This window comes from Gopherus flavomarginatus, chromosome 4, assembly GCF_025201925.1.
Source record: "Gopherus flavomarginatus isolate rGopFla2 chromosome 4, rGopFla2.mat.asm, whole genome shotgun sequence".
Lineage (NCBI taxonomy): Eukaryota > Metazoa > Chordata > Testudines > Testudinidae > Gopherus > Gopherus flavomarginatus.
Genome location: NC_066620.1, coordinates 149,239,314 through 149,311,402, shown reverse-complemented (window position 1 = coordinate 149,311,402; position 72,089 = coordinate 149,239,314). Strand labels below are relative to the sequence as shown.

Sequence of the window (72,089 nt, the reverse complement as noted above, 5' to 3'; positions counted from 1 at the left end):
GCACTGTTTAATTTCTTCCTCCATCGCTTGATTCAGCAGCCAGAAAACTGACTGGATAATATTCCATTTGACATTAAGCCTCACATTTAGTTTGGGACAGAAACTATCTTTTTATTATATGTGTAGAGTGTCTAGCCTGATGGGTCCCTGATCCCTGGATGAGGCTTCTAGGCACTATCACTATACAAATAATAATAATGAGAAAGCAGCCCCCTGAGAAAGATCAAGTAACTTCTTTTTGAATGAGGAAGTGGAGTAATTCCACACACAGTGAAGAGGTGGAGCAGTGGGGCAGAGAGGTTGTACATGTGGAAAAAAGAATCACCTTTACTAAGCTGGATGAGAGACAAGGTCTACTGCTGATCCTGAAGAGCTGCCACAAAGAGAATTTGCCAAGTGTAACTAAGAGCAGTAGGCAGTAAGGGACAGGAGGCAAAGCAATTGGCCCCTCAGCTCTAGCAGCACTATGAAGTCAAGTTGACAGCCTCTACTGGGATCCCAGGGGCCAATCTCATGACCCAGCCATCCCTGAGATGACTATTGAGAGAGGTTGAAGTGACACAGGCTCAGATTTTTAAAGGTATTTAAGCATTGCACCCTTCAGTATTAAAGGCCAGCATTCAGAGGCAGCAAGTCTCAGAGCCCAGATCAGCTGACTTGGGCTTGTGCTCCAGGACTAAAAATAGCAGTGTAGACTTTCCTGCTTAGGTTTGAGGCCTGGCTCTGAAACCCTCCCTGGATTTCAGGGCCTAGGCCCCAGCCCGAGCAGGAACATCTATTTTTATCCCCATAGCAGAGCCCAAGTCAGTTGACCTGGGCGCTGAGATTTGCTGCCGCAGGGGGTTTTTTTTAGTTTGTTTTGGAGTTTTTTTGCCTTCTTTTGGTACATCCTTGCACTGTATTTTGAGTCCTGTCAGCAAAACCCCAAGTTTCTGCTGGTCAAGCTAAAGCACCGCTGAGCAGCATAAGTCCTGTACTGGTTCTCTTTCACCAGTACAATGCCTGTGTGGACACAGGCTAATACAAACAGTCCTCCAGCAACAATCCCATAGTTCCCCTTTCTTTGCAATTGTGACCACTCTGGTTGAATTTTTGAGCTATGCTACCAGGGGTCACAGTGACCAGAAGCCATACCCATAGGGAGGCATTTCCAAAACAAGTTGTGGATTTAAAGAGTGGCATGGGTGGCTTCTCGTCACTGTGACCCTGCTAGCCCACCTTTGTGAATACACCATTGCTGCTTTACACACAGGTGTGGCCCAGGTAAAAATAGCAGGTAAATCCTATGTTGATTCTTGGTCTCAGAAAGAAGCCCTGGATTTCCTTATCATGTGGAGGGAAGGGCAGTGCAAGCCCAGCTCTGAAACTGCTGCAGGAATAAATATGTTTATGTGGCCATTGGAAAGGACATTTAGAAGCCGGGGTACAATAGGGATGAGCAACAATGTTGGGCAAAGGGGAACGAACTGCATCAGTCCTACCAAAAGGCAAAGGAGGCAAACAAAACCTCTGGTGCTGTCCCCCAAGAGTTGTCACTACTATGTAGAGCTCGATGCAATACTGAGTGTGGACCCTACCAGTACCCCATGATTGACAATACAGGAAGGCACCCCAGAACTAAACAGTGACAAAGAACTCTTTGAGGACGGGATGTGGAGGATGCAGTTCCAGCAGATAGCCAGGAGCTCTTTGCAGCCTACCCAAATCTGACTCAGATGATCCTAGAGATAGAACCCATTGAGGAAGAGGAAGGAAGCTCGGGTAGGTGTATTAATACATGCATTTGTTTATTTTTATAACTTACTGCACAGCTCCGAAATCTTCGCCCTCACTCCACCACCATCTCAATATGGCAACCAACCACATGCAGGCAGGGAATCAAGTAATTGCCTTTTAATGTAGCTGGTTTATTTTAAGTGCATGTCTTGACTGTAATAGGTAGAAAACAACACATAGATACACTGAGCATTGAAAACATATTAGCAAATGCATATTTTTTGCCAGCAGATAAGATTTCTCATAACACAACAATGCAAATACAAATTGGTGCACTGCGAAGAGAAAAAGAAACTAATCACTGGAGCATTCAAATAAAATACTTTGAAAATACAAAAAAATCCATGGAAGCAATCTGGTAACTGGGCATTCAGAATACAGGATTTTATAGGAATAACATTGTAAACTAAACATGTAATATAAACATTAAAAACAGTATTTTGGTTTTCCAATCTGAAAGTCCAACACAGATTTCTTGCATGCTGTGCTTAGATTCACCATGTCATTGACAGCCACAGATTTCAACAGTTGCTGTGCATTCCTGTTCTTCTGCCTGATACCAAACTTCCCAAACATACTTGCCCACGGTGTCATTATCCTTTCCTACCTGCATAGTAAAGAAAAAATATGGGCCTGAACTGACCTGTCAGTGACCTTTTTAATAACAGTGATCAAAATAAACAGGCAAAGGACAATGCAAATACAAATGCAAATGATTTGATTTTCGTAAATAGGATCAAATAAAATAAATAATCTAATTAGCCAGGGATTAAATGAAATAGAAGTCACTATACTGAGGGATGGATTATTAACTAGAATTGTATTTACTTATTTTTCTTGTACTGAAGAAGAAGGCACATCTTTGGCTTTCTTTTCTTTCAGTGCAGCCTTTAACTAAACAAAATTATTCTTAATTTTTTACACTGGGTGGAGCATTATTTCAACAAGGTAAATTGGAGAGACAAAGACAACAAATATTGAGATTCAGTTTTAGACCTATATCATGCAGGTAAGAGCTTGCCAGAATGGGCAGAGATTGGACCTGATTTACAGAGGTGCTGAGTACTTGCTGCTCCAGCAGACTTCAATGGGAGTTGCAGATGCTCAGCCCTTCTGAAAATCATCCCCTTATGTTTCCAAGTTACACTTGGAAAAAACAAGCAAACAGTTTAAAGGCAACTCCTAATTTCTGCACCTCAGTTTATCAAGCTTCATGTTTATCAATCCAAATTCACAGTCAGGAACGGTGCAGAGCTGACTGGCATCTAAAGCAGAGATGCATCCTACACTTTTAAAATCTTATCAGAATGTGATATGGCAGTTCTTAAACCCAGGTCACACAAGGGGACATCCTGCTGATTTTAATCTTTTCCTTTAAGATTTTTGATTCTGGAAAATTGGGGAGTGTTTTAGCTTCATCATTATTATCTGGTAATTAAAAAATTATTGATTGCTTAAATAAATGTCAAGGTCCTCTAAAAATAGAGATTGTCAAATAGAAGTCATTTTTATTTTAAAAAGTTTTATAAATTACACAATATTTGCAAGGGCTTTGCAGTATCCTGCATTACTCTGGCCACGTCCACACTACAGAGTAAAATCGAAATTAATAAAATCGATTTTATAAAACAGATTTTATAAAATCGATTTTACGCGTCCACACTAGAGCACATTACTTCAGTGGTGTGCGTCCATGGTCCCAGGCTACCATCGGTTTCCGGAGCAGTGCACTCTAGGTAGCTCAGTAAAAGAATGGGACCAATAACTTCGATTTCCGTCCACACTAACCCTAAATCGATTTAGTAATATCGATTTTAGGGTTACTCCTTTCGTTTAGCTGGAGTACAGAAATCGATTTTAAGACCCCTTAAAATCGATTTTAAGTGCCTTGTAGTGTGGACGGGTACAACGTTAAATCGATTTAACGCTGTTTAAATCGATTTAACGCTGTAGTGTGGACCTGGCCTCTGTCACAGCAATCAGTATATTTGTTCAGCGTATGCGCAAAGTTGCCTTTTTATGTGTATGTTCCTCTGTTCAAAATATCTACTAGTTAACTTAGTGAAAGACCTGCTACCTCCATTTCTCCCACAGCTGTGGGACTACTACAGACAATCAATCTGTCTAGGGATTTATCCTGCACTCATTACCATGGTATCTTGGTGCCTCTACAGCAGTGGCTATCTGACCAGATATCCAAAGGAGAATTAATGAGCATTAACTCTTGTTAGGTCCCATGCTTTTCCCAACTGCAAGGTACAGCAGCCAACAACAGCATGTCTCTTAGCTGCAATGTGCTCCCTGAAAAAGGGAAGCTAGCAGGGCAGTGTGGAGGCTCTGGCATCAATGCCTTGCTGTGAATTTCTGACCAGGTGGCAGCATGCTGATATGATGACTTGTGGGCAGGCATTCTTCTCGCTGTACCAGAGAATGGAGACAAGCAAAGCTAGGGATATTTCAAGCAGTGTGGTAGCGAGGACGCCAATGAACACCATATGAAGTTGGGTGACTTTCAGTCAGGATATAGAGAACAGGGAGATGGAAAGAGAGGACCCAGGCTGAGGCTGGAGTGCTGTGGTGGGTTGTGGGCAGGGGCGGCTCCAGGCCTCAGCATGCCAAGCACGTGCTTGGGGCTGCATGCTGTAGGGGGCGCTCTGCCGGTTGCCGGGAGAGCAGCAGACAGGGCTCCAGTGGACCTCCTGCAGGAGTACCTGCGGAGGGTCCGCTGGTCCCGTGGTTTAGGTGCAGCCGCGGGATCAGCGGACCCTCCACAGGCATGCCTGTGGGAGGTCCACCGGAGCCGCGGGACCGGCGACTGGCACAGCGCCCCCCGCGGCATGCCGCCGTGCTTTGGGCGGCGAAATGTCTAGAGCTGCCCCTGGTTGTGGGAAAGGATTGGAGGGCAAATAACAATTGATTATTGGGTGGGAGCTTGACCAGCGTTCTCAGTTAGCAAACAGCAAGGCAACCTGTCTAGCAGTCTGTCCTAGACCTCGGAGTGAGATATCTGCCCAGTTATGTGCCATGACTAGAACACAACTAGTGGGGACTTAATGTGTGAACGGGAACAAGTTAACAGGAACATCTGAGAATAACAGTGATAAAAGAGAGTAACAGCAAGTTAATTCTCTAGTGAAGTCTGTGAGGCTGGAGGCAGAATTTCCTTGTGGATACTGAAGGCTCTGAGGTTTTGCAGGCACATGTTCTTTGCTTCCTCCAAGGATTTTTAAACCCCTCTACTCTGAGGGGAACATGTGGAGGAAAATCTGCAAGGTGATACAGAGTTTTCTGGGCTGTCTGTTCAATTGACAGCTTTTCCACAGGAGGGTACAAAATGGTTGACAGTTTGGCAGCTCAAGAGAAACAAAGACAAACAGTTTCAGCTACTTCCTCTGTGATGGTAATCAGAGAGATAAGAACTTTATAGAGATCATGAAAACACCCACAATTACATTAAAAAGACAGATATTTTAATAAGGGTTATAAATCCTATTTGGGGCAGAGACCATCTGTCATTATGTGTGTGCACAGTGCCTAGCACAAAGTGAACCTGCTCTTGATTTGGTCCTCCAGGCAACTACCGCAATGAAAATTAATAATAAAAAAAAAAAATATTAGCAAAGCACTAACTGACCGAGTTAGGAAAATATTTTCCCTATGTGTGGATTATTCCATACTTCTCCATTATGGGGATTCTAGCAGCTTTTTCCGAAATATGTTGTATTAGCCACTGTCAGACAGGACTGAGCTATATGGGTTACTCATCTGATCCACTTAGGCAATTTATAGATTCTTAAATCCACCTTCTTATTCTTTGTCTAAGTGGCTGGGCTTCAAACAGAGCGAAAGTACTTTATTCCACTTACACTCAATGGCCTAGTGTGTGAACTGTTCCTAGGATGTACATGAGCCTTCCGTGTAGCTTTGGGATGCAGGATCCTCTGGAATTAATTTCCTCACTGCCTTTTCACATTCTGAAGGCCTGCTGGTGTTCTGTGTAAATAGAGTCTCCGTACATGTTCAGTTTACCAGTATTGATGGTAACATTATCAGAGTCAAAAGGTCAGACTCTCTCGTATCCAAGGGGACACCCAACACATGCACATTTCTTGAACTGATTTGTTTTTCAAGATACTCCAGATGTTGTTCTGCCACAGGATTTCCCCTTTAACAGTATTTTAATTGGATGGGCCTGTTCTATTACGTATCCCTCAGCTGCTTAATAGATCTTTTTTAGAGATATGCAATCAATAGATTCTTGTTCTTGAAAATTTTTTTACAGGCAAAGCTTGCCAAAAGAGTCTTGAGAGCCCAGTTGTCGTGAACTGTTATTGTGATGGTGGCTCTAATATGACAAAACAACTAGAAAGCAAGAACGAGTCCAGGGATACACTTCTAGCACCGCTGCAAACACGATTTAAAGCTAGCAGACTAGGCATTGATACAGTCATTTTGAACAGCTAGTATGTGCATCTTATATGCAATCATACATGCCAGGAAAAAAATGTATTTTAAGGCCATAACAGTCATGAAATGATTGAAAATCGGTGTATTTCCCCTCACATCCTGCAAAACCTGGCATTTCCTTCATAGATGGGGCCTCGTTTTCATAGGTGGTGAGTACTGAGTACGCACAGTTCCAGCTGAAAACAGTGAAATCTGCAGCTGCTCAGCACCTTTGAAGGCCCATGAACCTTGCTCCCACCGAAGTTAGCAACATAACTCCCGTTGACTTTTAAGTGAGCAGGATTAGATTATGGGGACCAAATTCAGCCCTCACTTACACCCCTGCAACCCTGTTGAGGATAAAAAGGCTGCACAAGTGTGAGAGCAGAATTTGGCTCTGAGTTTATGAAGACTTGCAGGCAGTTTTAGTCATGAGTTCCCGCAGTTATAAATCTCTCATTCCTTATATGAAATAGTGATCACCTATTGCTAAACTCTCTTTCCAAAGCCTGTGTTCAATGTACTGATAAATTCAAAATATGAAAGTCAGTGGAATATATGAAAAAATCTGAAAGTATATATTGATAGGCTGATATTTTTGGCCTTTTTTTATTTAAACGATTGTTTTTGTTTTTAAAAGGATCATTTCAGGAAGATACAAGTAGCTAGTAAATAATGCAAACAGATGTAGATAATCAAATGGTTTATGTTTGATTTTGATAATGCATGACTTACTGAGTTAACTATACTTCCATCTATGGAAAAAAATCTCACTTGAAGTCCACTATCTTTCTATTCCAAAAGCCACCAAAGCTGGAAGTGACTTCTTTGCACCAGCAGTGAAGAAGGAGCTATGGAAGATCAAGGATAGCTACTCTAGTAAGTAAGGCCAGTTCCAGGGGCAGGCGAGCAGGGTGGTTATCCTGGGCTCCAACTTCTAGGAGGCACCATATTACTGTGGTGCTTGGCTCCCCCACCCCACTCCACTGATTGTCACGTTTTTTTTTGTTTATTTGTCTACTGGAAGTGGGCAGGGGCCACCGAAAACATATTCTTCCCTGGCCAGAAAAATGGCTGTGGCTGCTCCTGGTAATGATAGTTGAAAGCAGGGAGGGGAGAAAAGCAGCAGCTAAGAAAAACTGTATCCATCTGTGGAAGGTCAAGCAGGTAGCTGTCAGACTAGAGCAGGAGAGAAGACAGTACCTGACTTTTTCACATCTGATGAGGTGCTACATGTTGGTTTTAGTCACATGAATGGGGCTTTACTATTTGAAAAGTTTCCCTGAGTTTTGTCTACAGTGCTGATTATTGCTGTTCAGAAATAACAAATTTGTATTTTTGGTTTTGTGATGTCTTGGGCAGGCTATAATATTTTGGTCACCATTAAAAAATCATTGCTTACCAACAGTTACTATATGGTGGCAGGAAATACCATGTTTTCTTCCTGTTCTCACTACAGGGAAATAACTGTAGTATCTCATATACCACAGTGTACTGTCTTCTGATCTTTTTAAATGACAGCCACCATACATAAGACAAAAAAATGCACTGCAGGTCTGAGCATGTTAGGATTTGGATGTAAACTGCAGAAGGAACAGAACTGCTCTCCCATGAGAGGGAATCTGAGCAGAATCTCAGATTATTTTTACTGAAATGCTGCCAACAGTGTGTTCATTAACTACTTATGGTTCTGTAAAATAAGTAGAGCAATTTCCAGCAGAGAAAAGCTTAGCCCGTGTTTCTAGTGGCTTGGGGGAGATTTCCATTTAGCTCTCTTGCTAAAGCCTACTGACCTGTCTGAGTCTCAACTGCGGTAACATATGTAAAGAGAGGAAGTCCAATGAGCAGCGGCCAGTTCTTGCTCCCACTGAAGTCAACTGAAAAATTCCCATTGACTTGGGGATGGAACTAGGACTGTGTCCTGGGGTACTCTGTGGTCACTCAATGCTTACAGAGCGTGCAAGAGCTCTACTTTATTCAGTGTCCAGTTTCAGCTGGCTGTGCATAACAACAAGAGCTTCAGGCAGTGCCTTGCCCAGACTCTATGTCTGGGAAGCTCAGTCCTTAAAGTCACAGGCCGCGCCACCGCATCTTTCTTTCCTAACCAAAACTTATTAACAATAACTTAAAGAACCAACATTAATATAAGATGCATTTACAAATACTTATAATCTAATAACTAAACTTACTAATAGCATTCAGTTAGTCATTGGGGTGCCCTGTATGCTCATTTGGACCTGCAGTGCTCCCCTGGGACCTCAGAACTACTGCTGTCAGAAGGTGGCAAATCCACTTAAGAAGATAAGAATGGCCCTACTGGGTCAGACCAAAGGTCCATCTAGCCCAGTATCCTGTCTTCCGACAGTGGCCAATGCCAGGTGCCCCAGAGGGAATGAACAGAACAGGTAATCAAGTGATCCATCCCCTGTTGCTCATTCCCAGCTTCTGGCAAACAGAGGCTAGGGACACCATCCCTGCCCATCCTGACTGATAATCATTGATGGACCTATCCTTCATAAATTTATCTAGTTTTTTTTTAACCCTGTTATGGTCTTGACCTTCACAACATCGTCTGGCAAGGAGTTCCACAGGTTGACAGTGTGTTGTGTGAAGAAATACTTCCTTTTATTTGTTTTAAACCTGCTGCCTATTAATTTCATTTGGTGACCCCCTAGTCACCAAATGAAATTGTTTACTACTGACCCTAGTGTTATGAGCAGTAGTGAACAACACTTCTTTATCTACTTTCTCTACATCAGTCATGATTTTATAGACCTCAATTGTATCTCCCCTTAGTCATCTCTTTTCGAAGCTGAAAAATCCCAGTCTTATTAATCTCTCCTCATTCGGCTTGTTCCATACCCCTAATCATTTTTGTTGCCCTTTTGCCTCATTTATTCTGGTTGTTTTATGTCCTGGTGCTCTGTTGTCTCAATCTGCTGTAGTTGTTGCCTGTTTTGAGACTCTTTGGGCAAAAAGGCAGGTCCTGTGCCTGGTATCGTCCTCCTTTTTGGGATTTGGAGAAGGTGTCACCATAGTATGTCTCTACTCATATGACTGCAGGGCAACTTACCTTTTGTGACCCCACTGTTGATTGTGACCATTGTTTCCCAACATAGAGACACTCATCATCATTTTCATGAAGTGGTGGCAGCTGCCAGGATCTCAAATCATATTGATTTTTGTTTTGCCTTATCTGTCTCTATACAGCTGCAAGTCCCCAGAGACTGACATCAGTTTCTAATAGTGTAGATGTTCTTGTTTTTTGTTTTCTGTCCAACAAAATTTCAGCAGGTAGCAACCCCTGCTTCATTGATGTTATTTTGTAACTTAACTCTGCTAAATACAGATCAGTCTGACTCCACAGCTTTTTTCAGTAGGTGCTTTATTATTTTGATACTGTTTCCCACCAATTCATTGGATTGGGGATAATGGAGACTAGTGGTTACATGTCTAAACCTGTACTTCACTACAAAATGCTTAAACTCATGCCCACTAAACTGTGCCCCGTTGACTGATAATACTAAGTCAGGTATACCGTATACTAGCAAAAACAGATTTGATAGGCACAATCACCTATTTAGATGTAGTATCTTCTAGTAGGAGTATCTCAGGAAAGTGAGAATAATAGTTTAGGACAAATACATAGTTTTTTCTAGCCAACATAAACAAATCTATGCTTGCTTTGCTCCAGAGGGCCAATTTTTCCTGTGCCAACAGCGTGATCTCTTTCACTTTACAGGGCCTGTATTTTTAGCATATGTAACAAGCCTTAACAGTTTCCTCTATGTTGCTGTTCATTTGAGTCCAGTATAAAATGGTTCTGTCCAGTTTTAACTGGTTGTGTGTAACAACAAGAGTTTCACAGCATCCACCCACACTCTGGGAAGCTCAGTTTTAAAAGGCACAGTCGCCAATACCACAGGTCCTGCATGAGATATCCCACTAATTCTCTCAGTTTAAGTTTATTCTAGTGTTTGGTCCCCTGTTGATAGATACTGAGGACCAAACTCAGATGTTGGAGTAAGTAGATACAACTGCTCAGACTTCAGCAGAATTGCATATGCTTATCCCAGGTCTGATTATGATTTAATATCTTTGTATGTTACTTTTTTCACGTTACTGTAAAGTACAGAAATTTACTTGAAATAACTTATTTTACAGGAAAGAGTACAACTATGTTGAAGACATGATGGCAGATTTCCAAACAATAATATTAATAATAAAAAAAATCTGCTCTGCTATTGATCCAAATGAATGCTGAAAACATTACTATGGCAACAATTCTTACTTGCTAGAAGAAGCATGGCATTCTCTATGCATAAGGATTAAATAGGAAGAGGTGTTTTTCAATGTGTTTCCCCCTACCCACCCACTACAGATGTGCTGACCTTCTGACATCAGCTCCTGCTGCAGGAAGTTTCTATTAAATAAAACTTAGGGAATTATTCATTGGCTTATGCCCAGTGAATCAAGATATACTATTGACCTCAAGCACTCTGTCACAGAAGAAAACATGGCAGGAAATTCACATTATCTGAAAGAATCAAACATCTTTCTTGCATTTAAAGCCACTAAGTTTATCATTGTGAATAAAACAGACATGTTGACAAGTCCATTTTAGTGGTGTGTGTGTTTTGGCTATGTGCAGTTATAAAGCTATGAAAACACCAATTATTAGCTAAAGAAACTCTGTGAAACATCCATGTTTGTTGTACTCTTTATGTGAATGAGTGAGGATTTAGGGTAAAAATACAAATTGTTTTTGTTCCCTCCTCTAACAGTGGCAATAAGACTAATAAAATAAGCAAGAAACTATTTTGCATTGTGTGGCTAAATGCGTCTGTCAAATACAGCCTGAGTGCTAACCAAAAGCACTAAGGAAGATAGGGATATTTATAACACTTCACAAGCCTTGTACTTCCTGAAGGTGTCAACTTTACCTGGGGTATATCTCTCCCCCTCAAGACCCATGTGGGCACCTGTAAGGAAAATATAACTCTGACCACTTGTGTAACTGCTGCTTCTATGATCCTGGGGTGGTGGTGGCTGCTGTGGGCTCAGGAAGACTACTTTTCCCCTTCCTATAACTGGCTGGGGAGAGAGAAAGTATTAAGTGATGTATGGTGCCAGTGATAAGAGCAGAGCCTGGAAGAAAGCTTCCAAACACCATTCCACTGCAGAAATGCTTTTGTTACTGTCCTGGTGCTGTAGAGGTGAGGAAGCAGTTGCAATCTCTTTCAGAGATGTTCATTTGCCAGCCCCTTTCCTGTTGGAGTAGCCCAGGGTGCAACCAGCCATGAGAGCAGTACAGGTAGGTGTGGCAAACCCACTACTTGGCAATCCACTATGCTCCTCCATGGAGTCACCAGCAGAGTGAATATGGGGAGTGAGGAGAGCAAATTCTTGCACACTGATCTTACTTAGGGGGGACACCCTCTATTTTTGAGCAAAATATTTAGCTTTTTTCTTAGTCCCTTCAAAAAGCTTTCCTAGGTCTGTAATATTTCATTGCAATTATGTGGTCTTATTTTAATTCCATTATGTCCTCATTTATAACTTTCAAATGGTGTCCCATCTGAAAGAGATGAAAAATAAGGAGGATTAGGAAAAGTGAGAGACAGCATGGAGAATAGTTATACACAAGTTTATGGAGAGGATGGACACTCAATATTTGTAGGGGGTGCAGTGCAGAAATGGAATAGACTTCCATACTAAAGAATAATATTAGGTAATAACTGGAGATATACCAATCTCCTAGAACTGAAACGGACCTTGCAAGGTCATTGAGTCCAGCCCCCTGCCTTTACTAGCAGGACCAATTTTTGCCCCAGATCCCTACGTGGCCCCCTCAAGGATTGAACTCACAACCCTGGGTTTAGCAGCCCAGTGCTCAAACCACTGAGCTCTCCCTCCCCCCAAAAGTGGCATAAAGCATGCTAACTAGCCATCCACTAGTTCTCTGCAGTTTACTCTGTGTCCATTTAAAAAAAATCTAGTTTTTGGTAAGATCTTAAAAACTGAGCTCCTTATATGAAAGCAGTGGTTTTCTTTGCCACCATCCAAAACTGTCATTTGTTCTATGCACCAGTTGTTTTCTGCCCTCCACACCAGAGGTGCATTGCATTGGCACTATATTGTAAAGTGCTTTGAAAGGATGAAAGAATCAAAATGTAGAGTGGGAGAAGACCTATTAATTCATCTAATTTATCATTTCACTGTCTCAAGAGGATTATTCCTTCTTTCACATTTAGTTACGTTTTTCCAATCTAGTTTTAAAAGTTCCAGTGGGTGGGACTAGAAGCTATAGAATATATTCTTATCATTCTGACAATATAAACTTTGTTTGCAGAGTTGTTGTAGCCGTGTTGGTCCCAGTATATTAGAAAGACAAGGTGTATGAAGTAATATCTTTTATTGCGCCAACTTCTATAGGTGAGAGAGACCGCTTCTGAGCCACTCGGAGCTCTTCTTCAGGTCTGGGAAAAGTAGTCCAAGCGTCACAGCTAAATGTAAGGTGGAACAGATTGTTTAGCATAAATAGTTAGCGCATGTTCTAAGGGACCACTCTACTCTTTCCTAGACCTGAAAAAGAACTCTGTGTGGTTCGAAAGCTTGTCTCTCTTATCAACAGAAGTTGGTCCAATAAAATATGTTACCTACCCACTTTATCTCTCTGATACAAACTTTGAAAGTCTTATGCATTTGATGGAATAGGCAATGCCTCTCCACCCATCAGATCAAAATATTGCAGTGCTCTAAACTCCCCAGAGTGAAATTCCTGTCCCCATCACTATAGTAAATGAGAGTCTACCATGTATTTTGAAAAAGTAATAGCTCTCTTCCTGCCTTCCTTCCCAGCCCATAGGATAAATAGCTTAATCAGTTCACAGGAATTTTGTTTGTTTGCTTGTTTATGTTTGTGCATGTGAGTGACTGGGTGTTTTGTGTATCTATATGTATGGGAAGAAATTATTGGGGGAAAGCTAATTTGAAATAAGATTTGCATTTAATTCTGAAAAGGATGTGATCTCTGCTCATTCTTATCTCTTGCAAGAGTTAATACCATAGTCTTGGTCCAGCTTCTTTGAGAGTTCTATCTCCTGCCCTCACAAGCCTCCTATTCTTTGAGTTTCGTCATTTCAGCAGAACACACATGTCAATGGAGGTCCTGATTGTAGAGGGAGACACTCTTTTTTAAGTAGCTTGGGCCAATTCCAGACAAGGTTTTGAGCATCAGAAGAGAGACTTTGAGTGGACTCTATTCAGTGTAAAGACCAGAGCACTAGGGTACGTCTTCACTACCGGCCGTATCAGCGGATAGTAATCGATTTCTCGGGGATCGATATATTGCATCTCATCTAGACGTGATATATCGATCCCCGAATGAGCTCCTGTCGACTCCGGAACTCCACCAACGCAAACGGCGGTAGCGGAGTCGACAGGGGGAGCGTCGGACGTTGATCCCGCACCGTGAGGACGGTAGGTAACTCGATCTAAGATACTTCAACTTCAGCTACGCTATTCACGTAGCTGAAATTGCGTATCTTAGATCGATTTCCCCTCCTAGTGTAGACCAGCCCCCAGGGACACATGTTCATTGTGCCCTGTGATGTTAAGCTGCGTTGGGTAGTAGTTGGCCAAAATCCCCTTTCTTCTCCAGAACTATTGTTTTGCACACCTGCTATCTATATAGCTGTCATCTTTCTACTCCAGATGTGGCTGCATTTCAGCAGGGCTGCATGTATGTAGTTTGTAAAGAGCTTTGGGATACTTTGGGTTGACAGGTGCTATGGAAAGGTAAGATACTATTGTAAGTATTTCTGTTAGGAACAGGCCTGAAGCAGAACACTGAATCCAAACTCTCTTCCTTCTGAAGTTTGGGGAAGTGCTCTGTGGGTTCAATTCCATATACAGACTGTGTTACTAAGGCCTATCTGTAATAAGTGTCCTCAACATTCAGGCAGCACAAAGTTTGTGGTTCACATTTTCAGAAAGTAGGGCTTTGAGGTCCATGCACACAAATACCGGATTGATGCCGTAGATGTACATACAAGTTAGTATTTAGGCATCATGGTCCAGAGTCTGCTCTCATTTGGACTAATTTAAATCCTCAGTGACTTCAGAGAAAGTTAGTCTGAATTTGTAATTCTGAGTAGACCCTGCCCCTACATGTTAGGGTGGGACTGGGAAGGAGGGCTGCTCCGGGTGCTGTGACAGTTGGATGGCCGGCAGATCTGGGCAGCTGCCTGGGGAGAAGGGGTAGCAAAGGTAGCATTGCTTGGGTGCTGTGAGATGGAAAAGAGATGTCTGGGGTGAGGTGCAATGGAAAGGAGGCAGAGAAGGAGGTTCTGGTGGGGGGTGCCCAGCCAGGAAGGAAGGGCAGAGAAGGCTGGGGATGTTTTTGGGGTGCCAGGTAGAGAACAAGGGACAGGGAGGGGAGTCTGTGAGCGGGGTCCGGGGACTGAGGACATGGAGGATGGAAAGAGAGTCGGGGGAGGACCACACAGTGGGCGGGGGGGGGGGTCTCCTGGCACTATCATGCAGAGGCGGGAGCGCGGAGCCCGCCCCCCGCCTGGCTTGGCGGCAGCTCCGAACGCTGATCCGGCCCTTTGTGACGCCTCAGGCGTTGCCGGGCTGCGGCGGCGGGTTCCACCAGGGCGGCTCGGCTCTGGGCTCAGGACGCGGGGCCGCCACTCGGGGCGCGGCGGAGGATGGGGCTGCGGGCGGCCGGGGACGCGGGGCGCCTCGCCCTGCGCCTGGGGCTGCTCCTCAGCCTGCTGGCCCAGCAGCCCGTGAGCGCCAAGAATGACAGCGGCTCTGCCCTCGAGCAAGCCGTGGTGGAGCCGATAGTGCAGCTGTTAGAGCCGGGTGAGGGGAGGGGCCGGACCGACAGGTTCCTGCAGGGTGGGGTGGGCAGCAGCGGGGTGCCAGGCAGGGTGAGGGGGTGTCAGTGGGGTGCCAGGGTGGGTAAGAGAGTGTCTGGGGGGTGAGGCGGGTGCCAGGCAGGGTGAGGTGGGTGTCTGTGGGGAGCTAGACAGGGTGAGGTGGGTGCCAGGGTGGGTAAGGGAGTGTCTGGGGGGTGAGGTGGGTGTCAGTGGGGTGCCAGGGTGGGTAAGAGAGTGTCTGGGGGGTGAGGCGGGTGCCAGGCAGGGTGAGGTGGGTGTCTGTGAGGTGCTGGACAGGGTGAGGGGGTGTCAGTGGGGAGCTAGACAGGGTGAGGTGGGTGCCAGGGTGGGTAAGGGAGTGTCTGGGGGGTGAGGTGGGTGTCAGTGGGGTGCCAGGGTGGGTGAGGGGGTGTCTGGGGCACGCCAGGCAGGGTGATGGGATCTGTGGGGTGCCAGGGTGGGTGAGGGGCTGTCTGTGGGATGGCAGGCAGAGTGATGGGGTCACTAAGATGAGGGGGTGCCATGCAGCAGGGATGATTCCTGGGTGCTGAGGACAAGCAGGATTTCCCTGAACACGCTAGGAGTGGGGAAGTGCAGAAAAGTTCCCTGGCCCTGTGTACTTTCACCAGGAAGGAGCCTGGCTCCCATGGTGTGTGGAGAGTAGGTCATATCGTATGCCAACAGTGGGAAGATGTCCTTCTTCATTCATGATTTATCAAGTCACAGAGTTTCTAAGGGGCCCTCCTAAAGGGGGAGCAAGGGAAATCCTAGATTTACTTGTTATTATTGTAGCTGAACAGTGTGGGCTAAAGGAACTTGTTGGGTACATGTAAACTCCCTCACAGTCTGTTAAGTTCATTGAGTAATGAGACACCTAAGTTCACACCTAGTGTGTCATTAGGCACAAAGCCAGCTACTTAATGAATTGTATTCCTTCCTTCAGCCATCTGAAAATGGGCTTTTCCTTTTACAGAATTTCATCTGTCTCCTTGTCTTATTTTTTCCTACCACATCATTTTTCATACTGTGTTTATCCCATTTCCCTACTCAGATGTAATCACTCTCAGTGTCATACAGAAATTGCCTATCAGGGATCATGAGAGATCAATGTAGCCAGCTGCTTTGACTGCAAAACCTGAGTTCCAGCAGTCCTGGAACTAGGAAAGAGAGTGTTAAAGTTATCCCCTGGATGCTCAGGCCTCATGTATAGCGTAGTGGAAAATATTGCTAATAAGCCACAATAAGAGTAAAACATTTAAAACACGAATGAGTGACTTTCTCTATTAGTTCACTTCACAGGCATGACTTGGAACAACCTCTATTGACATTCTCAAATAGGATTTTTAAGTGTTTATCAAAATGTACTATGTGCATCCTGTGATGTGACCTGTAATGAAAAGAGAGAATAATGGAAACAGTTTCTGCTTTGCATGGTTTTTATCGGGATTCCAGATGTAGAAGAGAACCCGAGTTGTCTTTGCTTTGCTAGTATTAATTGCAGCCCTATGACTGGAATGTAAATGTATATTATTTTAGCATAGTCTCATCTCATTTTGTGTGAGATTTACATATATAGCTCCTATTAATGCTAGTGGAAGTTATATACATAAATCTCTGCATAGGGATGATGCTATATCTTCTTATCAGAGTCTGATGCAAAATGAAAAAGGCATATATAAATGTATGGATCAATAGGGGTTAGATTGGTTTAAAAAATCTAGGGAGGAAATACAAGAAAAAAAGAGGTGAGATTGCATCATAACAATAATATGTACAGTATTATATCATTACGTCTGCTTCTGTTCCCCTTAAAGATTTTGTTATTTGTTTTAGTTTTTCTTTGCTTTTTTATTTTTTTTCAAATTCACTGACAGCAGGATTGAGTCCATTGTCAATTATTTCTGATTGGCATGCTAATGTAGAGTCACATTTTCAGTGTCTAAATATGTTTAAAACTTTAGTTGAAATAGTATTTGAAAATAAAAAAAATCCTTTTTTTAATTTGGGGTTATTCATCTCTTATGAACAAATCACTATTGTAAGTTTAAAAACATAAGAATGACCATTTCAAGTCAAACCAAAGGTTCATCTAGCCCAGTATCCTGTCTTCAGATAGTGGCCAGTGCCAGATGCTTCAGAGGGAATGAACAGAACATGGCAATTTTGAGAGACCCATCCCCAGTTGTCCAGTCCAAGCTTCTGGCAATTGAAGGTTAGGGATGCCCAATGCATGGGATAGCATCTCTGACCATTTTGACTAATAGCTATTGATGAACCCATCTTCCATGAACTTATCTAGTTATTTTTTGAAAGTAGGTATACTTTTGGCCTTCACAACAGACAATGGCAACAAGTTCCACAGGTTGACTGTGTGTTGTGTGAAGATGTACTTCCTATTTTTGTTTTGAACCTTCTGCTTATTCATTTCATCGAATGACCCCCTAGTTCCTGTGTTATATGTTATGTGAAGGGGTAAATAACACTTCGCTATTCACTTTCTCCACACCATTCATGATTTTATAGACCTCTATTATACCCCCCTTAGCCATCTATTTTCTGAACCGAACAATCCCAGTTTTTTAAATTTCTCCTTGTATGGAAGCTGTTTCATCCCCCTAATACTTTTCATTGTCCTTTTGTGTATCTTTTCTGATTCTAATATATCTTTTTTGAGATGGGGTGACCAGAACTGCATTCAGTATTCAAGATGTGGGTGTATCATGGGTTTCTGTAGTGGCATTCTGATATTTTCTGTTGTATTATCTATCTCTTTCCTAATGGTTCCTAACATTCTGTTGGTTTTTTTGACTGCTGCTGCGCATTCAGCAGATGTTTTCAGAAAACCATCCACTATTACTCCAAGATCTTTCTTGAGTAGTAACAGCCAATTTAGACTCCATCATTTTGTATTTATAATTGGGATTGTTTTCCAATCTGAATTACTTTGCATTTATCCGCATTGAATTTTGTCTGCCATTTTCTTGCACGATCACCTGGTTTAGTGCGATCCCTTTGTAAATCTTCGCAGTCATCTTTGGACTTAACTGTCTTGAGTAATTTTGTATCCATTGCAAATTTTGCCACATTTCTGTTCATTGCCTTTTCCAGATAATTTATGAATATGTTGAATAGTACTGGTCCCAGGACAGATCCTTGGGGGACCCCACTGTTTACCTCTCTCCATTGTGAAAACTGACCATTTGTTTCTACCCTTTGTTTCCTATCTTTTAACCTGTTACTGATCCATGAGAGGAACCTTCCCTCTTATCCCATGACTGCTTAGCTTGCTTAAGTTTGTGACAAAAGAGTCATAATATGTTTTATAATGATGCTTCTGGATTGTGGGAAGCCTCCTGAGAGGATAGCATAGTTGATATCTGCCTCATAGTTAGAGGAAGTTTGCGTGCTTTGGGTAGTAAGGTTGCTCACCTTTTGTTAGTAATCTTTGAATCTGTTCGGTCCCTGGCTGCTCTTAAATCAAGTAGTAGCAGTGGCCAAAATCCATTTTTTCATTTGTATTTGGATGGGAAATTGCAACCTCTGCTTTCAGATGTGATCACACCTTGCCACAGTTGCCAGATCTGGTCATTTCTATATTGGATGACTGTAATACATAGACTCTGGGGTAGACACCTTGGGTAAAAAACCTGCAGCTGGCCCCAGTCAGCTGACTTTAGCTCACACTGTGGGTGAGGGTGGAGGGGCCCAGAGCTTGGGCTCCAGCCTGAGCTTGAACACCTATAGAGCATTTTTAGCCCCACAGACTGAGCCCTGCAAGCCTGAGTCAGCTGACCTGCCCAGTCGTGAGTATGCCATGAGGGTGCCATGAGTCTTTTACCCATTGTGGCAGTTCCTCAGCTAGTATAAATTGTCACGGTTCCGCTGAAATCAATAGAACTATGACAATGTACACCAGTGAAGGATCTGCCCTCCAGTTTTCCCAGTTCTCTAACATGTTTTATTTCTGTCCCTATGAATGAGAATAGACCATTTTATAATATGGGTTGATCACAGCCACATTTAAACATGTTTACATTTGTATTATAGATGGGATCTTGGAAATCTCCTCTCCCTTTCTATTATGCTGTGGTGGTTGAGATTAGCCAAAGCTCTTGAGCTAATATCCCACAGATTTAAATGAGGTGTTAGTGGGGAGGGAGGAGAGAGGGAGGGAAGGCACTGAAGGCATGGTGTGTTAAGTTATGGGCTGTTTCTCTGTTTTCACATGATTTTGCATGAGGTGGTACTGACAGAATCTATTTTTTTTTTAAATTCCTCCCTTTCTGGTTTGAGAGAGTTAATAATAATGAACTAAATTGTGAAATTATTCTTTAAATATTGTTGTATATGTACTAAAAGGGTGTTCTGATTAGCACAGCTTATATATATAGTGACAGGAATAGCACAACTGTAGAATTATGAAGTTTCATGAATAATGTTGGAAAAGAGGTTATAAGAGTTTGATAACAATTTAAGCCTACTACTACTGTAGTGTTAATCCCTTGCTGTAGAGTAAGGAAGGCTATTTTATATTTGTGTATCACTGACTGCTAGTGGAATGGACCCACTTATCTTTCAATCACAGAAATGTTATGTGAAGTTTTAACAGCTTAAAAGAAGAGAAATATAAACTTGCATTACTGAATTAACATAACATTTTGTGTAAGAGATTCCAAAACAAAAAAATGAGGAATAGAAAAAGTAAACTTTGCATTTATGGTATTTATTATCATAACACCATATTTGGAGTAGGATAGACTGGTTATGTAGACTTGTAAAAACAACCATAATAAATCGTCTTTGTCCCTTTGCATTTTAGAAGATTAAAAAGACTTATTGCTTGTTTAATGAATTGTTTTCAGAGACACTGCATAAAGTTGTTTAATTCCTCTATTGATCAGTTACTTTTTCTTAGCATCTTTATAAACATTCAGCTTGTATGCTAATATTAATAAATCCATATTTGAATTGCAGATGGAGATGTGAACCTTTTACTTCTGTATGATTTGCAAAACACATTTCCTAGCCTGAGAAGTACCAGAAAAATAGAAGAAGCCAAATCATAGTGGTTAAAACCACAATAGTTAATTAAAAGACTGTACCTGGTTGATTCATTGCTTGTGCTAGCTGTCTAAAGCTGACCTTAAAGTGTGATGGGGAAAAAATCATGTGAGAAGGCTTGCAGTAAACTAATTTAACATAAAAGGTTAACTTATAAGGAAAATGCATAATATTTGCTCAAAAATGAGATTAAGATTTAAATATTAGTTATTTGCACTTGGTTTTCTGAAAAAAGACTAGGGAAGACTTCAAGAAATGGATTTCCTGGTAAATGGTTATTCCTCCCCACTCCCCCACACACCCTCCAAGAAGGTGTCATATTAGAAATGTAACTTCAGACTTTGTGTTTAGGTTTGAATGCTACAGTATCCAAGGAAGTAGAATTTGGAACATGCACAGTGACGTGTGGTAAGTAGCAAAGCAGATGAATAAAGCATATTGTAATTTGTTTTTGGGAAAAAAGTGCTAACTGTAGCAATTTAGCAGGTGTAATTTGCTTGCTCTCCTTCACCTCTCATTGATTTCAATTTCCAATAACTATAATTAACAAAAACAATCAAGCTGATTGTCATTAGAAGTTTAGGTCAGATCTGTTGTTTTATTAATTTCACAGCCTGCAAGCTCCTATTTTAAACCAGTTCCCTACATTTATTGGCACATGAGCTGCCTTCACCAAAGTAACAATTTTCTCTATTTGTGAACATCTGTGAGATGTTCAGAAGATGAAAGATCTTCTGATGCATCTCACAGATGTCTTCCCACATACAGTATTGCCAATTCTATCAAAAAATTGCTCATCTGCAGTAGTCTATTTTATATACCACATTTGTATAATTTATAAACTGTGTCATGGAAAGAAGAGGTATCTTGGAGAAAGATAGGATGAAAATTCAGCACATAGAATCTCAGAATTTTTGCTTCAGCCATCTGGTGAAAACTGGACATATTGCAAAGAAGACATCTGTGGTATTAGGGTGGTAATAGGGGCCGGAATGGAGTGGTACTGCATTGCTTAGAAAACACCCATTTAGCAGAAGATTCAGAAATAGTATTGAATTTGTTTTGAACAGACTCTGTCTCTCATAGTATCATAGTACCTGGAAACAAGAAGGGAGGAGGGGAACCACCAACTTTCAAATCAATTAGTCTGTTCCTCAGGCAATATAATATTGTTTCATACATTACATTCTCCAGTATTTTTTTCCTGACTAGTTCTGAATGTCGCAAATGATGGGGCTTCCACTACTGCCCTTGGGAAACTATTCCACACGCTAATACATCTTGATCTCAAAGTCTTTTTTTCTGACATTCAGTTTATTTATTCCCTTTCTTAATTTTGTCATTTACTGCTGGTTATATACCTCACTTCCCCTCATTATGAGCTACCCTAAATAATCTCATTTTCTTTCATGCTTGCACCCTTAAGATATTTAGAGACTATTGTCATGGCCTACCTCTTCAATGGACCTCTCAGATGTCCTTCCATTTGAGGGACTTAACTCAGTTTAGTCCCAGAGTTACCTGTGTTCCCAACAAATGTGATGTCCCTTCACTTTTATTGATGTCAATTATTTAAATCTTAAATAATCATCAGAGGTTGGATGAAGGATTATTTACACTAAAGGCCATTCCCTATCATTTTGAATTTGGATATTATTTTGTGTCCCTCATTTTGGATCTCGGTCACTCATTAGATCCAATAGTTGGGTGTTGGCAGGTTGAAAGGTATTCCCTCCAGTCCATCCAGCCAAACTATACACATTAACTTTCTTAATCTTTGTTTATAAATCCATCCCTACATCCCTCAGTAATTTTGGTTGTTGTTTGAACTGCCTCCAGTTTCTCAATATCTTTCTGGTAATGTTGTGGCCAGAATTCAATATTCCTAACGTGGTTATACCACGGCTTATAGAGAGCTCATAAGGCCTTTTTCTTCATGATAATGATGCTCGTTAATATTTTGGTCAATTCTGCATTAGTCTTTTTTGCTGCCATGTCCCAATAAATTGATGTCTAATTTTTCTGTCTACTATTACCTCTAGGTCTCTTTCATCATTTGTATTTTTCTTCCCATTGATATTTACTTTTTGTGTTATTTTTCCCAGCTGTATTATTAACTTGCATTTTTTTCAAGTTCCATGTTTCTAATATTTCTAATTTAACATGACCATGCTTCCATCCGAGTTAATTTGAATAACTCTTTAAAATAAGACTTCATTTGACAGAGTATTGCAGTAGATTAACATCTGCAGAGTTGGCAGCTGTTAATAGGGAGGGGAAAAGAGAAACAAGTTTTCTGGGAGTAGAAGACAAAACTGGTCAAAATGGAGAGTCAGGGGAGTACTGGAATATCCTACAGGTCTCTGGATGGGGTTCCTTTAGTCAACTCTTTGACTTCGATAGGGTGCCACAGTTTTAATGTTCAGGTAGTTAAAACAGGCATGTTTTTTCCTACTAAACGTGACCACAGTTAGCTCAGCATCCGGATCTTTTCAGACCAATCATTTTGATGTTCATAGGTTTTCTGCTCACCCTTCTCTGTTTTCCCAGACAACCAGACAACAAAAAGACCTAGTTCTAAAGTAAGAGGAATGTCTTTAATAAAAGTGTCAGTTTGTTGTCATTTACACTCTGTCTCTGCATCCTTGAGATGAGACATTCTCAGCAATGGAGAATGATCCCGGTTTTGTGACAGCTTCAGTAAGTGTTGTCCTCTCCCTCTGTCACTTGAAGTATTGTTTCATGAGCTATATGTCATCTGTGAAATATTCTAATATCTATCAGTGTGTATCATACACATTTAAAAGAAGCAGATACATCATAACAAATTATTCTTCACATCAATGGGGTTAATTCAGCATTCCAATTAATTTCCCATTTATCATACTGCAGGAGGGTTTTAACTCCCCTTTTCCCATGCCCCTGCAGTTTAGTAAACAACATGCTGCTAGAATAATGGCAATTTCTTCAGTGTTTACTGGGCCTAAACATACTATTCCCTCCACCCCCACACCCTATGTCATTTCAGTGAACTGTGTACACATTGTTTGGCAAAAATAAATATAGCATTTGTTTTGAATTTGTAATGGTTAAAATGAGGCAGTGTTCCCATTGAAATACTGATGTGTGAGAGTAAATACATTTTATTTAATTGAATTTTATACAGACATTTCTCTTCACCGTCAATAGTTATGATTGCCTACTTCCCCTCCTTATCTTCAGTAGGACCCTCCATGTATTAGGTGGAGTTATGAGGGTCAAAATGAGGGGGTCTGAATGCAATCCACTTCAGAGCCTGTCAGTGTTGTTCCTTAGCCTTACAATACTGGTTACTGGTAAGTGATTGAAGGCTCTCCTTCTTCTAAGAGGATCCTATCCTATAAGGTGCTTAGCACACTCAATCCCTGTTGACATCAGTGGGAATTAAAGGTGCCCAGTACAGTGCAGGATCAGGGTCAGAGTGGGAAGGGTATCTCTACCATACTCCCAGCACCAGCTGACTTGGGCACTGAAAGACCATGTTCATGAATACTGCTAGTCAGCTTTGATGTTTGATTTGCTGTTTTGTTTTTTAGCAGTATACAGTATATTTCTGTTTATCCAAAAGCCTATTATCCAAACCTTTGCATTATTTGAATCCCTTCCTTGTCCCCCTGCATGAAACACAGGAAATGCATGCCCTCTGTAGCATGTATCTTATGCAAGGGACAAGAAAGAGATTCAGTAATGTGGAGGTTCATATAATGGAGTGGAGAGCCCAGCCAGGACTATTAGGAGGTGTAGTAGGACTAGCTCCTGTCTACAGAGGAGGCCACTCTGCTGGTGAATGGCTCCTATGGCAGCACAGGGAGTCCTCTGCAACCCCACTGTCATGAGAGTGAGTGAGTAGGGCTGTGACAGCAGTGCTGCAGGGAGAGGTCCCTTTGCTGCTGCAGACCCAGTGATACCCAATCCCTGCAGGCATGAGGTGTGAGATGGGTGGGTGGGGAACAGAGACCCCCAGCCAAGACTGCAAAGAGAAGAAGGAGGACGAGCCCTCATTCTCAGGGGAGGCCACCTCGCTACTGGTGCCTGAATAGCTCTCGATTATCCAAGTAAAATCCATGTCCCAAGTGCTGTTTGGATAATCTGGAGTATACTGTATAAAGTTTAATTGTATTTTGAATTCTTCTAAAAGGAGTATATTAAGAATGACTTTTTAGGAATGTGACATGGTGACTCTGAGGATCTGTGTGCTTTACAGGACCTTAGGTGAAGAAAGTGGGCAGAATTAAGTGTTGTCAGCTAAATATTAAGCACAAATATGGGATAGCCTTGGCAGAAGCTCTGAGAGGATCTGTTTCTCCGGATGTATGGTAGATAAATTAGTTTAGCATCCAATATAAAGAGGGAGAAGGCAAAAAATGTTGGAAGAAAAAGAAGAAATAGAAATTAAAACGTATTTTTAATTTTTTTTTGCAAAGGTATTGGCATTCGAGAAGTTATATTAATCAATGGGTGCCCTGGAAGCGAAACAAAATGTATTGTTCGTGTAGAGGAATGCAGAGGACCAGTAGATTGTGGATGTAAGTAGAATACTATGATACAGGAATTTAGAGTGAATATGTTTATTCAAGGGAAACATCTCTATTCTATCTGAGTGTGGTGGAAATGGAAGGAAATGATTGCATTCCGTTCTCCAATTACCCTATTAGGCAATCTAATAACATTTCTAAACTCATTTTTGTACTGATGTGTGTTTGATTTTAAGTCGCTGTAAAGTACATTTTTCTGCACTTATTTTCTATTTTGTAGATATGTATGTAGTTCTAAATATTAAGCCAAACTGCACATGTTTTAAATGGTTTTAATTGAAAGAACAATTTCAAAATAACATTCCTTGATTAGGTAAATTATGAAATATATAATACATACAGAGGTATTTTAGACAGATTTGATGTATCTATTAAAATTTTCTTCCACAGGGGGTAAACCAATTTCTGAAAGCCTTGCAACTGTGAAGATCCCATGTATTTTTATACCTCCAGAGAATCGATTTACATATCTTTGGAAATTGTTAATTCCAGACCAGGTGAGCAACTGAACTCCACCTGAGAATGATGTATTCAGTACTTTTACGAGCTGCTTCAACAGTCTCATACAAACTCCTGGTTTAATTTTTTTCTTTGCTATCATAATACAAATGAGACTTTTCAGTTTTTCTTTGACAGTCAGATGGCACAAGAGCTTGTGTGCCCCACTATTTTGTAGAGCTACAATTTTCCTTTATTTATTTAAAGTAAGCAATACATTCTGTAATGTATTTTAGAAGGTAACCTTCTTTGTTCTTACTTGAGTAAATAAATGCAAAGTAATGCACATTAGAAAATATAATCCCAACTATACATACAAATGATAGGGTCTAAATTAGCTGCGTCCACTCAACAAAGAGATCGTGGAGTCATTGTGGATAGTGCTCTGAAAACATCTGCTCAATGTGCAGCAGTAGTCAAAAAAGTGAACAGAATGTGTGGAACCATTAGGAAAAGGATAGATAATAAAACAGAAAATATCATAGTGCAAGTATAGAAATCCACGATTCGCCCACAGCTTGTATACTGCTTGCAGTTCTGGGATCCCCTCTAGAAAATATATATATTAGAATCAGAGAAGGTGCAGAGAAGGGCAACAGAAATTATTAAGGGTATGGAACCGCTTCCATTTGAGGAGAGATTAAAAAGACTGGGACTTCTCAGCTTGGAAAAGAAATGACTAAGAGGGGATATCATAGATGTCAATACAATCTCAACTGTTGTGGAGAAAGTGGATAAGGAAGTGTTATTTATTCCTTCATATAACATGAGAACCAGGAGTCACTCAATGAAATTAATAGGCAGTAGATTTAAAACAAACAAAAGGAAGTACCTCCTCACATAGTGCACAGTCAGCCTGTGGAACTCATTGCCAGGTGATATTGTAAAGATTAGAAATGTAAAGGGGGTCAAAAAAGAACTAGATAAATTCACGAAGGATAGATTCTTCAATAACTAATACCCATGATCATCAGGGATGCAACCCCATGTTCTGTGTCCCTAGCCTCTGATTGCCAGAATCTGGGAGAGGAGGACGAGATGGATCACTCGATAATTGTCCTGTTCTGATCATTGTCATTGGCCACTGTCAGAAGACAGGTTATTGGTCTAGATGGACTATTGGCCTGACCCAGTATGGCCATTCTTATGTTCTTAGAGCTTGGGTTGTCAACCTGGAGGATATGAACAAGTGTCAGTGGGATATAACCACACTGCCCTACTCCTTTGGTGAATAGGAGAGGTGTCCTGCCTAGATGTGATGGGGTTTTGGATAGTGAGGGAGGGACCCTTGTAAGGAACTGATTGAGAAGTGCTCGAGTAGAATAACCAGTTTTCTATGTGACTTTGATATAGAGCATTTCCCCCTTATAGAGCTATTTGAAAAAAATCCATTTTGTCTTTTTTTTTAATATGGATAGCAATCACTGATTCTTCCTAATGATTCGGCTATTCTGGAGGTACACAGGGATACCCATCCAGTAGCTTTCCAGTGTGACACAAAAGAAAATAATGAAATAGTTGCCTCTGTAAAATATACAGTATATACAACAGCTGGTAAGTCCATAGTCGCTTTTAAACCTTTTACAAGATATTGCTTGTGTTTAATGAGTAGCGATAAGCCTTCATGGTACTGTACCTCACCTTAGTATCAGAACAGGTGTTCACATACTATAATGAGTGCCATAGAAATGCTTATCAATAAAAGATGAATAGAAAAGAAAACACGGCTATGGAAACTATGAGGTTTTGATGGTAGCAATAGTAATTTCTTAAATTTATAGGCTAAAATAAATTATTTCTCTTTGTCCTGTTAATTTATTACTAGGGCTTGGTCAATCTGCACAGATCTCAGGTGTCTTCTCTCACTGCTAGCAAAAAAGCAGGAAAAGCAACCAGTTAAATGGAAGCAGCTCCACTCCAGTTAGTGGCACCTTGTTCTCTGTTTCTCAGCTCCCCTGTTAAATTCCCCAGTGCAGTGCAGAAGTAGGAAGGCAACCTTTTGAATTTTAACACATTTAACTGCCATCTTGAATTTTATCATGCATGCTGGATTTAGAAAAGCTGAAAATTAAAAAGAAGATTTCATAAAATGGTTCATCTGCAACAGTTTTCTTCCCTCTTCTGCTGCAGGTAATTTTTGCTTGTATTGTCAGGAGAGACAGCAGTGGTTCCATTTGCCTTTCAGATTCTGAGAGGCCTGCTGGAGACTCCAGCCTTCCCAATTAGTAGAAAAGAGAAGGAACCTTATGTGTACAGAGTCCCTGCCTGAAAAAGTATGGATTTAGATGGACGTAGAGCCATAGAGGACCATTTTATTGAGGAGAATGAAAAGAATCTGTTTTAAAAGTGTGCTGCCAGCAAGATTGAATTATCCAAATAAACACTGTAGTGGAGAGGGCATGGGACTGGAAACCTCTTGAAGTCCCTTATTTTTCTACTCCCCCATGGTTTCATGTCCATCTGAAGCGACATTTAATTCAGGAAAGAACTCTGCTCACATAGGTAAGGTCTCTTCTCTTTTCTTCTGCAGAGCGCCCAGGAATTTGTTTTTGCATTCTTAAATCCACCTGGCTCCTGCAAAACTTCCAGAGCTCTGGCTTTATCATGTTATATTCTATCTATCAGTATTCAAACTCTGAAATCTGTTTGTAGGAAGGAGTGGTTTCCTTTGACCCTGATCAACACAGCATTTAATCATGTGTTTAAGTTTAAGCACTCAAGTAGCCCCATTGAATTGGAGTCATGCTTGAACTTAAACATGATTAAGTTGTTTACTGAATGAGGCCTAGGCTGAGATCCATCCAGCAGAATGTCTCACAAGGATTACAAGAATCTATTCAGAAACTATTGGTTTGGCTATGCAATTATAAGAGTCTCAGCAAAGCTTGGCTCCAAGATCTACTACTTCTGTTCTTTGGAAAAAAAGAATCAAGTTCCACTCTTTGGAAGACAATGGAAAAAGCCTGTGTCATGCTCAGTGCCAAACTGGTTTCCTCTAGATCGATACAGACTGCCAGTGGATTTTCAAATGAGTGGCTTACTTCCCCTAACATGCATGCAGACACTGAAGGTGGAAGAGATCATCAGTAAAATAATTGATTGTGAGTTATACAGTTCTATGGAGACTTTTTTGTTGTGTGTCCAGATCTGCTGTCTGTTGGCTTTCTGAGATCCAGCAAGATCAGGATTTCTTCATGTACCTCTCTAGGGGGATCAGAACTTTTGAAAGGTCCCTTTTGCTATTAAAAGCTGTAGAGATATGCCACAGGATTCTGTTTTAAATGCAGACATTCTTAGCTCTTCTCTGATAGTTTACAGAGCTCTGGTGGCTCAGGCCTGGTCTACACTACGCGTTTAAACCAAATTTAGCAGCGTTAAACTGATTTAACCCTGCACCCATCCACACAACGAAGCCCTTTATAGCGATATAAAGGGCTCTTTAAACTGATTTCTGTACTTCTCCCCGACGAGGAGAGTAGCACTGAAATCGGGATTTCCATGTCGGATTAGGGTTAGTGTGGCTGCAAATTGACGGTATTGGCCTCCGGGCAGTATCCCACAGTGCACCATTGTGACCGCTCTGGAAAGCAATCTGAACTCGGATGTACTGGCCAGGTAGACAGGAAAAGCCCCGCGAACTTTTGAATTTCATTTACTGTTTGCCCAGCATGGAGCTCTGATCAGCATGGGTGGCGATGCAGTCCCAAATCCAAAAAGAGCTTCAGCATGGACCGTACGGGAGATACTGGATCTGATCGCTGTACGGGGAGACAAATTTGTTCTATCAGAGCTCCCTTACAGAAGATGAAATGACAAAGCATTTGAAAAAATCTCCAGGCTATGATACAGAGTCCACATCACAGTGCTGTGTGACAAGTGTAACGGAAAGCCAAAGAATCAAATGGACACTCATGGAGGGAGGGAGGGAGTACTGAGGACTCCAGCTATCCCACAGTCCCCACAGTCTCCAAAAAGCATTTGCATTCTTGGCTGAGCTCCCAATGCCTCAAGGGTCAAAAACATTTTCCTGGGTGTTGCAGGGTATATGTCATCAATTTACACTTTTCCCCCCACCCAAAAGAAAAGGGAAAAAATGTTTCTCCCTTTTTTTCAATGTCACCCTATGTCTACTGCATGCTGCTGGTAGACGGGGTGCTGCAGCGCTGAACACCAGCATCCCCTTCCCGGTGGCAGACAGTACAATATGACTGCTATCCATCATCATCATCATCAGCTCATGAGTGCTCCTGGCTGGCCTTGGTGAGGTCAGCTGGGGGCGCCTGGGTAAAAATGGGAATGACTCCCGGTCATTCCCGGCAGATGGTACAGAACGGCTGGTAACCGTCCTCATCATAGCAACTGGAGGCTGAGCTCTATCAGCGCCCCCTCCTTTCATGTCTAAAGAAAAGATTCTCTACTGCCTGGACTATCAAAGAAGTGGGAGGCTGCGCTTTTCTCCTCCCCCCCCCCCCGCTTTAATGTCCTGCCTAGACTATCATAGCAGCTGGAGGCTTCCTCCCCCTCATTTTATCTCACTAAAAAGTCAGTGTTTCTTATTCCTGCATTCTTTATTACTTCATCACACAAATGGAGAGACGCTGCCACGGTAGCCCAGGAGGGTTGGGGGAGGAGGGAAGCAACGGGTGGGGTTGTTGCAAGGGCACCCCCTAGAATGGCATGCAGCTCATCATTTCTGCGAGATCTCTGGGGCTCTGACACAGAGCGGCTGTGCTCTCTGGTTCTCTAGTAGGCTTGCCTCATATTCTAGGCAGGACTGACTCTATTTTTAGACAAAACATAAAGAAGGGAATGACCCAGGGAGTCATTCCTATTTTTGTCCATGAGCCCCCGGCTGACCTCAGCGAGGCCAGCCAGGAGCACCCATGACAGCAGCAGACGGTACAAAACAACTGATAAGCGTCATCTCATTGCAAATTTACAATGGCAGATGGTGCAATAGGGATGGTAACTGTCTCTGCTACCTTGCAAAGGCAAATGAATGCTGCTGTGTAGCACTGCAGTACCGCGTCTGTCAGCAGCATCCAGTACACATACGGTGACAGTGACAAGGCAAAACGGGCTCCATGGTTGCCATGCTATGGTATCTGCCAGGGCAATCCAGGGAAAAAGGGTGCAAAATGATTGTCTGCCGTTGCTTTCACGGAGGAAGGATTGAATGACGACATTTATCCAGAATCACCCGCGACACTGTTTTTGCATTGGGATCTCAACCCAGAATTCCAATGGGCGGGGGAGACTACAGGAACTATGGGATAGCTACGAGATAGCTACCCACAGTGCAACGCTCCGGAAATCGACACTAGCCTCGGTACATGGACACATACCGCTGAATTAATGTGCTTAGTGTGGCCGCGTGCACTCGACTTTATACAATCTGTTTTACAAAACCGGTTTATGTAAAATTGGAATAATCCCGTAGTGTAGACATACCCTAAGACTCTGGAGGGGGGGAATGTTACTTCACATCTTAGAATGCTAACCCTCCCACTTCAAAGTTGAAAACATATTTTGCAGAGAGTTTAGGCATTACTTTACCAGACCTCTTGAACAAGAAGGTATTTCTGCCTATTCCAGAAAATCTAAACCTTTCTCCTCAGAGTGGATTCTTTCCTGTGCCATCTGTTAAGCTCCAGTGAGGTAGAGCCTTAAAGGCAAATTTTTTGGAAGGGATGGGGAATGAGGAGGTACATGGGGCAGAATTGGTCATTTTTAAGGCCAATTACAAGGCCAAACCCTTCTTTTCAGCATCCATATTTAACTATAAGGGTTTCAGACCAGAATGGAATTGGCTCTAGGGGAAGGATCTCAGGCTGATTTTATCCCAGTGGATCAGTTTTACTAAGGATCACAGTGGGCCTTGTTCGGTATCTCATAGAGTTACTTTCTATGATTTCTCACTTTGCCTTCGAGGCATTTGAATCCATAGAATTGAAGTTTCTATGTAGTCTTCCTTGCTGTGATAATGGCCACCAGTAGGGTGATTTCAATACCTTCTAGATTGTTACTTTATATGCTGTTCCACAGATATAGGGTTCTTTGCACCTTCCCTAGTTTTCTTCCCACAATGCTTTTGCCTTTTCACATCATTCAAGATATTTTCTTGCCCAGTTTTTGTCAGCAATGTAGGACTAGGAAAGGGGACATTTGGCATACCCTGTGTCTATGGAGCACTCTTAAGGCTTGCGTTGAAAACAGAACCCTTTAGAAAGCTGACTTTCTTTGGGCCTGAGCCAATTCCCATTAAAATCAATCGGTGTCCTTGGTTCCCATAAACTTTAGAGGGCACTGGATTGGGCCCTTTGTTCTTTTCAAGGGCCCCAAGCAGGGACTGCCATTGCAAAGTAGATCAGGAATCATACAGAATACCAGAAGTGCCTTGTGTGCTAGGATCAGAGCAGATTCTACCCAAGTTGTTACCTTTTTTCAGGTAGAAGGAGGTGAAGCCTAAGTAGATGATCTATGTCATGTGGCTTTCTGGTGATCTTTTCACACTTTTCAGAAGCATTGCCAACTGAAGGGTCTGGTTTTGACCCGCACAACTTTGTTCAGAGGGTACTCAGAGTGACTTTTCCCTGAGAGGATCCAGATGTGTTCTTGGAGAGAAGTGAATAGGATCGTAATGGGTGTTTTCCAATTCCTTCCACTTCCTCTAGAGAAACGGAGAATGAGCTGCAAGGCTGGGGAAGGGGAGTGGAAATGCTTCAGCTTGGTTGGTTGGGTTTCCTGCTTGTTGCTGCCAGGGAAAGGAGAATCTTGTGTTGGTCAACAGTTATAAAAAAACAAAACGAACAGGTAAGAGGAAAACTTGTTTGTTCTGGCCTCACTCCCTCACTTCACTCTCTTTTCCTTCTTGTATGCTTGTGTAATTTGAACATTACAGCCAAATTCTCAGCTAGTGTATATAGGCATAGCTCTATTGGAAGAAACAGAACACTGATTTACACCAGCTGAGAATTTGGCCCCCTACAGGTATAGGAATTTTCTTGTTTAAAACATGCTGCATGATCTTTTCCACTTCAAATTTTAGGATATGTCTTAGGAAGGTGGAAGAAGTACTGTATACATTTTGCAAAAGTGCAGGAAGAGACCTGTAGGAGCCATTCACACACATATTCCAAGTGGCTATGTGGAAGAACCTGGTATAGTGTAAAGCTGCCTATAGAGAGCCTTCATTTGCACTTACTCAGTAGCTTTCCGTAGTTCTCACTGACCTTCTATTGAGCAATAATAATGCTTTTTCACAATGAGCTGTCATCACAAATGGGCTTTTCTCCTTTATTTTCAACACAGTTCCAGATGGATTGGTTCTATTCTTCTTTTGTAGCATCCTGGGGAAAGAAAACAATTATTTTTTTTCCTTCAGTAAACATTATTACGGCCATTGCAAGAAAAAACCCACCCATTAGTAGCTGAATTTTCCATATGTCCCTCTTACCATATCACTACCATGAGATACAGTAAAGCATTTTGTTCATACTCCTTCCTGTTATGTTGTTAAGTTGCTTTTGAAGACTCCAGTGCCATAAGGCAGTTTATTCATGTTTTCTAATTATAGTTCTGTAGGGAGGGAGGATTTTGCGGGGGAAGGAGTGAAGATAGAGAATGATTCTCCTCATGGTGCCATGTGAAGGGAGCCAGTCTGCCAAGATCCAGACTGTGCCCCTTGTTCCATCACCCTAGTGAGTGTGTTTATTGGCACCAGCAGTGGAGGAGGTGGAGGCAGCAGCTTGTCAGGCATCAGAAATGGCACATCACCCACGTGGACAGTAGGTTGTGCTGAGGCACTTCTGTAGACCATTTCTCATGAGTTCAGTTCACTTCCTATTCAAGCAGAGGCTACCTCTTTCTAACAGACTACTCTAAAAAGGACATATTACATACTATGATTATTTTTTTGCATTATATAGTAATGAAATAGGGAATCCCAGTGACCATATTTGGAATTCCTGGCCTTTGTGTGTAGAGAGAGAGAAAGAGAGTCTGTTCCCACATCTGGACATGCACATGCATTTTTAATATGTGAAGAGTCTTGCAGATGATCCACAAGGGGAACAAAGATACGTGCACCAGTAGTACATACGTACAAAGAAGTCTGACTAGGGTGTAAAAAGTGCATTCCTATCTAATGCAACTTTCTCAAAACAAACAATATATACTTAGAAAGCTGGGTCTGAAATTAAGTGAAAATAATGCATATATGCTGCTGAAGTGTGTGAGCAAATGGTAAAGCATTCTGTTTATAGAGAGAATACTCTTATCATCTTCAGCTACAACATCATCCTCTAGGAACAGCTCCAACTCAATGAAATAATTTTGGGGAAAAAAGGTGCAGTGGCAGTTCTTAGAATGATGTTCCTATGGGTGCTCCACTCGTAAGTGTGGCAGCCCCTCCTGCTCCTGGGATCAGAGATCTTCTTCAGCAGTGCCTGTTGGACTTCACATGCCCCTCCCACACTGTTAGTGGGACGTATATATAGTGCTATGCAGTCGAACCGCCCACAGTTTCATCTCTATCTCCCAGCCCAGCTCTAGCCATTTCGCTACCCCAAGCCCAGCAGCATGCCGCGGGGGGCGCTTTGCCGTTCGCCAGTCCCGCGGCTCTCGTGGACCTCCCACAGACGTGCCTGCGGAGGATCCGCTGGTCCCACGGCTCCGGTGGACCTCCCACAGGCATGCCTGCGGATGCTCCACTGGAGCTGCAGGATCAGCGGACCCTCTGCAGGCACGTCTGCGGGAGGTCCACCAGAGCCATGGGACCAGCGGACCCTCCGCAGGCACGCCTGCGGGAGGTCCACTGGAGCCCCCTGCCGCCCTCCTGGCGACTGGCAGAGTGCCCCCCACAGCATGCTGCCCCAAGCATGCGCTTGGCATGCTGGGGCCTGGAGCCGCCCCTGCTTATTGCCTTTTGTCTGGGATGGAATCTACAGCAGAGCCTGCTTCTCCTATTTCCTTCACTAGATAGTGCCACACCTGTTAGTGTACTGTAGTTAGTATTTTCTTCTTATCCTTTCTTTCTTGTATCTAAAAAAAATATTTTTTTGTTTCAAGTTTACCTTCACAGTTATTTCATAGTTTAGGTTTCCATTTCCTCACTTCCCGCCCTTTCCTACTGGGAAGCTTTTCCCCTTCACCTTTGTGCCCAAAACCCTTGGGTTTAAGAGGTGCTTTTCTTGTGAGGCCACCTGCTCAGTAATGGATGGACATCTGCAATACATTCGCTGTTTGGAAGAGGGACATGTCCCACAAAAGTGTTCCCACTGCCTTGGCCTGAAAGCCAGAGCCAGAAAGACCAGGACATTAGGTTAAAACTTCTACTCATGGAGAAATTGCTGCAACTGGCATCAGATTTGGGCCCAGACTTTTCCCCGGAGAGGCCCTCACTCTCTGCCAGGTTGTTTGCTGATACTCACTCCCATGTCCCTCGAAAAGGAAGTCTTTTGTTTTTCACTCAGATGAAAAGAAATGGGCTCCCTCCTCACACCTTGAGGCACATCCTCCCCAACAAGGTTTTTGCCTCAACATTGTTTGGCAGGGGACACAGTTCCAGGGCCCATCTGAGTACCTCTGGTACTGATGCAAAGAAATGGTCTAAAGACCCTAACTGAGCAGACCTACAGCCCTTGGCACTATTTCCCAGCACTGGGGAATGAGACAGGCCGACTTCAGGAGCTATAGCACCAACAAAAATGATGGCACTGGCATCCTTTCGGACACCAACAAGACAGTCAATACCGAGCATGCCCTTGGCACCATTGAAATCAACTGCACTGGTCAAGGCACCAGCCAAGTCACCAGCATCGGCCAAATCATTGGTGCCATCTATGGACACTTTAAGGGAATACTGTCTTTCTTCGGCCTTGAGTCACACCGGCACTAATGATGCTTTTTCCTCCTCCACAAGACTTTATATACCCTAAAGACCTGCTGATATCTGACACTCCTGAGTCTCCACTCCTTTGACCTCCTCCCACTTCTGCCTTCCTCTCTGGATTCACAACACTTCTACCTTTCTCTGCCAAGGATGGCACTTCCCTTCCGCCATGATGAGGAGGAGGAAGAGGAGGGCTCAATTGCTCCCTTTTTTACCAGGGAAATCACACCTGCTCATCCTCGTTATCCACAATTCACATCTAGTCCACAATCTTGGCATGGACCACTGTGGATGCAGCCACATGTTCCACTCCCTCCATACTGGCCATACTGGGATTTTTGGGCTGTGTGCAAGCCACAGTTTGGGAACCCTCCTAAAAAGCAAAGCCTGAGACCTACAGCTCTCCCTTCACCATCAGTCTCTTGCCCTCTGGAGGTTGAAACCATGCTGGTACCAACTGAAGCGGAAGAACAGGAGGAGGAGGAGGCCACGCCAACACTACATTTTTCCTTGTCCTCTCCTGACGAGGTTATTATGCCTCAACCTTCTACATCTGCCAACAACTTCAGAAATTTTTCAGGACTTATTCCACAGGATTGCAGACTCGCTGGAGATCCCTTTGGAGGAAGTCGAGGTTCAGCAGCATAAGCTGCTTGATATGTTTCACACATCCTCTTTCTCCAGGATCACACTACCGATCAATTAGGTTCTTCTTCACCCTGTGAAGATGCTCTAGCAGACCCTGGCATCCATTCCTCCGACCTGCAAACACACCAACAAAAAATATTATGTTCTGGTGAAGGATATGGAATTTCTATTCTCACACCCCACCCCAAATTCTTTGGTAGTCAGTGCTGTGCAAGAGAAAGGCCATCAATATCAATCCCATTCTAGTCATCCAGACAGGGATTGGAAACACCTAAACTTATTTGGACTCAAAGCATATTTGTCAACCATGCTCCAGTTTTGATTCTCTATCTATGAAGCTCTCATGGCTAAATACAATTACCTAAACTACGCTAAGGAAGAGCAATTCCAGTTCTTAATGTCGGAAGGACGCCTTCTAACCCGTACAACCCTACAAGCATTGTTAGACTCTGCAGACACTGCTGCCTAATCCATTGCGATTGCTGTGGTAATGAGGCATGCATCATGGCTTCACCTCTCAAGTTTTCCTAAGGAGGTACAAACCACAGTAGAGGACTTACCTTTTGAGGGCCAGAAACGATTCTCGGAATGCATGGAGGATTCTCTGCCCTCCCTTAAAGACTCCCGAGCTACACTCTGACCTCTCGGCATTTATACAACACCACCAAAGAGACACTCAGAGAAATATCATCTCTCCCCGGAATCCTGACCACGCAGTACACCCCTCAACAGCACTGTGACACCTAGCACAAAGACAAAGGCCTCCTACTAAACATAGACAGCCCACTCCTCAAGGGGCTACCTGTTACACACCTCCACTGAAGCAACAATTGTGAAGCTGTGGTCAAGTCCCTAAGAAGCCTGGCCCTCTTCTGGTCATTCCCACCATCTTCAATATTCCACCAGTTTGGTAATCAACTAACTCAGTTTTTCCCATCTTGGAAATTAATCACGTCGGACAAGTTGGTTCTAGAGGTAATCAGGGAAGGATACTCCATCCTTTTTCTATCCATCCTGCCCCGCCACCCCGTACGCTATCCCTCTTCAGGGACCCTCTCATGATTCCATTCTGTGGGGGGAAATAAATCATCTGCAACTGGGACCCATAGAACTGGTCCCTTCCCAGCACGTGGGACAGGGTTTCTACTCACACTATTTTCTGATCCAGAAGAAATCTGGCAGCTGGTGACCCATCCTAGATCTTCTCAATCTAAACAAGTTCATCAAACTGCAATGCTTCAAGATGGTTACCCTCTCCACTATTATCCTAGCACTGGAACAGAGGCACTAGTTCTTGGCCCTCAATCTCCAAGACGTATACTTTCATATTCATATTTCATATTCACAGCATCTTGGGTGTTCTCCAAGGTCCTTGCTACTTACTTAAGGAAACAAGGAAACATCTTTCCATACGTGGATGATTATCTCCTCAAGGCCTCATCCGAGACCGACATTCTCTGAGCTGTCCACGTAACAATTGGCCTGTTCATGAAGCTAGGCCTCCTTGTGAACTTAGAAGTCCACTTTAATGCTGGTGCAATAACTGGAATTCATCAGCTCACAGTTGGCGATGCCACACAAGCCAGAGCCTTCCTACCACCTCACAGTTTCTTGGCTACTGTAGATCTGGTATCCAATGGATGGGTCTGACCCCAGATCTCTGCCAGAACATGCCTGCAACTTCTAGGCTACATAGCAGTGGCAAATTTCAGGGTCAGGCACTCAAGACTCCATGTGTGATCTCTTCGGGCATGGCTCCATAGAGTATATCTCCCCCACAAACACAACCTCCAGAAGTTCTTATCATGCCAATGAGAGTCAAGGACTCACTACTTTGGTGGACACTGCCCAACAACATCTGTGTCAGAGTTTCTTTTCTCCAACCACCACCAACCATGATCCTAACAACTGATGCCTCCCTAACTGGTTGGGGAGCGCATCTCCACAATCACAGAGAGCAGGGCAGATGGTCATTAACCAATCTACCCTACACATCAATCTCCTAGAGTAGTCTGCCAGGCCTGATGATATTTCCTCCCTGTACTCAATCAGTGTACCATCAGAGTCATGACAGACAACCTCGCCTGCATGTATTACATCGACAGTCAAGGAAAAGCAAGGTCCCACTCTTTATGCTCAGATGCATTCAAATCATAGAATTGGTGTATTCAACACAATATCGCCATGTGAGCAGCGTACTTCCTTGGACACCAGAACACCACCACAGGTGCACTGAGCAGGAGATTCTCACACGATCATGAGTGGGAACGGGATATGTGAACACTTCAGCCCATCTTTAACTGATGGAGATATCCCACCATAGAGCTCTTTGCCATACAACACAACTCCCGCTGTCCTCAATTTTGTTCCAGAGTGGGACGGGGACATGGATTTCTAGGAGACACATTCCTCATAACATTGGATGCACATCTTCTTTATGCCTTCCTTCCCTTTCCCCTCTTATTCTGAGTACTTTGCAAGATATATAGGAGGACCAAGCTCATGTCATACTTACAGCTCCAACAGGGCCATGACAGGTCTGGATACTTACCTCCTCCACATGATGATATACCAATTGATCTCTCTCCATCCAACATGCCTGTCACAGGACACATCCTCCATCCCAATCCAAAGATATCCTATCTCAAAGCCTGGCTCCTCCATGGTTCCGGGATTTGGAAGTAACCTGTTCAGAGACAGTCAAACAAATGCTTTTAAATAGTAGGCAGGACACAACTAGTCACATATATGTTCACCAAAGGACTAGATTTTAATGCTGGTGAGCCTCCCACAAGTTGACACAGCACATGCTCTGTCATAAACAGATAGCTAAGGGTTAATGTCTCTTTCACCTGAAGCACCTGACCAGAGGACCAATCAGGAAACCGGATTTTTTCAACTCTGGGTGGAGGGAAGTTTGTGTCTGAGTCTTTGTCTGTCTGCCTGTTTTTCTCTGAGCTTTGGAGAAGTAGTTCTGCTTTCTAATCTTCCATTTCTAAGTGTAAGGACAAAGAGATCAGATAGTAAGTTATATGGTTTCTTTTCTTTGGTATTTGCATGAATATAAGTGCTGGAGTGCTTTGATTTGTATTCTTTTTGAATAAGGCTGTTTATTCAATATTCTTTTAAGCAATCGACCCTGTATTTTGTCACCTTAATACAGAGAGACCATTTGTATGTATTTTTTCTTTCTTTTTATATAAAACTTTCTTTTTAAGACCTGTTGGAGTTTTCTTTACTGGGAAATTTCAGGGAAATTGACTCTGTACTCACCAGGGAATTGGTGGGAGGAAGAAATCAAGGGGAGATCTGTGTGTGTTGGATTTGCTAGCCTGATCTTGCATTCCCTCTGGGTGAAGAGGAAAGTGCTTTTTGTTTCCAGGGCTGGGAACGGAGAGGGGGAGTCACTCTGTTTGGATTCACAGAGCTTGTGTCTGTGTATCTCTCCAGGAGCACCTGGAGGGGGGAAGGGAAAAAGGATTATTTCCCTTTGTTGTGAAACTCAAGGGATTTGGGTCTTGGGGGTCCCCAGGGAAGGTTTTTCAGGGGGACCAGAGTGCCCCAAAACACTCTAATTTTTTGGGTGGTGGCAGCAAGTACCAGGTCCAAGCTGGTAACTAAGCTTGGAGGTTTTTATGCTAACCCCCATATTTTGGACGCTAAGGTCCAAATCTGGGACTAAGGTTATGATATGCTCCCCTACCACTTATCCTGGAATACATGCCAGACCTTAAACAATCAGATCTATCCACCAGCTCCATTTAGGTACACTTGGTGACAATCATTACTTTTCACTGCCACATAGATGGTAATCCTGTCTTCACACATCTGCTCACCAAACACCTCTGAAGGGTTTCTATAACTTTTATCCCCACATAGGAAACCCGACCCCTGCCTGGCATCTTGTCCTTGTCCCCCATATGAACCAATGTTAACCTATTCTTATGTGCATCTATCAGTGAAAATGACCTTCCTTGTCACCATTACTTCTGCCTGACAAGTTGGTGAAATTACGGCCCTTATGGCATGTCCACCTGTGGCGGGGCGATGACTCACTGCTGTGGTGCCCCCTGCTGGTTGTCCAGGGAATTAGCTCTCCAGCCTCCATAGCTCCCTCTGCAGGCTGATGTCTTGCCTGTGACTGGTTCCATGTTCTTCCCAGACCTCGGTGCCCTTTGCCCAGGGGTTCTGCCTATCACAGTACCCCCTCACTCTGGGTTTCCCCTCCTAGGGGAACTCCCAACCCCCTATCCCCACCTTGCCTCAGTGGCTACTGCCAGTCATCATCTAGCCCCCAGCTCTCAGGCAGCCAGGTCCTTCTCTCTCAAAAGGCTAGAGAGAGAATGTCTTCAGCCTCTGGCCCTCAGCCCTCTTCTAGGGCCAGCCATCGCCTGATTGGGGTGTGGCCCCAGCTGTGGCTGCTTCTCCAATCAGCCCAGCTTTTTCCAGCCACAGCCGACTCCAGGGCTGCTTTAACCCCTTCAGGGCCGGAGCGGGGTGACCACCTCACTATACCACCATACACACTATTCTACAAGGAGAAAGTTACACTATGCCCACACCCGAGATTTCTACCTAAGGTTCCAATATCTATCCATCTCAACCAACCTATACACCTTCCTTGCTTCTTCCCGAAGCCTCACAGTAATCAACAGGAGGCAGCTCTACACAGACTGGACGTGAGACGAGCATTAGTGTTTTACTTGGACAGGACTAAACCTTTCCGAAAATCACCATGATTATTCCTCTCCACCACCAAAAGAGCTAGAGGCACAGCCATATCTAAGCAGCGCCTTTCAAAATGGATTTCGCAGTGTATGCCTTTATCTTATGAACTCCACAATAGACAACATCCTACCACAATCAGAGCACATTCCACACATTCATTATCCACCTCGATAGCCTTTCTCAATAATGTCCCCATTGCTGAAATTTGCGAAGCAGCTACATGGACATCAACAAACACTTTTGCCCATCACTATGCTATTACGCACGATGCCACAGCAGACATTTTCTAGGGTGTGCAGTCCTATCATTAACAGTAAATGTTGCTCTGAAGCCCCTGCTTTCCAATTAGGGGCTCTGCTTTCTAGTCACTTATAAGTGGAACACCCACAGGGACATCACTCCAAGAAGAAGAGAAGGTTACTTAACCTGTGCAGTAACTGAAGTTCTTCGAAATGTGTGTCCCTGTAGGTGCTCCATTACTTGTTCTCCTCCTCTCTGCTTTGGAGCCAAAAAAAATATGCTCTGTGGCAGAGAAGGAAGTGGGGGTGATCAGACCGCACAGCACTATAAATATGTCCTGCTCATAGCATGAGGGGCTGTGTATGTGCATGTGCGGTCTGATGGGCGCTGCTGATGAAGATCTCCGAACCCAGGCGCAGGGGATACTGCCACGCCTACAAGTGGAGCACTCATAGGAACACACATCTTGAGGAACCTCAGTTACTATACAGGGTGAGTAACATTCTCAGTTGATCGGTTTTCTATGGCTAGAAGTTGGAGTGGAAGAGCAAGTGCTCCAGGGTCGATGTATGTAATTCATGTAATTATTAATCTATTTTTTAAAAAGAAGTGACTGAATAAATTACATCATTTAAAAGTGTATGGATAAAATTTTATATCACTGATATTTTCTGGAGGGAAAAACTAGCAGTGACAACATATTTTTGGTGTAGCCTATTTAATTTTTAATAGATTAAGAGGCAGATTGTGCTATTAATGCTGAGACTTGGTGGGCAGTCCAGAGAAGCATCGTACTACTAGGAGCTGAGAGAGGCATTGTTCAGGTACTCCCAGAGCTCCTTAGTGCACAGTGTGAGTACACCCTCATGCCACACCTCAACAGGGTGCAGAGTGCACTCCCCTTTGTGGCTGTCTAGCTCTGATAGTTGGTATGAAGGGAGGATGGGCCATATCCTTGCCTCATCCCCTTGCCTTTTGGAACGGCTTGCACCTCATGGAACAATAGAAGGATGGTTCCTGTCCTTCCCTCTCCCTACATATCTGTGCAGAGGCAAGCCATGCATGGTTTGTCCCCTAGATACCAGATTCCTCCTTTTCAATGGAATGGCGGTTGCACTAGTCTAAGGGCCTAATCCAAATCTCTTTGAGGTGAATGGAAAGACTCCCATGGACTTCAATGAACTTTAAATCAGAGAAGTGTTTGGCCCTCAGTATTCAGTTACTCATAATATGTTGCTCTTTCATACTGTGCATAAAATTAGTGTGTCGGTTAATTTGTATAGAATCTGATTTTTACAGAAATTCCTAAAATATCTTCCAAAATGTTTGTATTGGTTTGGGGCTACACTGACTTGTGCACAACTCACTTTCTAATTTAATACAAACAAACAAAACAAGAAGTTTCACTTAAATTTACCACACATTCCTCTTTCAGTCCAGAAAAGCATAATCAAAGAATCAACAGCTACACTGAAAACATGTGGCTGTGTAAAGGTTGGAGACTTATGAAATATAAATTGACAGGAGTGGAGCTATTTGACACTAACAGTCAGCTTCTAAGATGTTTTACTAGAGTATTGCTATTGGAGCATTTTAAAGAATATTCTCCTATCTCTACTTTTAATAAACAAATTAATTTTTTTCAGAATGACTGGAATAAATATTACACTGGCTGAATCAGTGGATCAAAGACATACTGAACCATGTCCTGCACTGCTCATTCTGGCAAAACTCTCACTGATTGTAATGGAAGTTTTGTCTGAGCGATTAGTACAGAATCAAGCCAGTTGTATTGCTTTAAAATACTTTTAAAGTGCTTTTTGTGATGCCTGAATCAGTATTTCCTCAGAGTAAAATGCTTGATTGGACCTTCACTTGTCTCTCTGCTCTGCTTTTATTTTAATCATATGTGATAGCCTTGACGGCATCTCTGCTTGTTATAAGGTTGTCTCATAGACTACTCTAGTTCTGGATTATATGGATCTGCCATACGAAGCAAAAGTGAATGGATCAATACTGGATGAACTATGAGATACTTCCTACTTCTCATTAGCAGACTCCCCTGTTGCATCCTGCAAATAGAGATATCCTTAGAGCATCATAATCACTTATTACTAAGCAATAAAATAAAAAAATCTAAATTAATTAAATAGCAAAATTGAAGTTCTTTTAAATTAATATCCCCCCCATATCATTCTAAAATGTCACAGTACTACATTTAAAATGAAACTGCCTAAAAGCAGTTAGTTACTTTAACCTTATCTGACAATTCCTTCATGCAGAGCAGTTAGTTTTGGAATTTTCAACCAGTCTAATGATCATACCTGTCAACCCTGTATCATGCAGAAAGACCATGGGGATTATAAGAATGATCTATGATTTAGGAATAATGAAATAATTACTGCCGTGATGCAAGAAAATGGACTGGAGGGCCCATTAATATTCAAGTGATGCTATGGATTTCCTGCAATCACTGTGGGAATTTTGCATAGCAGTAAATGTCAGGATCACACCCTGTGCTTTTAACATATATGTTGCCAGATAGAAATCAATCTGAAATTAAAATTCGCTTGTATATGTACAATGTTCCTTCTAATTTTTTCCACCCATGGGTGAAATGAATTTTGTTATGTGTACCAATATCAAAGTGATGTGTGGCTGTGTGCCACCAGTAGAAAGAAAAAATCTAGATATAATATATATTTTTTAAAAGTTACCATAGGGATAATTACTCCAGCCAGGATAGGTTAGGCATTTTAGAACTCACTGCTCAAAGAATTAAATTTAAGCATAAGAGAGAAATAAAAATTATGAAATGCATACACTAATCAAAAAAATAAAATAGCACTCTGAAAGAATAAAATTACAGAAAATATATGTGCATTGCAGGAAGTATCAAGTAACGACAACAACAATAATACAAGTATGTGTCAGGAGGTGAGTGTGAAAGACTGTGTGTATGTGTGTGAGACACAGAAAAAGTGTGTGTGTGTGAGACAGAGACACACACGTGCGCATCTCTCCCCTCTCTAGCCCTGGCCTGGGAAGACACGCCTGCCACAGTCCCGGCCAGAGCTGAGGCCAGGGAAGAGAGGCGCTTCTTCCGTTCCCGCCGTAGTCCTGGCCGGGGGAGAGAGGCATCTTTCTCCCCCTCACTCTGCACACCCCAACCTCCCCCAACCCCCCATCACCTCACCCCACTGCGCTCACCCTCCACATTCTCTCCACTCACTTGTGTGCACACCTGTGTCGCTGCTGCTTGGCCCTTGATGGCCTTGTGAGGCTGCGCAGGTGCACACCTGAGAGGAAATACAGTGTATGTAGATTGTTGAATCTGGAGTGATCAGAGGCGGGTGTATTACATTTCAGGAACTTGGATTGTTATTGGACACTTGTCAACATTTCTGAATAGAGCTGACCGTGTTTGGCCACCAAACATTTTTCTTCACAGTGTGACAATTGAATCTCATAAATTAGATGGAAAAGACTTAGTAGGTCATCTTGCATGTCTTCTACCAATGTTGGATTGTTCCTTATACACCTCTACCCCATTATAACGCCACCTGATAGAACACAAATTAGATATAATGCAGTAAAGCAGTACTCCGGGGTGGCGGGGCTGCATGCTCCAGCGGATCAAGTCAAGTTTGATATAACATGGTTTCACCTATAACGTGGTAAGATTTTTTGGCTCCTGAGGACAGTGTTATATTGAAGTAGAGGTGTAGTTTGTTCTCACGTGTTTTGTCTGGTATCATGTAAAATGTCTCAGGTAGTAGGGTTGCCACTACTTCCCTTCGAAGATTGTTCTGGAGTTTAACCAACTGCATTGTTAAGAAATATTTTCTGATCCTAAGTTTTCCCTTGCTCGATTTCATCCTATTACGTGTCGTTATGCCTCTTTGGTCAACCCAAAACAATTCCTCTCCATGCTTCATGCTTCAAATACAATACAGTTAACATCCTCTGTTTTATTATTGTTTAATTATTATTATTATTATTATTATTATTATTATTTATTTATTTGTATGCTCCTAGGAGCCCCAGCCATGAATCAGGGCTCATTGTACTAGGAATTGCACAAACACAGAACAAAGAGACAATCTATGCCCTGAAGAATTTACAATCTCAGCAAATTATTTAATTTACTTATTTTTTAATTTTTTAAATTTATACAATACACCTACCTTTACCTTAATCTATTCAAATGTTATAAAAACAATTTCTAAAAAGCAAAATATTACTCTTTTACTCATTCTTTTCATAACACCAGCTTTTTTCCTAATTTAAGGTTTTAATCACTTTAATAATTTGTGCTGCTCCTAATTCCCTCCAGTTTGTTATCATCTTTCTGATACTGATGTGTGCAAATCTATGTGCAGTCTGACTAGGGCTGTATAGAGAAGGACTACCATATATCTAATCGGCTTGTGATGGGATGCCTCTTTGGATACAGCTCATAATTGATTTGGGTTCTGATTTCCTTCCACTGTATTGCATTGCAAGCTCTAATGTAATATGCTGTCCCTTACTACTCCTAGGCTTTTTAAAGTTATTATGTATCTGGTTTTCCATTGCCTTGCATCTTCTATGATCACACCTGTGCAAAGTGGGTGTAAAATACTACTATTCTGATTTGGACTCATTTTTTCACAGGTCTAACTGGTTACACAAGGTTTAAGGCAATGGAGAACCAGGCCCTATTTCTTTTCATTTCTTTTCCTTCCATTTAACATCCTATTCAACAAGATGTTTGAGCAATAATGATCAAGGTATTTCTTCTCTTTAGAATTGGAAACAAGAAGATTAAGAAGACCAAACACAGATATAGTTCTGGTGTTTGTCCTGATAACTGGAGTTATTGTTTGTGTTGGTGTGATCTTTGCATTAATCTTCATAATTCTTCACTGGTAGGTGGACAGTGTACAAATGTGATTTTTGTGTTCTTTGATCAGAGTATAGTACTACTAACTGCAAACCTGACACTCAGATGAGATAATTTAATTTTTCTACACTGGGATATTTATGTTGCTATTGGTCAGTGTATCTGACAGTGTCTCTTTTTACTAGAGTAGCTTCAAAAGAAGTAATCTGCAAAGCAGTACCATAGATTATTGATATGAAGAGACATGATATAGCACATTCTGTGTAAGGGAATGTGAATGTAAATCTACTTAAATTTACATTTTTGTTCAATTATTATTTCCATATCAGGGCAGCTGTAAAAGCATTCTGGACATCAAAAGTTGGTAAGAGCTCCAAAGAAGAACAATCAAGCTCTCAAGGTTCAATGAGAACCATAGAAGAAGCACCAGGATCAGGATCTGTATTGGCATCAGGATCAAGATTAGCATCAGGATCAAGATTAGCATCAGGATCTGGATTAGCCTCAGCAACAATGTCAGTACCAACATCATCACATATAGATACTACTGGACAAGAACAGGAGTCTTTCCATGAATGGAACAATGAAGAAGAGAATTAGAAAGAAAAATAAGACTAGACTAAATTAAAAGATTATCTGAAAAGAGATTATAATAAAGCATGTTTAAAATACTCACATTACTGGTTTTAAGATTTTTTTTTAACATACATTGGGTATATAGAGCTGAACCTTAAAGATGGTGTGGTAAAAATACTAGACCCTGCTGCCCTGCACCAAAGGGCCATGCTATTGACTCTGGCCGCTAGACCACACTGTCCTGTATTGAAAGGCAGCACTATTAACTCTAGCTGCTAGGCCACGCTGCCCTTGGGCACCAGGGCTTTTAACTTTTTACTGGTCCTTAGACCCCTGGGTGGCGAGATCAGAGACAGACAAGTGGACCATATCCCCCCACAATCCTTCTTTTGGGCCAGGGTGTGCATACACCACCACAAAGGCCCTTTAAAAATTTGTCCCCAAAATAATTAAAATAAACGTTATGACCAAATTCCTTGGATAAGTGAAATCTCTGAAAAGGGACCCTTGGAAATAACAGTTTTGGTATTTTACATCATAGTGACTTAAAAAAAAAAGACTCATTTCAGATACTCAAGAATGGACAAAATTGGTTCTCAATAAACAGTATATTGTTTAAAAACAGAAACACAAGAAAAGTATATACAGAACATGGCATTTGCAAACTACTGGACAAAGCTACATAGCCATATAGATGCAGATCCAGGAAATTTACACTCAACTGGTGAAGAGCTTGTATATTGTGAAAAATGATGATCTTTGGGTTTTATTCTTCTTCCTTAATTTTTGGCATTCTAAAACCTCTCACAATACCCGCCGTCCCAAGAAAATTAAATGCAAAAGTCCAGCATTAAATATGAAACAGTACCTAGCTGCTCCATACTTAGAGTTGCAACTCACTTTCTGTTACAACTCTAAAGTTATGAGATCACAAGCACTCAAAAGTCAGGAAACTTCAAAAGTTAAGGTTGCTCTGGCAAAGTTCCTACATTCTTACACCCTGTATTATTTTATTATCTTCTTTACCCTGCTAGATGTAAACCTTAATGTATTACTTTTTCTATTAGTCCACATTATAAAATACATAAAATGCAACATAGCCTTTTAAATATAGCCATAGCAACCTTTTAATTTTTTGAATTTCCTTAGTTTTGATCCCACAACCTGAACATTGCACTACTTTTTTTTCACTATGGCAGATAAGCTGAAGGATATCCAGAAATAAAGGTTTGTCTTGCTCTTCTTAAAAGGAGAAAATAATGTTTAAAGGTCAAAAATCTGATCAAACTCTTTATTTCTAAGTTAGAAAGATTCTCCCTCTCTCTCTTTCTAAACATGTCTTACAATGAATCCTGTGGCACCTTATCGACTAACAGACAAAGTGGGTATTCACCCACGAAAGCTCATGCTCCAAAACGTCTGTTAGTCTATAAGGTGCCACAGGATTCTTTGCTGCTTTTACAGATCCAGACTAACACGGCTACTTCTCTGATACATGTCTTACAGTGTCTGTTGTGTTTGAGTAATTTAAATCGTGCTGATACCTTTTTGTTATTATCTTTTGATAGCTGAATTAATTCAAAGCAGCAAAGCAAAGTTTTGCTTTCTGCAGGATGTATGCACAATATTTGCATTTCCTCCTGTTAGCCATATGTAATGGAAATATTAATGTTAAATTCACAATCGCCTCAAATCAGGAAAGCATGTATATTCAGGACTGCTTAAGCATGTAAGTCCCACTGAAGTCAATATAGGATTTAAGCATAGTGAGTTCTTCTATGGATATAATTCCCAGCTTTAGGAGACACACTTGCACAAGTTCCCATTGAGTGACCACACTAAAAATAGAGAGTAGCCACAGCAGGATGAGCACTGGGAGGGTCTAGCCAGCCCAAGGGCATTCCCATCCGAGTATATACTCAGGACAGCTCATGCTGCTACTTTGTATTTTTAGCATGCTAGCTTGATGAAAGTCAGTGTGACTCATACCCCCAGTTTGAAGTGTAGACATGCCCTGGCAGGAGAAGCACAGAACTCAGCCTTCCTGATTCTGAGCTCTTGGGGGGAGGAGGCAGAACAGGCAGGTGTACCCACTCTAGCTTTAATCTAGCTAGTTTGGGTAATAGCAGAAAAGATGTGGTGGCATGGACCCTAGCATGGGCAGCCACCCAACTATATCCCCAGGGTTCCTTGTGGGTTTGTTTTGGGGTGGCCAGCCCAGGCTGAAACCTATTCCATCATATCCTCACTGCCAGTCAGTTGCATGAGGTGGTCCTCAGAGGAAAGCCCTAGCTGTCAACCTCAGCTTCTGCACTGGGTGAATTCTCCGCTGGCTGGATCCAGGGCTTTTAGAGCACCTTTACAATGCTGTTACCCAGCATAAAGGGGCAGGAACAGGGGTGAGAATCTCACCTACATTTAAAGTTAAACATCTACTGAAGTTCTGTGAAGTGATTTCCTGAATGGGGGCCAAATTCTTTATGTCATCTTCATTATCTCATTTACCTTGCATTATCTAGATTTGATTAATCACCTTGCTATTTTTGTTTTATCTGACAAAATTTAAAATCTTTTCTTTTCCTTTCTTTTCTTTTCAAGGATGATCCTTTTGGAATTCATAACTCGTCTGTATGCGATCCTCCATCTGTCTCAGAAAATTTAGGATACATTTATATAGTTATTTAGGTCTTGATGTATGTTTTATTTATGTCTGATCTAATACTGTATATGATGGAAATCAGTTTTTCTTTGACAGCTTTACTGTTCCTTGTTGGTGTCATAAACAGATGGTTAAGGCTTAATGTCTCTTTTACCTGTAAAGGGTTAAGAAACTCAGTAAACCTGGCTGACACCTGACCAGAGGACCAATAGGGAGACAAGATACTTTCAAATCTTGGTGGAGGGAAGTCTTTGTTTGTGCTTTTTGTTTGGTTTGTTGTTCGCTCTCGGGACTGAGAGGAACGGGACATCATTCCAGGTTCTCCAAATCTTTCTGAATCAGTCTTTCATGTTTCAAAATTGTAAGTAGTAGCCAGGCAAGGCGGATTAGTCTTATGTTTGTTTTCTCAACTTGTAAATGTGTCTTTTTGCTGGAAGGATTTTTACCTCTGTTTGCTGTAACTTTGAATCTAAGGCTGGTGCAGGGGGGTCCCTCTGGTCTATATGAATCTGAGTACCCTGTAAAGCATTTTCCATCCTGATTTTACAGAGGTAACTTCTACTTTTTTTCTTTCTTTAATTAAAAGTTTTCTTTTTATGAACCTGATTGATTTTTCCTTGTTTTAAAATCCAAGGGATTGAGTCTGAACTCACCAGGGATTGGTGGGGGGAAAGGAGGGGGGATGGTTAATTCCTCCTTGTTTTTAGATCCAAGGAGTTTGGATCGGTGTGAAGCCTCTCAAGGCAACCCAGGGAGGGAAAAGTCTGGGGGGAAAAGGAGGGAGATGGTTCATTTCTCCTTGTTTTAAGACCCAAGGGGTTTGGGTCTGGGTTCTCTAAGGAAGGTTTTGGGGGAACAGAAAGCGTGCCAGACACTAAATTCTGGCTGGTGCCAGCGTACCAGATTTAAGCTAGTAATTAAGTTTAAAAGTGTTCATGCAGGTCCCCACTTTTTGTACCCTAAATTTCAAAGTGGGGAAAAAACCTTGACAGTTGGAAATGAATTTTTTATGTTGAATCGCAAAGATTTTCATTATATTTTATCACTTTATTTAGCCAAACACATTTAACAAAACACTAGACACTCAAAGCTATTTCTCTGGTGTTATGCATAGTGGATAACTTAGTAGCATAAACAAAGGTCATTTTTAACCAGATGCTCCATAAAATTAAATTAAAAAAACATCAGTTGAAAACAGATTTAGTTCTCTATGATTAGCAGTGATATTTTCAGCAGTGTTCTGAAGGTACAAGAGGCAAATAATTTGATTTGTGTATCAGCTAAATGTTAAGTCAAATACAAGGTAGTTTATGCTGGCTCTGCAATTATTTTTTTAGAAATAGTAAAAATCTTGAGTTCTGCAATTTACTTATTTATTTAAAATATATGGACCATTTTTCAGTGGTACTGAGCACCCTCAGCTTCCGCTCACTTCATCATGGGCATCTCTTTAAATTAGGCCAATTCTGTGCACTTGTGTTTCACTACTAAGTTTCACATTAGATGTCTAGAAATAATATTGAGTGAATAACTGGATCAGAGTGCACAGACTGGAAAATTCCTTATAGTAGTTCAGCATAACACTTCTTTAACAGGAGATTGTGTTTATGTGCTGTGAAAAGATAGCTGGAAAAAAGCATGCCTGCCTGAAGCAATTAGAATCAGAATTCAACACATTTGTGAGAAACTGATTGATTATTGGAAATTCTTAAGCAATATGTGTTTTGTACTGTCTCTACCCTAAAGATGTGGAACAGACCACAGCTCATACTAGGCAATCTAATGACCATTTTGAAGAGAGTTGGACTGTAACTAATGAATTCTTAAGGGTACATTGCAAACTTTTTGCAGGAGTGACAGTGTCTTATTACATATATGCACAAAGGGGCCCTGATCCAGACTGGGGCTTCTGGATGTTAAATATTAACATCTGCTTACTGTACACAAGAAACAATTAAGCCCTTGAGCTAAAACTACCCTGTTCTGTACATGGAAAGTTAACAATCTTACTATATGCAGGGCTAGTAGCACTGGCTGCTGTTTAGGGTGCCCAACACTTTCCATTGTAAGCCTCTGCTTTCAGATTCTTATAACATTGCTAAACGTTGACTGTTTGAGCTGAAGTTTTCTATGCTGGCTGTCTGCCTTGGCTGAATTTTTGGGAAAAATGTTAGCCAAATGGTTCAACCATTTCCGAGAATGAAGCTAGGAGAATGCCCACATTCAAAAATTATTGAGATCTTTTTGTTGAACAACTGTAGCACCCCCAAGCTTTGGGTCAGGAACTTGAAATTAGGCCAGGTATGGCCTTTATGAAAAGGATGTGTCTTTTGCCATTCTGATGAAAATCCCTCTTAAATAAAATCATAGTTCACACACGCTCAGTAGAGATTTACTAGAATTTAGCTAAAATCTCTGAAGATTCTTTCCTCACTGAACATGCTTGAACCTCTCACAAATCTTATTGCTCATCAGCGTGTACATGCCCCATCCCCACAGAACAACTGATCAGGGTCCATGCCCCCACTGCTCCAAGTGCTGCTGACCAGGCTATGCGCTTTCCCCTTGTAGCTCCTATGTGCCTGGACTGAACGCGTGCCATCCCACTGCAACTGCGCATGTTCCAGCCCAGTGCTCTGGGGGCTCAGAAAAATTAAGGCTGAAGTCTCTGGACTGGGATGGGGCCAGGCACTGGAACTGAGAGAACAGAGCCTGTCTCTTTACTGATCTCCCTGCTGACACCCAGGCAGTGTGGAGGAGGAAGCTGCCTGATACAAATGCAGAGGGAACAAAAGCCAGATGAGGAGGAGGGAAAGAAGTAGATTGGGATGAGGAATCTGATGAAACTGGGACTGGTGGGGGTAAGAGGAGAGACACTGTAACAGGGATTTGAAGTGAGAGAGCGGGGAATGGTTGATCAAGGAGACTGGGACTGGGAGCAGGAGAGTGGGATTGGCTGGGCAAGAAAACTGGGAGTTATGGCAGGGAGGGCAGTCTGAGACTAGTTGGATGGGAAGGCTCAGAGTGGGAACCATGGGGTGGCAGGGGAGGCTGGAAATGTGAGGGACAGGAGGCTGGGACAAGGAGCTGGGACAGAGAGGAAAGGCTGGGTGTGATTGAGCAAGGAGACTGGATGGTGGATGGTGGCGATGAGATTGGGATCTGTGAGGGAAATGGGGTGAGTGACTGGGAAGGGAGAGGATCATCGTGATTGGATGAGGAGCTGGAGGGAGGGGGAAGACTAGGATTGGCTGGGAAAGGAAAAGACTAGGCACAAGTAGGGGAGGAGAGCGAGATCTGACAAGGATCTGGAGTGCAGGGGGCAAACTGTGACTGACTGACAAAGAGACTGGGGCAAGGAGACTGAGAATGGATGAGGAGCCCAGGAAGGTAGAGTGGGAGCTGGGATGGGGTTGGGGAGAGACAAGGAGGCACATGATGGAATTTCTGTTTTTTCAGTTTAAAAACCTATTAGAAACCTGGGAAATTACACATAAAACCTATGTTAAAATACCTTATGAAGGCAGAAAAGCCAAGCATTCAAAAGTTAGGAAATGCCAGACTTAAAGTTAACTGTGCAACCTTATTTTGGCCTCCTTGTGCATAAGTGCTATGTCACACTGGCTTCTGGATTAGTTTGGAAGACTAATGGAAGACAGTCCCTGCAGAAAAGGCAGCAAAGAAGAAAGTTTGAAGGCTCTTATGAGAGAGGTGGATAAAAAAGCAATCAAATGTGATATGATTAACAGAGCAGAGGAAGCAGGGCAATGGGATGGGTTACACAAGCAAATAAGTGGAGCAGGGCTTGAAAGGTAAAGACTCAGAACAAAAATCCTGGTACGTTTAAGTCAATGAAAATTTTGCCATTAGCTGCAGTGAGGTTAATATTTCACCCTAAAATCCTGAACATGATGTGATGGAGAGAATACACACAGACACATTTCCTTATAGACAAGTGTGTACTTCCATGTAAATACCTACAAAACAACCTTTTTTAAGTTTTAAAACCTGCAAACTTTTACAATTACAAAAAAGAAGGTTAATTCCTTGTCTCATGAAATGTTCATTAGGCAAGTTATGTAGTTCTTTCAAAATGCCATCAGTCTTCCTGGTCCAAGTGATCATCGCAGCAGTTCTCCAGCCAGTGGAAGTCAAAATGTCAGCTCTCTTTGAATATTCGAAAGGCAAGTCATATATAATTAAATCTCTTGTTTTTATTTTTTTCAGTGTTGATTTATTTCTGTGTGTTTTATTCAGGCTGCTTGTGTTTTGCACAGACAGCACTTCCTAGTCTCAGGGGAAGACATTTTTGATTTCCACAGAAAGCATGAAAAGTCAAAGTTCATGAAGTATAAAGCCCAAAGGGATTATTAGATCATCTATTCTGACCTCCTGTATACCATAGACCATTAAATTTCATCCAGGTACCCCTATCCTGAGCCTAATAACCTGTGGCTGGCTAAAGCATATCTTCCAAAAAGGCATCCAGTCTTAATTTGAAAACATCAAAGAGAGAGAGAATCCACCATTTCCCTTGGTAGTTTGGTCCAATGGTTAATCACCCTCATGCAGGTGCGGCTCTATGTTTTTTGCTGCCCCAAGCACAGCAGTCAGGTGGCCTTCGGCGGCACGCCTGCAGGCGGCCCACTGGTCACGCAGATTCGGTGGCGGTTCTGCAGGTGATCTGCCGGTCCCGCGCCTTTGGCGTACCCGCCACTGAATTACCACTGAAGCCGCAGGACCAGCAGACCTCCCACAGAAACACGGCCGAAGGCTGCCTGACTGCCACCTTCATAGCGACCGGCAGCCCGGCCCCGGTGGCTTGCTGCCCCAGGCAAGTGCTTGCTGCGCTGGTGCCTGGAGCCGCCCCTGCCCTCATGGTTAAAAATTTGTGCCTAACTTCTAATTTGAATTTGTCTAGCTTCATGTTCCAGCCATTAGTTCTTGTTCTGCCTTTCTCTACTAGATTAAAAAGCCCCTTAATACCCAGTATTTTCTCCCCATTAAGGTATTTATACACTGTAATCAAGTCATCTCTCAATTTTCTTTATAAACCAAAGAGATTGAGCTCTTCAAATCTCTAACTGTAAGCCTTTCTCCAGCCCTTGAATTGTTTCTGTTGCTCATTTTCTACACCCTCACCAATTTATCAAAATCCTTTTAAAAGTGTGGGCACCAGAATTGTAAGCGATATTCCAGTCTCGATCTCACCAATGCCATATATATAGGACAAATCTCCTCCCTACTCCTACACTTGTTTGCACATCCAAGGATTGCATTATCCCTTTTTGCCACAGAATCACACTGACAGCGCATGTTCAGTTGCCTGTCCACGATGATCCCTCAATCCTTTTCAGAGTCACTGCTTTCCAGCACAGTCCCCTGTTCCTTAGGAATGGCCTGAATTCCTTCCCCCTAGATGTATAACTTTACATTTAGCTATATTAAAACACAGTTTATTTGAACGAGCCCAGCTTACCAAGCCATCCAGTTGGCTCTATATGATTGCCCTGTCCTCATTATTTACCACTCTGCCAATCTTTGTGGCCTCCACAAATTTCATCAGCAGTGATTTTATTTTCACTTCCAGATCTCCTATGAAAATGTTGAAATGGGTCAGCCTGGTATTGATCCCTATGGAAATCCACTAGAAACAGGCCCATTTGATGATGATTCTTCACTGACAACTACTTTTTGAGAGCTGTCATTGCAGCATGACATTCTGATTAAAAATTAGCATAATACAGTGTCAGTAGAGTGCACTGGCTAACTAGGGCTATGTCTACACTGCATGTCTACACTGCACTTTTGTTGGTGAAGGATGTAAAAAAACACACCTCTGACTGACAAAAGTTTTACTGACAAAAAGCACCAATGTGGACAGCACTTTGTCAGCGGGAGAGTATATTATATCTATGAACTTACCTTTATTCACCAAACTTTTAATGTCCTCAAGGAATAAAATCTGGTGTACTTGACAAGACCTAAAACCATAAAACCTGTTGATTAGTATCAAGTATATTTCTAGCTGTTAATTCTTTATCAGTTGAATCCCGTATCAGCTTTTCAATTATTTTAATAATGTATTTGTATATAAATATTGTAAATAAATGTTAAATAATATTATATCAAAATGAAATAACATTACAACATTTAAAATAACATTTTCACTTCAAAAAATTCATTTTCAACAAAACCCCATTTTTCAGCAAGAAAAGTTTTCAGTCACAAAATTTCAGCCAGCTCTCGATGGGGCAACAATGGGTGACTTTCGCTGTTTGTGAGAATGAAGCATAGTAGTAGTTTGGAATCCTCTATGGTAGGTTTCACATTCACAGTGAATAAAAGTAGCAATCCTGGTGACTGCAATCAGGAGCTTTAACTATTAAGAACATACCATAGACATATATCAGAGGGGTAGCCGTGTTAGTCTGGATCTGTAAAAGCAGCAAAGAATCCTGTGGCACCTTATAGATTAACAGACATTTTGGAGTATGAGCTTTCGTGGGTGAATACCCGCTTCGTCAGATGCATGTTAGTCTATAAGGTGCCACAGGATTCTTTGCTGCTTATACCATAGACATATTTTTTCTTTTGATTGTACTTTATATCGAAAAAAGAAGTGGTGGAGGGGAGCTCTTCATTAGAGTACCTGCTGCCACTGCCCTGGTCACTTCCATGAATTTCTTTACACTCAAAGTTATGAAGGCTAATTAATCAGCTCTCCTACTCGGGTTGCAAGTGAATCACCTTGGGGAGACAGGGAGGATTTTTTTCCTCCCCTCTACAAAACTGCAGTATTGGCTAGTGTGACAACAATGTTTTTATTTGGGAAGCGCCCACAAGACTCACTCAAAACAGGAATATTCATGACATTTACAAATCGATATATTAAACAAGTGAATATATAAGGTTGCAACAGCCATTTTTATATGGGTTTCTTCATTAAATAGACTGGATCCCTCTTTAATTTACTCAGATTGCATCCTAAATCCAGGCAGTAGCTATGTATAAATGTAAATGTCCTAAACTGCTATGTAGTATTGCTGTGAGATGTTAAAAACTTGCTGCATTACACCCTAGAGGTTGCTGCATTTCAGTGGTGGGTGAAGCGGTTGCTGGGTTTTAATGTGTGTTTAGGTTTCTGAAGTGCTTTGGGCGTCCTTGGGTCTGAAAGCCACTGTATAAATAGGAGATCATTATTACTCAGTGATTGGTGGTATAGACTCTATAGAATATCTATTTTGGGTTATTTTTATCCTTGATAAGAGCTAGTACCTCTTTTCTTAACCATGATTTGCACAAGCTATATAGTGACAGGGCCTTATTCAGATATCACTTGGACTTGTTTTACACTTGTGTAACTCCATTGCCTTCAGAGCAATTTCTGTGGATTTACTCCAGTATAACAGGGCCATATCAGTCCCCCAGAATCCTGGAAAGGACCTGGCATGTGTCTCTGTAACATCTTGTAATTTCAACTCGCATTTTGTGAGATTGGTTCATCAGTGTGACGTGTCAAAATGTTACCAGGAGAATGAATTACATCTACCACTCCTCACCTCTCAGAAGACACATCCTTCTCTGGAACACAGATTCACAGGTGCACTTGAGATGTGAATTGTATTGGCAGAATTTTTAACTGTGAATGAAAGCACGTAAGTGGGATGCCACATGCAAGTACTGGAACAAAGTGAAGAATACTTCTTTTCAGTTGTCTCTTGTAAGCACAAGTATAATTCACCTCACCGTGATGCTGTCTCTAACCTACACCCAGTTGCCTTTGGCCCCAAAGTGCTGTTCTCTCGGTTGAGTATTGCCAGGACATAGAGATGGCCCAGCTGTGTTCATGTTCCATTAGCCAGGTCCCTTATCCTGAGGTCCAGAATAAGTGAGGGTGGCTTGGGTGCCATTACAACAGCTCTGTGCCACCCAGACATTTCCTCTTACTAATGGAATCCTTCATCAGCCAGTTATGCAGCCATGGGAGCTGAGGGTATGTCTACACTATGAAATTAGGTCGATTTTATAGAAGTTGATTTTTAGAAATGGATTTTATACAGTCGATTGTGTATGTCCACACTAAGCGCATTAAGTCGGTGGAGTGTGTCCTCACTACCATGGCTAGCATCGACTCACAGAGCGGTGCACTGTGGGTTGCTATCCCACAGTTCCTGCAGTCTCCGCTACCCATTGGAATTCTGGGTCAAGCTCCCAATGCCTGATGGGGCAAAAACATTGTCACGGGTGGTTTTGGGTACATGTCGTCAGTTGCCCCTCCCTCTGTGAAAGCAATGGCAGACAATCGTTTCGCACCAGACACAAGGGCGATTAGAAGAGCACAGCAAGGTGTGCTGTGCATCAGAGAGGCTTTGAAAATCAGTTTCATGACTGGCCAGGCTTCGGTGTGAAAGTTGTGTGCGTTTCTCCTTGATGCAAGACCGCCCCCTTTGTTGATTTTAATTCCCTGTAAGCCAGCCACCCTCCCCCCTTCGAAATAAAGTAACTATTGTTTTGAAACCATGCATTCTTTCTTTATTATTTAAAAAAATGAGATAACGGACAAGATAGCCCAGGTGGGGTGGGGGAGGGGGAAGGACAAGGATATTTTGCTTATTGTAGCCACACTAAAAATCAAACTGTCTGAATGACAGCCTTCTGTTGCTTGGGCCATCCTCTGGAGTGGAGTGACTGGGTGCCCGGAGCCTCTCCTTCACCTCCTCACCCCCACCCCCGTGTTCTTGGGTGTCTGGGTGAGGAGGCTATGAGACACGGGGAGGAGGGTAGGCAATTATACAGTGGGTGCATCGGGGGTCTGTGCTCTTGTTGGCTTTCCTGCAGCTCCAACAGATGCTTCATCATGCCCGTTTGCTCCCCCAATAGATGCTTCATCATGTCCATTTGCTCCCCCATTAGCCTCAGGATCGCATCCTGCCTCCACTCTTCGAGCTCACTTAATTCTTTCCTGGCATCTGCCACTGAATGCCTCCATGCATTAAGCTGTGCCCTATCAGTGTGGAAGGGCTGCATGAGCTCGGAATACATGTTATCATGAGTGTGTTTTTTTTCGGCTTCTAATCTGCGGTAACCTCAGAGATGGAGATGATAGTGAGAGCACAGAAACGTTCTTTGCTCTGTGATTCTGGGGGGACTGCGTGGTCACCTGTGCTGCTGAGTTTGCCACGCTGACCAAACAGGAAATGAAATTCAAAAGTTCCCCGGGGCTTTTCCTGTGTACCTGGCTAGTGCATCAGAGTTCAAAGTGCTGTCCAGAACGGTCACAATGGAGCACTTTGGGATAGCTCCCAGAGGCCAATACCATCGATGTCTGTCTGCACTACCCCAAATTCGATCCAGCAAAGTCAATTTTAGCGCTACTCCCCTATGCCAGGGAGGCGTACAGAAGTCAATTTTAAGAACCCTTTAGGTTGATGGAACAGGGTTGGTTGTCTGGACGCATTCATTTTTAAATCGACCTAAAGTGGCTAAATTTGACCTAACCCCGTAGTGTAGACAAGGCCTGAGGCTGTCTGTCTGAGTGTTTGTGTTGTGTACTTGCATAATAGCAGTGCTAGCAAGGCTTATACACTAGACTAGTGGTTCCCAAACTGGAGTTCATGAAATGTTACACTGGGTTCTTGGGAAAAAATTCCCTAATGGTGGACAGAGCTGTCCCTAGGGTCCCTGGACAGCCTGGGGCTAGAAGCCCTGAGCCCCTGGACTTCCAAGAGCTAAACAGATCAAAGCAAGCATCTCTATCACACTGAGGAGATTTAAACTTCAAGACTCCTTATAAGAAATGGAAAGGAAAATGGATATATTTTGCTGTTTTTTAAATTAAATAGGCAGCTAGTATGGATTTTAAAATTATTACGAAGAACAAGTTTAAGCTTTGTTGTAACGTGTGTTGTTTGCCTGGACTGCTCATGACCTAAATGCTTGTGTAGGAGGAATGCTTTGAGTTGGCTTCTTAAATACCTTCATGCTATTTCACATCTGATACTCCTTGATGAAACATAGGAGCCTTGAATTATAAAAGGCTTATTCAAAGTGGTACAAGCTATGAAAGTGAGATCTAGGAAGAGTGTTGCCGTTTTCATAATGTAATAAAGATACTATAATGATCAATAATAATTAATAATAAATAGTGTGTAATAAGCATGTCATAAAAACAAATTTTATATTTCCAAGATTACTGCTTTTATAATTTATACTCAGGTAAAGGAGAAAATCCCTGGAAATATTCATTTTTCTGACAGGGTTTGCGAGACTCAACATTTTGGTGAAAGTGGTTCACAGGTTGTTAAAGTCTGGGAACCACTGCACTAGAGAGTTACATGCTTTGGTAGGCCAAGTTCATTGCTCACACTAGAGACTCTTTACATTTCTTCATGGTTCCCTACAAACTCTGTGTGCCATCCTCCCATCCCCCTCTATTTTAGGGCCACCTTGCACCCCTCCCAGTCTCCCTATAGCAGGGGCTCTGCATATGCCTAAATCCCTCCTTCATCACATTCTGGCATCTATGTATGTCCTCCTTCCCCCTACCATTGTCCCCATTCTCCTTCTGCATGGGAGGGTCTATGTGTGCCCCCTCATTCTTCCCTTCTACCAGTTCCCCCTTTCCCACCACATTACATGATCTACAGGGATTCTAGGATTCTAGTTTTCTAGGATGAACCACTCCCCCCCAAAAAATTCTCTGATTAAAAAAACATAAAAAAATCTGTGTTTTTCTGTGATTAAAATGAAATGCTGAACTTTAGTTTCCCCAGCCACAATATATATATCAGTTGAACATAATGTTTTATTGATATAGTTACAATTTTTAAGCAAGTTCTAAGCCTACCAGTTCCATCAATCATTACAATAATATAAAATTAATAGAATTGCAATTTGTATTTCTTACATTTACCAGACCCTTCTATGTCTGTATTCTATATTTTTTAGAAAAAAAAATTTTAAATGCACAAAACCACACTAAATACAGATCCTATAAGCTGGAATATGTTCGCATATAATATTTAAGCATTAAAAATTAACAAATTAATAATCATAGAGTGTGTATAACCAACAGACAGAAAAAGCCAGCTTTACATCAGTGGGAAGGGAAAAAGCCTTCATACGGTTTAGCAATAGAAGAACAGTCCGTGAGACACCAATAATGATTTTCTAAGGATAGTATGCCACATGAATAAAAGATTCTTTTATAAGGCTTAAGTAGATTTGGGATAAACCTTACAAAAGTGCTTGAGTGACTTGGGAGCCTGGAAACATATTTCAGCCTACCAGTTAAGAATATATAATTGTGTGCACTGTGTGCATTTGCTACTAGTTATTACCACTGTATAGGCTGATTGCTGACCAGCAGAGATTTTAGTTTTCCATGATAAAAAACCAAACATATACAGGTATTAGTAGAACACAATGCTTTATTGTTATATTTACGTTGTAAAATGCTGGAATGATCTAGTCACAATGCATTGTTTCTTTGCTGTTATCGATGGCCCTGCTGCCTCAGCCTCTTGTTTTTGTTTCTTGTCATTCAGCTTATGTTTAGCACTTTCCATGTGTCCTATGATTGTCTGCCTTCGAACATAACCTACAGCCTTGCTGTATACCGTACACAACAGCACATTACCGTCAATGTGAAGTTTGTCCTTGCCAAACTCAGTGACATGGTCTTTAGGGGTGATTTTTAGTTTTCGGCGTCTTTTCATAACTTTAATTACTCATGTCTGGAGGCTGAAGTGAAATTTGAGATGCATTAAAACACGAACCCCTATACGCCATTAAGTAACCTCTCTACGCTGGAAGCAGTTTATTGGAGAATATTTAACTACGCACATTTACAGCACATTCAAAAACCAATCACGAGAAGGGGAGTTTGCGCACATTGAATAAATAACACTGGTACTTTCAGTAAAATGTAGTTCACAGTTAATGTGTGTTTTTATTTTTTCACAAAATGTAAAAACTAAAGAGTCTCAGTAAAAATGCAAATTTTATGTTTTTCTGTGTTTTTCCGTGGCAAACAGATTTCTAGGATTCGTGGTGATCTGTGTGCCCCCTGTTTCCCCTCCACTACATGCTTTATGGGCTCTTCCAATTTCCCCCCATGTCTCCATTCCAGGGTCTCCCTCGCACCCCGTGTTCTATGTGCCCCCATCTCAGGGGCTTTGTGTGCCCCCCATTTCCCCTTTTCTCCTCTGTAAACGTCCGCTGTTGGGGTTCGCCCCTCTCTGGGGCGGCTGGGAGCCGGGCCGCCTCACTACACGAGTCCAGTGCACCGGCTAATTAGCTTGGTGGGGTAGGGAACAGCCAGGAGCTCAGGCCTTCAGGCAGGGGCTGGGCAAACAGTCTCATATTGGAAGTCCAGGCCCTAGCTCACAGTGGGGCAACAAACGACAGTTCAGGGCTCAGACCCCCAGGCAGGGGCTGAGCAAACAGTTAGCAGTTTAAGCCCAGGCCCTAAGTCAGGGCAGGGCAGCAAACAATAGTTCAGGGCTCAGACCCTCAGGCAGGGGCTGAGCAAAGCAGTTCAGTAGTTTAAGCTCAGGCTCCTGGGCCTGAGTATCAGGGCGATGGGGAGACTGCCACCTATGAGTGGGGTGGCAGGGGGGACGCAGACCTGCCCACTCCTCTACGTCCCAGCCCGGGGCCCGAACAGCGGCAGGCAGCCTGCTGCTGTGTCAGTGGGGATCCTGGCCGCAATACACTGACATTGGCTCTGGGTGCGCTGCAGCCAGACTAGGGTCGACTGCCCCCGGGCTACTTCCGACCTCCCCCTCTACCGGTACCTGTGTCTCAGCGGCGTCTTCCACAGCATCCCACAAAAATGGGCTCCTCGGGATACTGAGCGAGGGGTAAACTGGGCAGCTCCTTGGGGTCCCTTTGTACTGGTCGGCTTAGGTGCTCATCCAGGGTCTGGTCGGCGTCCAGGTATGGCCAGTCCTCAGGTCGGTCGCAGGCTGCAGGAGTCTCCCCAGCGGGAGCTAGGGCATCAGCGTCTGGCCTCTCACGTGGCCAGGGAGCTTCTGAGCCCTGGGGCTGGGCTTTTATACTTCCTGCCCCGTGCCTTGACCTCTGAGGGGCAGGCACAGGCTCCAGTGACTCCACCCACTTTGGCGTCCGTAAGGGCTCATCCCTTTCTGGAGCGGCTGGGAGCCAGGCCGCCTCACTATATCCTCCAATCTTCCTCCCCTCCAGTATGGGAGAGAAATTATTCAGAGTGTCAACATTTTGCACAGTATTGGGAGGATGGGAAGGACTGGGATGGCGTATTATTAGGCTGGAAGATGCTGTCGAGTGGTTCTTTGATCTATAGCTTTTTAGAGCTAGATAAAACCAATGTGTGAGCTAGCAAGATGCCAGGGACTCTGAGCGCCTCTTGCCACCCCCATTTCCCTCTTCTAGTTTTCTGAATTTTATCAAAATCAATAGGGTTCTGACCATTCATGCCTAAAACATTTCTTGACTTCTTGGAATTGATTGGATGCGGCGTTCAAAGTTATCACATTACAACAATAAATGCTGTTGAGTAGAGTGTAAGGCCTTTCAAGCTCAGCCAATTACATTAAAATGAGCCTGTATGCAAGACCGTGTAGACTTTGTCCATCTGATTGTTTCTGCCACTCTGCCAGTCTGAATCACTCCTAGATATACTAGGTACATGCAAGTGAAACCTTCCTGCCCCAGTAGGCACTGCTGTGCCCTGGAGGACACTCACAAGGAAAGAGAATAAACACAGTGGTTGGTACCACTGCCCCGCAGCTGGAAGAGGGCACCTGAAGACCATGGGTGAGGTTTCATAGCAGCCAGCTGGCAGAAACTCCCAAAGGAATGAACTGAATTAGCACATTCTCCACCCCCCCTTACTCATGCTTCCTCCACAGTCAGTGCCACCAACTGCTTTGGCTAGCTGTGTGCTCCTCTAGCAAAGGGAAAGGAGATGTGTTGTGTTGTCACTATCTCCCCAACCTCCAGTACCTGGGCAGATTTTCTTCTACTGGGGATTCTTCACCCTTGGTAACAAGAGCCAGCAGCTAAGTATCTCAAGGGATAGTGTAACCCCCTTCTTTGTATCTGAATAAGTAGTCAGATACAAGCGTAGCTTTGTTTGTTTTGTGGTGCTCTGGGTCAAGAACTGTTTGAGAAAAAAATCTTCAGCTTCAAATTCTTTTCAGTGCAGGGTTAGCAGCGGCTGTGACAATTGCCTGCTGTTCTGGGAACCTCCCATTTGTCATATTACCTCCATGTGATCACTTCCTACAACTGGAGCCCAAACCTGGACTCTTTGTGTGCCCAAAGAGCCCATGAAAGTCAACAGGTGCTCAGGGGTTGCAGGAGCATGTGTCAAGCTGTTAAATATTTCTGTACTTCACCTAGTTAATGCAGTGGGTAAAAGCCTAACAAGTCGAAGTCAATGGGAGTTTTATCTGAATAAGAACTAAGAGCTACAGGATCTGACCTCTAAAAAGAAAAATATTGGCCAAATAGGTTCACACTGACTGCTATGATGTGATCTTATAATAAAGAGACCCTAGCATAGGGCCTATGCTTTTGTTCAATCAATGGGAGTTTTATCCTAACTAGGATCAAGATTAGACCTATATCATATACACACAGAGGGGGGGAGTAGGGTGTCAAGTTAAGGTCTACATGAACCATAACTCTGAAAGTCATGACTTCTGGGGGCTTAAGATACTAATATTAGTGCATCGTAGTTTCATTGCACTTAATATATAAAAATACATATTTCTTTATGTGTCAGTCCACAGATGTACAACTGCAAAAAGCTAGGTTTAAATAGTGCCCAAATGGTGACATGTCAGGAAATGTAAAGTTAACTTAATACTTAAACATTAACTCATGAATCTGACTGTGTTTGTTATTCTTCACAAAAGTCAGGAAATAAGACGAGTGTTAGACTTAATTCTGAATATCCTGGCCTTGGCCGTGTGGTGTCTCAGAGATAACATTCTCTAAACATTGTGTCTTTAAAAATTTAATTTCCGTCTTATTTCTATGTTCCTGTTGCTTTGACTGTGAAGCTTCTGTTATGGGTATTCTCTTGCATCTCAGGCTGCTTGCTATTCAGTCTCTCTCTCATCTACATTCTCTGATTATTTACACTATGCGTTTACAATTCTTCCTTTTTAACTTTTGTTTCCAGTGAAAGGTCTCAATTCCTTCACATATGGCTAGCTTGAACCACTTGTTTGAAAGCAGAGAAGTGAGGAGATACTGGGTACCCTTGAAAAATCTGGATTTTTTTCTTATGCCCTTACTTAGTCCCAGCCTCCTGAAGATTTCCACTTCCCAACAGGACATATCAGCATACCTCCGGCAGGAGCATCTCTGATTCCTCTGCCTAATACACCCTGAAACAGAGAAGAGAAGCCCTCTGTACAGAAGCAACAGTTAAGACCTCTTTGCACAGTGTCATTACCCTCTCAGACCAACATGATTACCAACCTTGCCAAGATTACCTCTGAGGTTTCCAGCTCCTACTTTATCAAAGACTCCAGTTTTGCTGTTCTCCCTTCCTATGCACAAGAGTTAGGCCCCAATCTTATGATGAGTTGTGTGACTGGAGAACTGTGCCCACAAGCAGTCTCACTAACTCCAATGGGACTCTGCACCGGAGCATGGTTTGCCCACACGGAGCTCTTTGCAGGATCAAGAACTTAGTCCTTAAATAGTTAACATGTGGTGTCATGGATGACAATGCTTTTGTTGTCCTTGGGAGTTTGGCTCACACAACATGACAGTATGATATTCACACCATAGTTGTTTATTAGGTTGCTTCCTTGAACACTTCTTCAATGTAATCTGCATTGTTCTTTATTATTGGAGTTTTTTATGTACAAGCCCTTTCTAGTCATGTAAATATGACATCACCTGCTCTCCTCACATGGTCTACATAATCATATTCCTTATAGAATCAAATAAAATTGCATTTTACAATAAAAGTGCTTCTATTAATTTTCAACCATGTTTACTCCCTTCTGCTGAAATCAAAACCAAAATAAGGTAAGCGACTCAGTCTGTGTTGAAATTATTTTTGAATAATGGGTAGATATTCTTGTTTATTATTTATGTGCATATAATTCAGAGAGAGCAATTAACATCTTAATGAAATCTTTACATAGAATAATAGCGGTTTTTATGAAAATGGGATTGTGAGCTGATTTGTTGCTTCTAGCAAACAAAACATAATCAGATTCTGTTTAACAATGTAAAAACCTATTAACATATGAAGAATGCACTCAGATAACGTTAGCATTATAACACAAGATAAGAACAAGCTTAACTCAGTCCCTTTTCACATGGTGTTGCTTGAAACTTGGCCAAGGTTCACTTGAAAGAGACATGGGTCAACTGGAACATGGCCCACACTCAATGTAGATATACAGGAGCTGCGACAGTCCTTTGAGGGTGTGTCCACACTGCAATTAAATATTTTGTCTTCCAGACCATACTAAATGTTTACACATAAGACCAAATCCAGGCTACTCAGTGCAGTGGTTTGAAAATGATACAGTGAGGTAATGCCACTGCCAAAAGAATTCTGCTAGCCAAGGTAGCATCCCACTGGATGGGCTGGCTGTGGCACAAAAAGATCACTTTACTGCTTCTTTGAGCAGGAGTATTGTGTGCACCCTTGGTCTACTGGCTAGTGTGTGCCATTGGTGGCTGTATAAGTGCCAGTTGGTTAGGGGATCTGGACTCACCCCAAGCTGCAGAAGGAAACTCCCATAGGGCTGCTGTCAGCAGGGTGCCATATTAGCTCTACTCACCTAGGTCACTTCTGCTGCTGTGTGAAAAGAGAAGTCTTCCTCTGCTCCCTTTGTGCAGCATGGCAGGAACTGAGCCAAATTCTATATAAATGGGTCTATCTCTTTCTTTCCTCCTCCAATATCTTTTCCTCCAGCAACTTACAATTACAGTATTATTTCCATTACCATTAAATTTAATATAATCCATCAAGTAGTCCCACAGGGGATATCTTTCACTTTGGATTTATCTGCTAATAGACACATGGTAGCAGATGATGGCTCTATTTTCAGTAAGATTATTAATTTAAAAAGCACTTTTATTACACAAGTCTGACAGTCTCCAAACATACATTTATATTTCCCAATTCCATTTGAACATCTTCACTGTAAATTACTACCTTATGGTCTCAGTTTCTACAGGCATTCAGTTTTCCAATGGAATCTATGAGAAAACAAATGGATAATTTGATATATTTCTTCTTACTGACTAGCTTCTGACTCATCACTGGATCCAACTGTCTTCTGAACGTTTACATACCAATTCTTTTCAGCTTTATAGAAGTTAAAATGGAGGCTGGATCTAGGTCTACCCTCTGTTACATATTCCCAACTCCCATTTAGTTGAATAGATTCATAAGTTTAAGGCCAGAAGGAACCATTAGATCATCTAGACTTACCGCCTAACGTCAGAGGCCATTAAGTTTTACCCAGTTACCCCTATGATAAGCCTAATAACTTGTGATTAACATGAGCATGGCATCTAGAAATACATCCAGTCTTGATGTGAAGCCATCAAGAGGCAGAATCTACCACTTCCTTTGGTATTTTGTTCCAATGGTTAACTCATATGTGCTGTTAAAAATGTGTGCCTTATTTCTAATTAGAATTTGTCTGACTTCAGATTCCAGCCATTGGTGCTTGTTATGCTTTTCTCTGCTAGATTAAAGAGCCTTTAATACTCAGTATTTTCTCCCTGTGAATGTACACATGCTTTTATCAAGTCACCTCTCGGTCTTCTTTTTGATAAGCTAAACATATGGCACTCTTAAGGAGGCATTTTCTCCACCTTCCAAATCATGATTGTAGTTCTTTTCTGCATCATGACTGTAGTTCTTTTCTGCATCCTATCCAATGTTTTACCAATGGGGTTCACGTGCATGCATCTGAGGGCAAGAGTCAATACTTTATTGTTACATATATGGGGAAGCCGAACCTTGCAAATACCTAATTCTGATTTTTTTTAAAATACCTCCCTCCACCTTATCTGTTTATTAATTAGCCCAAATATCAGAGAAACCAGTATGCTTTTTACCAGTGTGCTTCACAATACCATGCTACGGGCTCAACGCTGCAGGATGATGAACACTGGGGCCCAATCCGGCAAAGCACTTAAGTCCCCAGTGGGCCTCATGAACTTAAAGGGAAGCCTTGTCTTGCTGGAATGGGCCACAGTGCTCAGAACCTTGCAGACTCAAGGCCCTATCTGACGTCATTGTCCCATACATAGAGATGCCATTGAAGTCAATGGGAGTTTTTCATAAAAAGCAATGCTAGGATACATTCCCATGTTTGATAGAACATGGCAGAATGAAAACTACATATCTAAGTTGTGAAAAAAGTTGCAGCACACATTCTGCATGACATGATATGCTCCAGTCCTTTGATACTTTCTTTCAGAAGCTAACTTCTTAGTGACACAAAACATGACTTGATAGAAAGTCCAGCCTATGAGCTGTATGGCCTTATTGTGAGATGGTGTATGTTGATGCTCCATCATGGATCCACCACTGAGAAACTATTCTTTCCATAGAAAGATAACTGTACTTCAAATAATGTTATTTACAGAAACAAGTTTGAGGAAGGAGCTGATGCAATAGAAAATCCAGACTGATATTTGAAAGGACAAATAATGCCGATTGCATGGCAAGTGCTTTCAGGGAATCATGCAGGAGCAAAATCTAAGGCACCCAAGGTACAAATCTTCTAGCGACAGCACAGCTGCATTGGGATGCATTGATGATTTGACCACTTGCAGAACCAGATGTTGGAAGCATCTTGTTCTACCAGTGGGCTGTGCAATACCTTGGACCTGATCCAGAGTCTTCGACAGCTTTTGCTGGGGCAGAACATAAAGGAATGAGACTCCAGACAGGTTTGCCCTGTGCACACACCTACTGGTCATGCCCCTATATGTACATCCTCCCTCCACGGTGCCTTGTGGAGTTCTGTTCTGCCATGAAGTCAATTGCCATTCCTTTGACAACCAACCCAGGGAAATGCATTGAATCTGCTGTTTGAGCTTCATGCACCCATATAAGCAGGCTCAGCACACACAACCCCCAAAACACAGTATATTAAATTCAAACTTTCAGTTCATCTCTCTGCGAGATTGGATGCTGCAATGTGCACTGCCAGGAAATGCATCCTGAGACACTTGGAAACTGAAGATGCTACAAAACAAGGCAGCTACTTTGCTAATTGGAGCACCATTTTAGCAATATGCATTGGCTACTGGTGAATTTACAGATGATTGAATTCTAGGGAGTGGTTTTAACCTTTAGGCCCCTTAGTGGTTTGGGACCCAGTTACCTGCCTCTCTCCTCATGCCATCCTACTGCTGCTGAACTCAGTTGAGATGCTGGTGCAGCAACGCCCTCACTGCAAATGGTAAAAAGCTGCTGGAAAGAGGATCTTCATGAAAGCCCTCATCTCTGGAGGTTGATTCCCACTGGGGTTGCCAGAATCTGGATTTGTTAGCCTTCTGGTCATGCTACACGATCACTTCGCCCAGAAATGTTGACAAGGGAGAGGCAAGGTAAGGGAAGAGCTTTATTTACTGTTGAAACATTGAGTGGGATTAGCTGGAATTAGCAGTCTGTTATTTGTTTTAGTGGTTACACTATTTGAGAGGGTTAATTTTAATTGGTCAGCTTGCCCAGGGTACAGGATGGGCTCCTGTTAGTTGCAGCAATATCTTTTCTACAGCTTGAAAGAATAATATAAACAAAGTCAGTGCACCAACTGCACTGTAGTATGCTCCCCAGTGCAAAAGGCCTGTAGAATATATACCCTTTAGGGCTTAATAGGCCCCCAATTAAATCCCTTGATAAGGGCTTAGCTGGCGAATAGGGCCTTGGGTGGTCCCTCAGCTCAGGGTTGAATTTCACACTAATGGAATATAGACTGTGACATGGGTTGACTCACACAACAAAGGAGACCCTGGAACTCATAGGCAATGCTGGTGTTTCTCATAAGAGCAGTTTGGGGAAGTTTGTTTCTTTTTTTGTGCGACTACTAACCTCTTTTAGCAGCACTGCCAGATGCTCACAGCAATATGCACAGCAAGGCCACACAGACAGTGATCTGAGAGGAAGACTAAATGGGACCCAGTCAACTTTGGTCATAGCAAATGTCAGAGAGCCACAAATGAGCTAGTGATGTCTCCTGCTCCTGGGCTCTGGTTTGGTTCTGAATATAGTTTACAGCATCTTAAGTCAACAAGGAAGTCTCCTATTGACTTCAAGGGGCTTTGGAGTAGTTCCTTACCACGAATACTATTCATCTGGGCTTCCCCATCATTGCCATCAGATGGAGAGGAATTTTAAAGAATGCCCCATCTTAAGGATTTATGGGTTAGATCTGAACAGATTTGCCAGAAGTGCGTCTACAGGAAGGAACCACTGACCACAGCTTACTTCACAAAGGTGTCTCCAGGAAAGCCAGCCTACTCCTCAACCGCCCCCCCCCCAGATGTGCTATGAAATTCTGCTGCTACAAGCCAAGAACATGGCTCAATGTTTGTCACTTGTTATTTTTCCCTTCAGAGGAAAAAAACGGTACTTAAATAGAATTACAGGTCAAGTTAAATCTGTGCAGGAAACACGTTTGTCATTGATGCAATTAAAATGTGACTGGGTGGGCTGAGCTAGCTCATGAGTCTGCCTGTGAACGTGGTGGAGTTATTTTAATTCACAAGAGCTCCCTGTCAGATTTATTTACCACGTCTGGTAACCAGGGAACATGGATTTTGATACAGGACTAGGTATGGAAGAAACATGTATTCTTTTTTTTAACTATATGTGCCCCGAGTGCCTCCAAACATTTGTTTTAAAATCAGAGTTTTTGAAGAGTGCTCATTTTTCCAATTCTCATGTTATTGGAGATAGGGATTTTAATAGGATTTGAGAAGATAAGAATCACTGAGGGCTTTTGGTACCTAGGACCGTTTGATGGCTGCTGTTTGACCATGGTGCCTGCAGGAATTTGCTATTTCTCTGGCTTTGCTGCTCTGATATCCCTATTGGCCATGCCAGTTCCTCCTCCAAAACACATCCAGTTCTGTCTGCAGCATGTGAAACCAGACCCTGTAAATCCCCAGAACCCTTGAGTCAGCTGTGGCAGTTCCAAGAAGGAACTGCTGCAGCCAGTGCAAAGGAGTCTGGAGGTATGTCTAAACTGCAGTTACCTGTGGTTGCCAGTGCAGGTAGAGAGACCCGCTAGCCATGCTTGAGCCATCATACTAAATATAGCAGCGTGGCTGTTGCACCATGGTGGCAGCTTGGGTCCAAGCCCGCTTGTAGCCCTCGGTCTGGGCTTGGGTTGCTAGACCATGTGGCTACCTGTATCACAATATTCACACTACTGTATAAAGTGCATTAACTCAGGCTGAGCTAACACCAATGTGTCTGCCCATACTAGGAATCACACCTCTCAGCTGCAGTGTAGACATAAACTGGGTTGGATCTGTGACTTAGAGGTGCTGTCCTGACACAGCTGAGCAGAACCAGGGATGCCCTTTTGTAGGGCCATGAGGGGAGCAGATAGGAAAGAACTCCAAACGCGGAGACAAAGTGCAGTTTGTGGATACCGTCACCTTAGTTCAGGTCTGGTACCGAACACAGAATGTGATCATATTAACTGACCTACTGCAGCACTCATTTCAACAAAGCCCCTGGAAGTGCCCAGCTTCAGTTCTTCCTAGGGTTTTGCCATCCGTTCCTCATGGTAAGTATTTTACTATTTAATGATCCTCTCATATTCTGCTTTCTGAAATAGAGATGTTGGTTTCCTTTTTGGGACAAGGTCCTAACAGTAGGGAATATACCGGGACAGAAAGGGTATTTCCAGTGACTTGAACCTATAATTTCAAAGTCAGCAGGAAGGCTAAAGTTTTATGCAGAGGCCAGCTCATTTGTAGTCTAAGATTAGATATCACAAGCAACTACATAAAAACCTCTTGTAATCAGCAAAATAGGGCAGATCGGGAATTAGTAAGAACAACATATGAGTCTGCACTGAATGTGAAAGCTGATTCTGCCCTTTCTTATTATAATCAGAGGTTTTATCATGCATGGAATAAATAAGGAGACACTGTTACTCTGGTTCACAGGGAGAAGAAACTGTAGCAGTATTTTACATGTGATTAAGAACAAATAAAGGCCCAGTCTTGCCAAGCGCCAAGACCCTCATTCAAGTCATGCCTCACCATCTTGAAGGATAGAACCCAAAAGGATTTACTGTGTAATGCATGAAGCAATTTAGGCACCTAACCTCCAGAGTTTGGAGCCTAAGCAGAGGCAGAGGTAGCCGTCTGATCCAATGGGAGCACTATACTAAACTTGACAGTTATGGAAGGGATTTCCCCGCCCCCCCCCCCCCCAATTCCAGGCTATCAAAGCTCACACCCACACAATCATGACAGGAAGTTGCACACATGCACACCTAACAATGAAGTCTCCAAAAAAACAAACAAACCCAGTTTCATGATTTCAGTCTGTGCTGGATTCTTTAATTCAATTTCCATAGTGCAAATTCTTTAATTTGCACTATGGAAATTGGGTGCCCCCCACCTTCCTTAAACTAGACAGAAAGAGCTCAAGCCTGTGGAGTTGCTGCCTTCTTTGGGAATGGGGATGGAGGTCACAGGCTCCAGGCCTGTGGAATTGCTGCCTTCTGCTTAGGGATTAGGGGATTTGCCCTACATGTGGACAGGGCCTTGCTCTCAGTCCTGCTTCTCCCTGAGCGTCAGACCCAGCTGCCAGTGGAAGTGATATCCCTGACACCCAACTCTACTCCTACTTCTGGGCTCTTGGCCTGGTGGGTCACCTCAGGCCTGGCATGCTGATGACCGCAGTGACAATGGTATATTCTGGGCCTAGTCAGGATGGGCAAGTTGCTACCCATGATATCAATGGCAGGTATCAAGCCTGAATGGCACCAGGGTGCAATGCCACTCACTCAGATTTGGGCTGTTTGCCCAGCCCCCCACTCCCATCATAACTAGTCTACTGTGGATAAATACTTCAACAGTAATTGGGCCAGAGAGAAAGAGAATGATTCTGCAGCCCAGTGCTAGAGACCCTCCAGGTCTAGTCTACTCCCCCTGCTCCAACTACTCTTTCAATATTTATCCATGGTGGAACAGGTTCAACAGGAAA

The 72,089-nt window shown here is 42.5% G+C and overlaps 1 protein-coding gene across 1 annotated transcript; it reads left to right on the top strand.

Annotated features, from left to right (window-relative positions):
- The first annotated feature begins 14,936 nt into the window (after positions 1 to 14,936).
- Positions 14,937 to 49,477, top strand: SPACA1 (sperm acrosome associated 1). Its single transcript, XM_050949332.1, has 8 exons — positions 14,937 to 15,093; positions 20,523 to 20,579; positions 24,635 to 24,736; positions 25,136 to 25,242; positions 26,662 to 26,797; positions 45,541 to 45,661; positions 45,966 to 47,439; positions 48,811 to 49,477. Exons 1-7 carry the CDS (start codon positions 14,937 to 14,939, stop codon positions 46,234 to 46,236), a joined length of 951 nt encoding a protein of 316 aa, XP_050805289.1. The 3' UTR covers positions 46,237 to 47,439; positions 48,811 to 49,477.
- The last annotated feature ends 22,612 nt before the right edge of the window (positions 49,478 to 72,089 follow it).

Bases quoted from the DNA above. Each gene is read 5' to 3' on its own strand.
- SPACA1 (XM_050949332.1), top strand. From the start codon at position 14,937: ATGGGGCTGCGGGCGGCCGGGGACGCGGGGCGCCTCGCCCTGCGCCTG. The intron at 24,737-25,135 runs GTAAGTAGAATA...TTTCTTCCACAG, and splicing joins AGGACCAGTAGATTGTGGAT to GGGGTAAACCAATTTCTGAA. The intron at 26,798-45,540 runs GTAAGTCCATAG...TCTTCTCTTTAG, and splicing joins TACAGTATATACAACAGCTG to AATTGGAAACAAGAAGATTA.